A 72,089-nucleotide genomic window follows, 5' to 3' on the forward strand; every position below is an offset into this window, starting at 1 on the left:
TGATATATCATTGTAAAGCTTATGATATATATTTTCTAAATACGCAAGAAAACAAAATTGACCAGGGGTCGACTTTACGAGCATTTCGATGTGGATGGTCACATATGGTATGAAATAAATTAAGCAAAAGGTAAAGGGCCACTGTGCAAAATAAACGCACTATTAAAGAGAAATTACTGTTGGTATTAGTCATAGAAATTATCACGACGAAATGAACGAATAGAAAACTCCATTGGAATTTTCTTTGGTCTATGATTAAAATATTAGAAAATATCACAATTTTTCACTTTCATATTTTTTTAATACTCAAACAAATCGCCATTATTCTTACGTACAAATGCCCAGACACCCCCCTTTTTTACGTACGCTTTGTACTTGCCTTAAAATGAAAAAATTATAGACGGAAAGAGCGAGCACCAGACCGTAAGAGTAGAGTATTGTACAGTTTTACTCTGTCACAAAATAGTAATTGTTGGTGTCAGATAACAACGGCATACTAATAATACAGACAGATTGAACTCTGTTCAGATTCTTTAAATTGGCATGCACAAGTCAGATTATGCAATTGATAATATCTACCATTCACTATACATGCAGCCAATAGTTATTGCTGCTCCACAGATTATTATTAAGGTAACATTTGGGGCTAATTATCAACTGAATGAAATTGCGTTGTTATACCTTAAATTTATCTGTGTAAAGGTTTGGGCCTGTCAGCAACATCAGCAAAGAAACAGAATGCTAAGTTCTAAAAGAATTTCATTTATATAGATCTTAAAATATAAAAAATACACAAAAAGAAAACAATGCCGTAGAATTCCATGCAGACACCCTTCACCAAAAAATACCTATAGTCCTATTACTAACGCAGACGCGGCTTTGTACAAACATGTATTATTGCTAGACCAATCTGTTATAAAGTTTTTGTGGACGGAATTCTATATTACACATTCTGTATTCGTATACATAGCAAATTAGCATTATATAAGCGAAAGAAGTTGGTCCAATTTCTTACACATTGATTTGTTGTTACGATCTATACCCAATACACGACTTATGCCGCCTTTTGTTGCTATATCCCCCAAATGAAACTATCCACAGTTGCGTGCAATTTTACCCTTATCTTTATGCAAACGATTCAAATTATTATGTTAAAAATATAATTATTATGAATTAAAAAAACAAAGAGGGGAACATTTTCAACTATGAAGACCCCCCCGAGTTTCAAACAAAACCACTGATATGCACAAAAGTATTCTAGCTATGCCGTCACACACGTTAAGGTAATATTCAATCAATAATATCAAAGTGTGTAGGCAGGTTCAAGCTAAGTAAATTCTAAAGCAGAAATGGGTAACCAAAGTTCGTAACCATGGCAGTGAGAGTCATCAAACTTTGTTGATTTGTATTGTATTTATTTTGTTGTTCAAATGATTGTACAAAACTTGTGTTTTGTTTCCACGGTTATCAAAATATTATGGACGAATGAGTACGCGTAAGGTAAAGGCAAATATGGGAATTAGTAAAGATGAATAGTATTCTGCAAACTTGAAAGCTTCCAGACGGTCAATATTAAACAATAAAAACAATAATGCAGGGATGCATGCCTGTACAACCTAGCATTATTAGCCCGAAATGATGAGATTTTCGAGGAGCTCAAGTGTTAATGCCCCAAACCATCTAATTCAGTGAGATGTTAAAAAACAATTGCTTCACCGAGGTCCTAAAAAAGTTAAAACCCCTTTACCCAGCAAATAGTGCGGCCCTAATGGTATCGCATATCCGCAAGTTTTCACAAACGTAGGCCTAATGATTGATTTGGGGACAATTTCGACTAATTTTATGAGGACATTCAAATACAGGAAAGTCAACGTTGATGACTTGCTTGCTGACATGTAGCCTATATACCAGCACGTGTATGACCTTCGAGTGTGGTGTGTATGTATTAGCTATACATGCGTGTGAGCTGCTCGTGCTGATGTTTGATTAATAAACATGGGCTGATGAAAACAAAAGTAATTAAGACTGAACTTAGCTATATAAGTGCCAGGCTTTGCATGTGTAATTTGGCAAAAGGGAAGTGATATTTCAAATCACCAACTTCGCCATGATTCAAAATGACTTAAAATGGGATTGTCATATCGACAGCATGTGTACTAAAGCAAACCGCTAGCTGTTTATGATGCGCAAATTGAAAGAAGCAGGGTTCAGCCCTAATGAGTTACACTTACTCATAGTATATGGGATACATGAGACCAGTATTGGAATATGCTGCCCCACTTTGACATGCTGGCCATACGCAGAGTCAGGTGAACCAGATGAAGAACATCCAGAAGCGTGTTTGTAAGCACATCCAAGGCAGGGAGTAGGCCTGCATGGTTTACTCCAACTCTCTAGCAGATATGCTTGTTTCACGGACCACATCCGGAGAGAAAAATATGTAGAGATTTTGCTACAAAGTAAACTACGTCTAAGAGGATCTCTACTTGGTTTCCGCCAGCTGAGTATAGTTCTGTCATGACCCTTAGAAATATTCAAGAACTTCAAGTGCAAAACAAAAACGATACCAGGATAGCCCCATACCATACACGGCTGACCTTTTAAACAAATAAATAATTGTGTTTTGAATGCAATTTCATTATACATTCAGTTATACCATCATTATAATTTACATTTTTATTTTTTATTTCTAATATATATTATCTGTTATTTCAAACTTTATTTAGCAGCTGGTCTGCTTAGAGCAATTTCTTCCATGATAGCAATCTCTTGTTTTAAATATTAAGAATCAATCTTTTTTTTTTAGCAGCTGGTCTGCTCATAATGAATTTACGCCCCCCTCTCTCATGTTCAAATTAAGCCTTTTTTACCAGCTTGTCTGTTTTGTGTAATCCCACATGATTTCATTTTTGTAGGGTATTTTTGATGTGCAATTATTTGATGTTTATTATAATATTTAGGCCTAGATATAACTTGAGTGCAATTATTCTTGTAACTTGATGTTTTCACAATAAAACAATAAATGTTTCTAATGTTATTTGTTTGATGTTTTTTATACTATTTAAATCAAATTGTAAAACTCAATTTAATTCAGCCACTTGGCTACAATGTGTTTTTGAATATACATACTACCACTACTACAAGGGGGTAGATTGAGGTGGGGGCGTGAAAGACCCATTAAAATAAAAACCAAAAAGTAGACATTGTGATCCTCACTTATGATGGTTCTGTGTTATCAAAATGACATTTATATAATGTAGGCCTATTGATTAAAATATGAAAATATCAAATTATGTATTGAATAGATTATACTAGACCATCAAACCTATTTCAGTGTTTCATAACAGATATTATTATTATATTTGAGACTACCAAGGTGCATGGTGATAATAATGTGAATTATCAAACCGTACTCGTGTAATTCTAGCCATAATTTGCACGTGAGAAAGGTTGACGTAAGTAGAAATGAGCAATGAAAGTTCGTAACCTTGGCAATGAAAGTCATCAAACTTTGTTGAATTGTATTTATTCTGTCGTTCAAATGATTGTAGCAAATTTATATTTTTTGTTGTTTGCACGGTTTGGCCAAGTATGGTATTAGTGTAGGAACTATACAATGTATATAAAGTATATAAAAAGTCACCTTTCCATGGACGAATTAGTACGTTTAGGGAGAAGTAATTCAAAACATGTTTCATGGGAACTACAGTAAAGATGAATAATGTCATTGAGAGCTATCTGACTGCCAATATCAAACAGATTGTCATAATCATGCATATTAAAGAACAATGCATGCATTTCTTTTGGTGAAATAACGAAAATTTCAAAGTCACGAGATTTTTATCTACGTAAACGAAGAACACTATTAAAGCGATATGAATCAATCCAGAAGGTATCCCCTACATAATGTAGCGATGATCTTTATCAATAATATTGAGCAGTATGCCTATAGTCTTTAATAATAAGTAATTGAATACTCGAAATTCTAATGGGCATTTTACAGTGCTTTTTTTTAAAACCAGCACATCAGGTTGGTTGGTTTTGAATAGCAAAAACATGTAAATTGTGCTACATCAAATTTTCACCGCACCATAGGATTACTCCATAGAAATCCATTATCAAATGAAATGTATGTATCCACCTTGGTTAAAACACCTTGATTGGAATTTTTAAAAAAAGTGGCTACTGTGTTTGATGCATGAAGTCTAAAGTAGATGTGTTACTTTAATATATAATGGAGGGGTATAATAGCACATAATACCAGGTATCCGCAAGTTTTCCCAAACGCGATGATATATACAGGGTGTAACAATAAATTTATACAATTGCATTTTGACTTCTCATGAAAATAACTAAAAGAGTTATGACACAAATATTATATGCAATACAATCAGTAATATGTTGGCTAAAAAGAGACGTTTAGTTGGTTTCTTTACTAGCTTGGGTTCAAAAGTTATGTCCGATTAATTAAATTGTCCAGAAAACGTGTTGGGTCACTTTTGCCATGTTTGCGCATATCAAGTTTGAACCGCGTAGATATGCTTATCGTGCAAAGAACTGACACAAAAGAATTAGAAGTGGTGTTTCGTCATATAATTAACATGAACTTAATAATAACATGATACTTTTTTAAAATCTGTAAATGAAGTCATGAAATTTCTTTCAAATTATCTTATATATAAAGTAATTTCTCATATCCCTGAGATATCATTGGTAAAACTGAGAACAGTTTTTGCATCCATTAAGTACAAAACAATAAGATTTTGAAATTAAGTTCAGCTGGGCATCTAGCTGTTCTGGGGCGACCACTATTGCCAGCATTTCTGTTAATAAATTTTACATACATATGTAATTGTATGCCTTGATGGAAGACGTGAGTTTGGAAAATGAGCTATAAACAATCTTATGGTTTCTGCTTGACTCCATGTACTACCGAATGTCACAACCTTAAAAATACGCTCTTCAAAATTGGGGTTGAAGTTGTTGAGCTGCAGCCACGATTTCTAGTAAATGAGGTTGTTATGTCAGTGCTTAATTGTGACTTTCAAAAACTCAAGGAGATATTCTATTATGTAATCATTTCTACCACTTCGAATACCCCATTTTTTACAACTACCTATCATAAGAGCATCGTCCAACTGGTCCATGGTTAAACTCTATTCAGTCACTTTTGTAACACTTAGACAAAAGTGGCCCAAGCAGTTTAAGACTTGGTTACATAATTGGCTATATCTTCACTTGTATACCGTCGAATATATTGAAACAAAGTTTATCTGGTGGCCAAAGAAATTATCTTGATAGACATATAAATAACAAACCAAAAAATAAGCGGCATACTTGTATCATTCTATTTTCAAAATTGTACAAATTTTATTGTTACACCCTGTATATTGAGGAAAAGTTTGATTAATTTCATGAGGACCTCCAAAGACATGAAAGTCGACGTTGATGCCTTGCTTGCTGGCAAAATATGTAGCATCAACCCGCGTGTGACCTACGAGCGTTGTGTGTATGCATTGTAGGGCTTCTGTGCATACATGTGGGGTGCTTTTGTGTGTGTTAAGGAGGGGGGTGGGTTTGTCGGTATGTATACTGCCTTTTGTGTAGGTGTAAACCAGGCGGCGGATGACATGATTGAGCCGGCAACTCGTGAAACCGCCCGGCCGTATGGCATTTTCCATATACTCAGTTAGTTTTGTGGGGTTCATTATCGAACCCCAACGGTTTTAGCTTGTATTTATATTATTTATCAACATAGGCCTATTTGTTTGTGATATTTCAAGCGTTTTAAAATTTCAAAATAATCCCATTCAATTACACGGTTGACGATAAAAATTTACTGAATTTAAGGACTGCACGTCATACACCACCTGGTGTAAACCGTCTAAACTGCAAGCGAGGGGGGGGGGGGTCTGACGGGGGGGGGGGGCTCATGCTACAATTTGTTTCTCTCTCTCTCTCATACACTTGTTGCACCTATGCACAAAGGTTTACTGAACGGTAGTTCAAGGTTGATACCACGGGCCACGTGGAACTCTCTCAATCTATTGTTGCAACCTAATCAACAGTAAAAAAGGTATGCCAGTAAACATGCACACTTGGAACCTGGTTGCTGTCTATATCTGTATCCTTATTAGGATATGTGATATCACGTCATGTCACTACCAAGTTTACTTATTGTTATTTAGATTTTTGACCCATATATTCTGGGCCTATATAACTCGGTGCGCTTTCCATGTTAGGAGACTCGCCAAGCAAACTGAAGGGAATCGATACATACAGGTGGAAATACGGGGATATATATACCGCAGGTACCAGACTTGTAGGCTGTACATATTTGAAAGATAAAGTCAGAGTTTGATAATATTGTTTGATCTGGACGGATTTGTAGAACCCAGGTATATAGAAGAGACTATAGGACCACAGGTACGTTCTTTGGAGAAACAGGATCTTGATTTGTAATAATTTTGAATGAAAAACAATTGATAAGAATTACCTAAGATTATACACTTTCTGACCGGCATACTTATTACTCTCCGCTCATCAAAATTCATTAATTCAGATTTTGTTAGTTTCATAGCCTGCTAGTGGTTAAGCCGAAAGCTGTGTATTAAAAAAAAAACTAAAATATTTTACACGAATATGTAATTTCTTTACTTAAAGTCATAATGTACGATCTTATAATATGAATTTGGTTAATTTTTTTCAAACCTGATTTTTTGGCATATTTGTAATGTTTACACATGTCACAACTTGCACCTAGATGGAATCAGCCAAATTTCTTGTGTTTGTAGGTAAACAGAGCAAAGTTCGACATAAAGTCATAATTCAAAGAATTATGACTTTATGTCCTCCCATAGAACTGCGTGTTAAACGGCCACAATAACAAGCAGTGTTTCTTTCACTTTACCTCGTTATTTCAGCTCAAAATTAACAGAAACCATTCCCGATAATTATTACTAGTATTATTTCAGCATTTTGAGTATATAATGACAAATTTAAAATTTGAAGGAAATCGTACATTAAGCCTTTAAGTAGACAAATTAGTTACATGAATGGGGCTTCATGCAATTTTGTCAATACTGCACTACAGTTTTCCTCGAGCCACTGTTTGCCAAATTTTTCATTTCAAAAATGCATGCTAATTTTAATAAATTTATTATCCTTCACTTTTAAGACAAATTTATACACATTTCTAACTAACTTTTTTTACACTTTCCCTAGTGAACTGAATTGATTCATGTTGATGACGGGCTATTTATAGCTCATATAATTAGTTCTGCTACTGCAACGTAACAGTGCAGATTACGAATTATAATAAGTCATCTTATTGTTTGAAAATTGTACATGTATAAGAAGCTTGAACATGCACTGCGAAAAGATTAGGCAAAATCCAAACCGCCCAATGTTGTAAAATTTACCGTTGTGTCACCAAAATTTTCAATAATCATGTATTTCCCAACGTTGAGCTTTGATCGATGTCATAACGATTCCACAATGTAATTTGAAAAAAGACGTCGCCCAACAATGATTTCAACCGATATTGTAGTAGGCCCTATGTAGACGGTAACTGTGCAATGACTTTACGCCTATACTATATAGGCCTACATTTGTAATATGCATAATAGTAGAAGACCGTAGTGTAGAGTTCGTGACCAACTCATAGAACAAGATTTGAAAGTTATTTTGGTATCTTTGATTGATTCTGAATCAATTTAGCTTGGGCTCACCTCCTGAAACTTCCGGACATTCCGGGGAAGGGTCAATCAAGGTTACATGGGGGTCAAATTTTCAGAATGCTCCAATTATGTCAAGTAATATATCAAATTACTCGTGTGGTCATGAGGATTCCAATGTATAGTTTGTTATGTGTCAGACCTTTCAAGAGGGCGCTATGACGAAAAATGTTCATAGGTCAACGTCAATAACCATTCCATTGGTTATTCAATAAATTTAGAACATTCTTGAGCACTCATTTGAAATGTAAGTGAATGTGCAAGTATTTGCAATACTTGTGGCCTGATTAAGAATGAGTAGTAGGCCTAGTATTTATTTCATTCAATTTTTTTTTTTAATTTCATGTATTTATACACAGTTAGGTGAGGAAAGTTTTCTTTTTTTTCTAAAGTTTTGGTGGGGATTTTTTTTTTTTTTGGTGGGGATTTTTTTTTCAAAACTGCATAACCCCCTTGAAGTCTAGTGGAGGCCTCTTATACGATGCGTATACAACTGCGGGTGCCGTGAATCATAGCCTACATATCCTATGCGTTTCCGTCAGAAAGGGGTGTATTAGACATTATCGTTCGCGTTTTAGCTTTTTAAAGCACTTTTTACCTGTTGTGTTTTAACCAAAGGTTATTTTATTTCCATACAAAATAGAAAATAGCAAAATACAATAAGATGGAGGAGGTACAACAAAAGACAAACAGCCTGCAAAATGTTGACCCCCCATACAAAACTGAGAAAAATACTACCTTACAAAAATACTATAAAAAACAAAGCCAAAATATATTTACTAAAATCATTAAAAACATGTAGTAAGCAAGCTTAATAAACTTACAATACAATAGCAATTTGAATCAAAAAGAATTTTTTCACATTTAGTGAACAAAAATAGATATATCCACCCCCTGGCCTGGTGAGCGTCTGGCTACGCCTCTGCTCGGTATAGAGCTCTGACACTGACCATATCGCTAACACTAACCCTAACCCTAATGCTAACCTAAATTGACCTAAACCCTAAGTTTAATCCCCGGTTTAATCCTATTCGGACTAATGACCCTTTAGATAAATAGGCTGTTCCAGTGAGAAATACTATAAGTTTTCTGTATCGCGTTACCTGATGTAGTTTTCGGTATGGCCACTATATTGACTGATGTAATTTTTCATTTTATTTAGCAAAAAAATCACAACGATATCACAAAATGAGCTAAAAATAGTGAAGGTTGTCCTGTTGGAAGCCAGCGAAATGCTTGCTGAAAATCTGGATCCTATAGGAATGCTGAGGCAAATGACAGCAAAAAGAGCCTTAACACCAGATGACAGAACCATCATCAAGAAGGAGGCAACATCAACGGAACAAGTGGACAAATTAATTGAGATTCTGTGTAGGAAACCTGTCTCATCTTATGACGTATTTATGGAAATTTTGAGTGAAGAACGCAATGATCTCTATAACAGAGTCAAGGATATCGAAGCCAAACACGGATATCGAAAGTAAGTCAATATAAAGAATGTTTTGGGATTAATATGTTCCAAATTTGGATCATTTAAGATGCTATTTTCAAATTGGAAAAAAAAGTTTACTTCAAATTAACAGCTATAATAGCACTGGTGCGTAGGCTATACATTAGAAATATAATACCTGGGTACATTTTTGTATCGTAACTGCCATGCACTGCAGATGACTGAAGACTGGTACACATCGTATAGGTAATATGGATTTATAACAGAAATACATCATAAAGTTGGGGCAAGTAAAGACCACTCAGAATTTAGTGAAACTCATCCCAGGGAACTACTAATGTAGAAACTCAAACACAACAAAATGAATGCAGAACATATTGTCTATTGATGAAGAAAATTAATATAAAAACGTCAATACGACAGTCATGAATAGTTGTTCTTGGTGACATTAGCGTACGTGTATGTTAGCCAACGCCTTCTAATTTGAACTATTTACGCATTTACCGGGTTCCTAAGCCTATGTGTTGGTACTGATATGTTTCGTCTACCTACCCTCAAAACACTTGTAGAATTCACCCACAATGTGTGCACCTTATATCAATTAGGGAAATTCCATCAACTGTAATGGTGCAGGCGTCGACATTGTTGGCGCCAACGCACTGCAGGGTCTATTGTTCTATTGTGTCCGATTTGAGCGCTGACATATTGGAAAATGTTGCCAATCAATATTCATGAGAGTGTACATTCAACGTCCAATTTTCGAAATTGGGTGACTTGTGCTTGGCACGTGTGAAATACATCTGACTGGGCGTTTTAATTACGTAACGCATAAGGCATTGACATCTTCGAATGGCTGCCTATGGAGCTGTTAGTGTTAGGCCTATGTGTGTGTGTGTGGGGGGGTAGGGGAGCTGTGTTTAGTTTCTATAATAATTATTATAAGGCCTACATTTATTTATCATTCCTTTCTTTTCCTTTCTCTGCATCATGCAGTTATTGTTAACTACATGCATGCACACAACACAGGGGCACTCACAATAGGCAATTGAACCCTACTGGTAGCGCTGTGTTGTAGCTATAGCGGATGAACTAGTTAGCATCATATATCAAAAAGTTTAAAAGCATGATGATTTTAGTACTTGCTCTATGTTTCAATTATTCTTTTCCAAATATCTGAATCTTCAACCCGGTACAAGTTTTAATAACGGGGGAACATACATTTTTATTAAAAAGAAATCCTACCATCTATCCAAACTCGCCGTGTTATTCCAATGCACATTTTGCTTCACCGGGCAGCCCTGGCTTGGTCATATTTGGAAGATTGGTGTCATAAAACCGTCATAGGTACACATTTAGTACTTTCTGGCAATCAAGTATGGCTTATTCTCTACATGTCAATATTTAAATAATTGGCATAGTCCTTATAATAACGGTGGTCCGCCTTGATGAGTAAATGACAGCAAACAGCTGCCTTTCAGTGAAAAATACCCCAAAACTCGGTCAGTGGAGCTCCGCTCGTACATGTCAATAGCGTCATTATCGATTGGATTAGTCGTCCGTATAGCGGACAATTCGGTCGCTCATTGGATTAATATTATCAGTTGGTAATAAATTTGCATTGGACAATAGATTACTATAGTACTGCATATATCGGTTTAATCTTCAATAAGCGGGTTTATGGCTGAAAAGGTCACGGTGTATTTGCCGTGGACAAAACTGCACTATGGTACTTATTCTTTCCTTGCTAAAGTATTACTCCTCTCTCCTTCCCTTCTCCATCCCTTCTTACTTTTTGTCCCCTCTCATTCCTATCATTTTTCCTTACCTTTCTATTTATTTACTTCTATTTATTTATTTCTCTTCATTTCTTCCTCTTTCTCTCTTCCTCCAGTCCCCCTCTCATTCTCCATATCCCCTCCTCCACCTCTTCCTCCCTCATCCCCTCCCAAGACCTCTCACAGAAGAGCTGCCCCCGGGTACGCCACTGTTTATGCCAATCTCATTCTTAAAATAAAATTAAATGTCAATTTGTGAAACAACCTTTATATAGGCCTATACCGGTATTTATTATACGTAGCTATTACCATTACACAGTACTATAGACATGTGGACATGGCAGCCAGCAACCTTAATACATTCTGATGTGTAATCGATCAGCAAGCGCATTCAATTGATTTAAATGAAGCACCTAAAGTCAGTGGGTGATAACGAACTGAACATCGACGGCTAATGTGTGCCTTTGTGCTTACGGCTACTCAATCACACCCTTGGGTTGTATGGGAACAAAAAGTACTTTTCGTTCCAGTAGGCGCTTTCACGCGACTTTCGTTTGATCACTTATTGACAGTAGCCTGCTAGGTAAATCGTCACACGCTGTCAGCTCAGCTTACCGATTTAATGGCGGAAGCCCTTTATCCCGAACAAAAGGTACTTTTCGATGAATAGCTTGGCGGAAAATCAAATCGGCATCAAAGGAACAAAGCATTATTAAAGTAAACTATATATGTGACCGTCCACGGCGAATGAGCCGTAAATTCCTCCCCGGTCAATTTTGTTTTATTTCGTGTTTAAAAAATAAACATCATAAACTTAAAAATGGTATATCATTTGACTGCAAACGATATCCAGAAGCGAGGTTATGGTTTGTTAAACTTTGCTCCTTCAACAAAATTATAGCTTTTACGTTTTTACATGTGTCTTTTTCCACATTGCTGGCAATATATATCAAACAGTCATAATTGGCGGTCATTTCAAATCATCCCCAAGTCAACGAGGTTTAAGAAAATTCTCTCATTGTTAATTGTTGGTTATGCATACCTGTACAAAATACAATGCCTGGTAACCCACCACTTGAACAGGATTTAGCAAAAGCAAACAAAGACCAGAGCTATTAAAAGTTCTATAGCCGGCCATCTAACATGTCTAAGGTAGAAGCTTATTATCCACTTCAACAATAGGATTATTGATTAGTTTTGACTATCAAAATAAGACGGAAGTCGGGCCAGCAAGTTATCGATGAATACGACCTTCGTACACATTTTACACCGTAACACAGAATACAATTTAGGGAATTTACGGCTCGTTTGTGCTGCCGGGTCACATATTTCCCCTCCTTTCTATCTAACCTCCTTGGTTGGCGCTAGTATCTGACACCATCAACGCCATGTAAATAATGATTTTAGTACAGGCGGGAAACTAACCAATAGAAATACACCCTGTATCGAACCACGTGTATATCACACCACTATAATCACCGGTTACAAAATAGAGTTGCATTTCCTAATCGCTCTTAATCAATGATTAGGCCTAATTCCATATTGTTGGTAAAAATTATATTGTTGAGGGGGACAATAAAATAAGCAGTATCTCCCTGTCTCTATAGAATTCTTGAACGATTAGACCACAAGGTTGTCTTGTCCTTTCCAGGTGGGCTAGGGGAATTTGGCAGCGGAGTTGTACATGGCGTAGAGTGGTGTACCTGCTGTTTGATATTCAGACGATAGATCTTTGAATATCGGGATAGAAAATGATGAATATCTCCCGTTATTTTTGGTTTCTATAAAAACCAATTGTAAGGCTTGCGTATTGAAATCAATAACTGACACGGATTTTTTCCCCATGCGCAGAAAAAAAAAGAGTCCTTCAAGCAGATGAGGGGCTGCCGCGCATGCGTAGTGGGGAAGAAATTTACCAGGCACACTGACCTCTACAGAGGTCCCTCGGCCCATAGTCTCAAAACTATTAAGGGACGCACCATTAGATTCTCGGGGGGGGGGGCATGGGAGTTTGGGTTATGCTGTCATCATGATTACCAGGTAGGAGGATTTTCTTCAAGTAATATAAATTTATCTATTTCATAACGCAAAACTATGATAATAAATCCAGCCAGGCAAGAAAAACTGCCACATTTGTCTCTTTTTTTCCAATTTTTTACCATGCATTAACGTGATTTGCAACACACTAGTCAAGCAAGCTAGTCAAGCAGCTGCCTGACTAGTTTAACTGCTTGACACACGTTAGGTTATGTCATGTTAGTCAAGCCTGCATGACTAGCTTAGAATTGCATGACTGATGTTACGTTATTCAAAATGGGCACCATCCTGATTAACTTAAAGTTAGTCGTTTACTAGTCATGCATGCATGACTATCTGTTGACGTTAGTCAAGCAAGTTAGTCCTGCTTGAACGACTAAGCAAAGCTAGTCACACATGATAGATATGCCTGCTTGACTAACATTAAGTTATTCAAAATGTGCACTATCTGGACTAACGTAAAGTTAGTCATACTGACCAATTTATGTTTTCAGTGTGCGTACCTCTTGAAGGACTAATGAATTCCCCCTACCACAATGGGATAATTTCTGCCATGAAGATATCGGGGCGATGACACTGTGCGTAGTGCCTTTCCATATGGCTGCTTGGCCCTGCCTATTGAGTATACTCTATAAAGATTATTTGATTCGTTCTCACAGGGTAAAACTAGACGATGGGGTTAACCGTCTAAAAGCAGATGACCTTAAAATACAGCGACTTCTTAAGAAAGGCGGATTTGGAAAAGTTTCGTTGGCGTCCCATGGACACTATGGAAAGGTAGCCACCAAGGAATTCATGTCTGAGATGTAAGTATTTTTTGGCACAGATCTCTGTTATGAAGTCAGTTCATATTATCTGTTATTTTACTCTGAGTATAGATATTGGCCTGATCTTTGCAACTGATAGAGGTTGGCTTACTTTGGAATGAACTAAAACATCTATAATCTATTCTACTACGAATTGAATGATATTACAAAATAATAATTAATGGAAAGATAATTATAGAAAGTGCTGGTGAAAATGGTGAGAGGGGCTGATTCGCAGTTCGCAGCTCGATATCAGCGAAATGCCGAGAAAAACAGCCTGTCAAATGCCGACCTTAAATGACCGATACCTGACGCCTACTCTCAAAAAACTAAAGACTAAAAGCTAAAAAAGTAAAAATTAGTTACACAAATCAGCCGGCCGAATAGAAGCTTGGATGGCTAATAAACTGAGCAATAAAGTGTGACAGTAGGATTTGCTCGTTGTCAATAGAAGAGAGCGAAAACTTACTAAATATTAATATATTAACTATCATAGACTAGTTGGATTTCTTCAGAATTGTGAAGTTCTGTTACGACGGGAAGAGGGATAAGGAGGAGGTAAGTATCAAGCGATGGATAAAGGAATTCATATGTATTAGGAGGCGAGGAACTAACAACACCATAAACGGAGGCGAGGGCACCTACAATCTTAGTAATATTTACAGTCCTCTGTTACAAAAGGACACAAGGGCTCGTAACACTAGTTCACGCCGTAGTATTAGAGCTTCTAAACTGAAGAAATCCGATTGGTCTACGGATGAAACGTCAGTTGATGAGTTTTGCCATCATTTCACGACTATTCTATTGGTTTTGTAAAAACAATCTTTAATAGTTGAAAACTAACAAACCTGATGATTCTCTACTGTAAATGACATAATATTTCCAAAAGGTCACTTGATCAGTGACCATGAGACCATCTCTGTACAATTGTTGAGGTTAGAAGACAAAAATTTCCTCTGATTAGCAAATCTCATTTTTATAATGATTTTAATTTCAGTTCGGAAGATGATATTTACCATGAAGCCAACAAGATGTGGCGAGTGATCTCCTGCCCATACCTGGTACGCATTATCGGTTTTGTGAATGAACCGGAAAGAAAGATCATTGTGATGACATACTTTCCACACGGCAATTTGCGGGATTTCAACAGGAAGTATCTCATGTGTTGCAAATGTTGGCCAAGACGGATCCGAATGCTTCAGGAGATCACGTTAGGAATGAACTACATACATACACTTGATCCTCATATTATTCACTCTGACTTGAAGATGGCCAATGTGTTCGTTGAGGAAGGATTCAAAGTAAAAGTAAGAGTTGTTATTTGGATTAAGGTTTTTATTTTGAATAAAAATGAAGAACGCCTGCTTTATAATAAAGATTCTGTGAAAACAAATGAATCACAAATTAAATTAAATCTTCAAAGTATCTACCTTTGTGTTTGCGTTTGCGTGCCATGTGTTAAATGCTATTGGGACTAAGTGTTTTTGGTTTTATTTGGTAAGTATTTGTGTTCTCCTTTTTGTCATTTGCCATTTTTCAATGCATTTTGTATCATTAACCCTAACGTGACCAAAAGCCATAAAAAGCTACAACAACAACTGGAATGTGATTGCGTCATCATTCGAAGGTACATGTGGTGACGGAAGGTTAATAACTGCGTACTACTTGTTGGGAGTGCAAAAACAATGCACGCGTACTGAGTTGTTGATGCGTCTAACGCATGAGCTCCGAAGAGTGGAGTGCATCAGACCCATCAGCATCTCAATACAAGTGCATTGTTCCGTACAAGTTCTCGAGATTTCTCGAGATCCCACGACTTTTGCCATTCTTATAACAAATGTTGCACTAAAATGACGGAAAATCACGAGCAAATATAAATGCATCAACCCGCAAGGAAAATTAACCAATCCTACGCAACGCGAACGCGTTTGAAAGCATTGTGCGTAGTACGAGGAGGTCATTATACACGGTCGATATTTTTCTAGCCGCTTTTCTGATTGGCTGCTAATGGTATAGGAGTATATGAAACAATATTAATCAACTTCAATGTTGTTACTTAAAATCAATGATTAATTTTCCAAACAAATAATTTTAAACCTTAGATTGGGGATTTCGGCTTAGCCATCAGCACAACTTCGAAAACAGCTGACGACATCAGGGGAACCATCAGTCATATACCACCCGAAGCGTTGAATGGCACAATCACCAAACCTGATAAATTATGGGATGTATTCACGTAAGTATATCATTCAGTATCCATTGTATGGAACAATTACTTCGGTATACCGTAAAACCTCGTCTACAAGCATATAGAGTGCTTCTGATGAAAGCTACATTAATTACCCACTCGCCATTATGGAGGTTGAGTAAATACATTACGGATCAAAGCATATACAAACAAGTATTATTTTAAGACCAATCTATTGTATTGGCATATTTACGCTCGTTTCCAATTAATTTAGCTTTCATAAAAAACACTATAATATGCTTGTAGACGAGATTTAACGGTATTCTGGTATAATATGAGGATCAAGTGTATGAATGTAGTTCATTCCTAACGTGATTTCCTGAAACATTCGGATCCGTCTTGGCCAACACGATCAAACCACGAGATACTTCCTGTTGAAATCCCGCAAATTGCCGTGCGGAAAGTATGTCATGATCACAATGATCTTTATTTTCGGCTCATTCACTAAACCGATAATGCGTACCAGGTATGGACAAGAGATCGGTATCGGTTGTATCAGCATTTTACCAACGCTTTGCGATAGCATTTAATATCGTGTAAGCATGCCGTTAACATCTGTGCAAAAAATGGGTGTAGAAAGCCGTTGCTGGACGATTTTTACTGGTGTTGCGCTCACAACATCTTCAGAAAGTTCATTCATTCCAAACTGCTACAGTACCTGCGAAAAATGATTTATTGTGAACATTGATCACATGCACGGGCATAGATATTCGTCAGCTGTGTCATCTAGTTATTTGTTGTTATCGCAGGTTTAAAATAGGTTTAACTTAATGTATATGTGTGGTGTTTACATAAATTGGTTTTTTTTTAATTGACATTATATTGCCAGGTATGGGATAAGCTTATATGAATTTGTGAGTGGACAAGATGCATGGAAAGCAAGTGAGTACTAGTATCATGATGAGGAATGTGTGACAAACATGCAGTAATGCCCAAAATATTTTGCAAAAAATTTACAACTCACCATGAATAACCAAGGTCAAGTTAGCTCAATCGATAAGGAGTTCGGCTATGGTGCGAGAGGTTGCGGGTTCGAACCCCAGTGGTGATTAATACGATTAATTAAAATTGAGTTGGCTTGAAATTCCCACTGACAAGGAACTTACTGCTAATGCTAATGTCTCGTGACCCGTACGAAACCCGGAAAGCTGATCCTGGCTGCGAAGGTCAATTGTGAAATATCTAGGGTGTGCGCTTCTAAGTTGCAAGTCCATGTGTTGTTGTTTAACATGTTTAATTGTTTATGGAATGATGTATAGGCAATAGGAATTCCATATAAAACAATTTAACAACAACACATGGTAACTTGACCAACCAATGGGTGGTCATGACCGGAGGATTGTCACTGCTAACCAAAGTAACTTGAAGCAAATGTTTTGTATGTTTGGTTCCGTGTTTCATACATGTTGTACATGGCAATGCATGGTGTCATCATCAATGCATTTTCCCTGCCTACATGCGCTGTTTAAGATAAATGTTACTTTTACATGTTTTATGGCTGTTATGTGTAATTAATGTATCACGCGGGCCTGTAAGTCAAACAAGAAAATGTATTGAAATTGTTAGAAATTGATATTGATTTGATGTCCATTTTTATGCGTGATTGTCTCCGACTGAAATGTCATCAGTTATCAACAACACATTTTAATGCTTGTATGATCCCGGAAGATGACACCATCCATGGATTGGTATAATGCTAATGTTTAATTAATTTTCAATTTAGGTATGAAGAGTGCTATCATCATGGGTCAGGTGTTAAGTGGTAAGAGACCAAATGAAGCTGCTATTCCAAAGGATGTTCCTCAAGAAATTCTCGACATCATGAAGAAATGCTGGGATGGAAATCGTGACAACAGACCGCATTTCCATAGTAAGTGGTGTTAGATAGTGACATTGAGGAGAGCATTTTATCTTTTCAAGTTCTTTGTTACGATAGTTTACCTTGTAGTTTATATTTGAATGTGTATGTTTTAATTGATATTATTTACATTCAACAGAGATTAAGAAGATGATCAGTGATGTATTTGAGAAGCAATACGAGCAATTCATAAATGTAGCAGATGTAGAAATCAACAAACTGATAACACCTGTAAGTCTCCTAATATGGCAAAGCCTTTTCATTTATGCCATTTATTATATCTTCTCCACACATAATAGCTTTCACAATAATGACTTATTTAATTTGCTTATTATTATTCTCGTTTGTATTTTCTTTCTTTCTTTCTTTCTTTCTTTCTTTCTTTCTTTCTTTCTTTCTTTCTTTCTTTCTTTCTTTCTTTCTTTCTTTCTTTCTTTCTTTCTTTCTTTCTTTCTTTCTTTAATACAATTTGAGTTTTTGAGATGAATCTATCCTCATTTTCAGGGTATGTTCAGTGACACAAAACCAACAGAAACCAAACTTGGACAAGTAAGTGTAACTGACGTGAGTGCACGTTTAAGCAAAGATAGCGGCATAACGAGTGACCAAAGTATTGCCTCATCTAGGAGCAAAAGTGATGTGTCTGTACACAAGCCAGCCAGACAAGGTCGTGACGTCGTCAGTGGGGATAAGGAAGCAAGACAACTACCACAAAAGAATGCAATCAGTAAGATCTTCATTATTATCTTTATTGTGATATTTATGTCAAATAATAACAATATACATTTTTGAATACATCATTGATATATACAATGTCAAGAAAAAGTTGTATGTAAGCTCACTTGTGTGACTTAGCCAAATGCTTCAACAGGCACACTATATATGAGTGATACGTCGTACTTGAACAGTTGCAGTTTGATTGGTTGATATGTGCAACTTATATAATGTATCTTAATTAAAAAATTAAATTAGCAACTACTACATCTTCATTTTTTAAAATGGGCAACGTATATTACATGCTACGAATCGGTGATCCCATGGAAATTATGTGATCCCAGCGAAGGTAGAAAAATGTGTATAAATTGCTTTTAAGTGAAGGATAAGTCATTAAAATTGTCATGAAGTATTTTTAAAATGAAAAATTGGCCAAAAGCGCGAAAAACGGAAGCAGCTTCGAAATTTTTGAATCTCTATTCATTAGCAGGTTATGTTAGTACAAAAACTGAATTATGATCATTTGTACGATTTCCCGATCGGATTGAAATAGCAGCAAGAAATTCCATCGGTGGAGTTGTCGTCAAGGTCATTAAGAAATTTTGATACACAGAGGCGTAGCCAGCTTTCTTGGTGGGGGGGGGGGGGCACAGACGAAAAAAATGCAGTTGCATCATACAATACAAGACTGTATGTCTTCGAGCTTCCCGAAAAGGGCCTCATTGGGATGCGCAACAAAATGGTATTTTACACTATTTTCGCCCATTATCCGGCTAAAAAAGGGCTTTATTGTTACAATGTGCGTGCGTAGCGCGGCAAAATTTTGTATTTTACACTATTTTGGCCCTGAATTTTGCTAGAAAAGGGGCTTCTTGCCCTTTTTCTTTTCGTTTGCCCTCCTGATTTTCTCTTTCATATTTTGTCAGAGGGCACTTTTTCTTTAATTTTTTTGTCAGGGGGACACTCTGCCCCCCCGCGCTGGTTACGCTATTGTTGATACACCCAATGTCGTGGCAATGTATGATCATAGATTATAGGTATTATAAAGAACGATAAACCAGTGCTCGGTTTTTATAGTTCAAATCAATTAATTGAATGGGTTGAATTACAAGTAGCCTTGTAACGCAAATAATTAAAAGCACGTGGCAACTTTGGCGTATAAAGCACGGAAAGTCGTGGGTTCGACTACCGCTCCAGCACATTCCCTTGAATGTTTTTTCAAGTCGGGTTATGTGCCGCGCCGAATTTGTATTCATTTGTTGTCTTGTTTAATTGTAACACTTTGGGTTGATGAAAATTCTTCGAATAAAGTACGCCCAGTTAAAAAAAAGGGCTGTTATTTTTAAAGTTTAAGTCATCGCCGTTTGCTTAAAAATGATTGTTTTGCATACCTGCAGGATCACAACCACCCACACCATTTTCTGGTACAAGACCAAAAGTTGCAAATGTTGCTGAGGAAGCTGATCTGGAGAAGCAAGCTGCAGGCATTGCTGTATGTATGACTTAGACTATCTATATTCATTTAGATGTCAATATAAACATGATAAATACAAAGGGATGCATTATGATATTGGAGTATTTGAATGGAAAAGTAATGTGCGTATAAAATTATAATCAAATACGTATGGGCAAAGAGATCTCGTCAGATTCAAACCTTGATGATTGACAGGGACACATGACTTTCTTTAAAAATAGCATACTTGCTCTATGCAAGAATTCCCCGAGAATTCACAGGTCAATTAAATCATGTTATAGTTTAATCAGCCCATAATCGGCGGGTCTTATAACATCCTTCAGAACCTTCAGAATGCTTATCCTGCACGAAAACGCCTAGTGTGGCTATCTAAACATGCAGCGTTGTCATGCATGCAGCTGACTAATTAAAGTGAGCCTTCCTGGAGAGTTCTTTGAGGTCAATATTGTCAAGTTGAGATCTAAAATACTTCAGGTTTTCTGTTGTTTTCACGTCAGCGGGTAAGAGGTTCCATTCCGGAATGGTGTATGGGTAGAGTGCATGTTTATAACAGTCTTTGTTGACATTGATTCTCTTGAGATTATTTGGGTGATTATTTCTGGTTGATCTGCCAATTTGGTCTTTAAGTGTGAACTTGCGGTTGGTAATATTTGATGGTGACCCAATGAGTTGAATTCTTTAAAGATGATGGTGAGACGAGCTTTTTGGCGTCTTGTAGCCAGGTTTTCCCATTCTAGTTTACGGAGGAGATGAGTAACACTGGTTTCACGCTTGTAGGCATTACCCAGCAAACACAAAAACGTTTTAAAAAAGTTTTAAATAAGTTATATTTTGGCTTTTGGTTTTGGTAAAAACGTTTTAATAACATTAAAATGTTGGGTTATATAAAGGTCATGATAACGTTTTAAAACGTTTTGTATGAAAACACACTACAACAATATTTTTTAAATGTTTTCAAAAATGTTATTTAAAACTATTTTTGCAAACATTTTTGCCAAATAGTTTGTCAATACTTAAATAACACTATGTTAAAATATTTGAACCCAGCAAACACAGAAATGTTCTTAAAATGTTTTTTTCAAAACCTTTTAATAACATTTAAATGTCGGGTTATATAAAGGTCAAGAAAACGTTATTGCAAATATTTTGGGCAAACATTTTGCGCAAAATATTTTTTCAACCCCAAAATAACATTCTGTTTAGAATGTTTTGTATCAAGATTTCAAGAATGTTTTTGGAATGTTATTAAAACGTTTTTATACCCTTTATATAACCCGACATTTAAACGTTTTCTGTAAAACATTTTTGTTTGCTGAGTAGTAGATTATCAAAAATGTTTTTAAGGTTATGAAAACGTTTTATACTCTTAATATACCCTTTATATAACCCGACATTTAATCGTTTTCTGACAACCTTTTATAACTTTTTGCGAATGATGTCGAAAACGTTTTGTGTTTGCTGGGTACAGACAAAGCGTGCCGCTCTGCGCTGTACCTTTTCAACTGTTTCAATGTGGGTGTGTTTGTGGGGGTCCCAAATACTGCTGCAGTACTCAAGTTTTGGACGAACTAATGTCTTATAGGCAGTGGCTTTGGTCTTTTCATCGCAGCATCTCAGGTTTCTCTTCAGAAGGTCAAGGATCTTATTTGCCCCGGCAGTAACTTGATTGATGTGCTTGGACCAAGAAAGATCTTTTGACAATTCCACTCCTAAGTAAGGATGGTGATCAGTTTCTTGTAAGATGGAATTTCCCATTTTGTATTGTTGGATGAATGGGTTCTTCTTGTGTGACATGCATGGTGAAGCATTTTGAAGTATTGAAGCTCATTTGCCAAATTTGTTCCCAGTTGCACAATCAATCAATATCATTTTGTAAAATGTCACAATCACTTTGGGATGAAACTTCGCGATAGAGAATGCAATCATCCGCAAATAAGCGTACTTGAGAGTTTGGGAGGTCGTTAATGTACATGAGGAACAATAACGGGCCTAATACTGTTCCTTGGGGAACTCCAGAAATAACGGGGGAATTGGCAGACTTTTCACCAACTATGATGACTGTTTGCTGACGCTGTGTGAGGAAACTATCAATCCAGTCTTTAATGTTATTTCTGATGCCGATATGATGTAACTTAGCTTGTAAGCGTTTGTGAGGGACCATGTCGAACGCTTTGCTGAAATCCATTATGATGAGATCAACTTGACTTCTTCTATCTTCAGTTAACGCTGCCAGCCAGCTGAGTCTCGCATGATCTTTCTTTGCGGAAACCGTGTTGGAGGTCAGTAAGCAGATGGTAAGCAGATGGTGGACATGGTCCATAATATGACGATGGATAATGTGTTCTAATAATTTGCAGGATATGCAGGTCAAAGAGACCGGCCTGTACTGCGCACTCCTTCAAGACTCTCGCGGGTATATTATCTGGCCCTGAAGCTTTGTTTGTCTTGAGGTTCAGGAGAAGTTTCTCAACTCCAGGCGTAGTAATATTCACAGGAGGCAAATCAGGAACTGAGCCATTGCTCATATCAGGAATACTTGACATCGCGGATTAATATCAATATATTGTATTTCGAGAACTGTCTTGTGACACCTCACCAGAAGCATCACGAGTTATTAATTCAAGTCCTATACTTTGCCTACTTTCGTCAACACGCAAAATATAAACCAGACAGGTGAACTATTTCGCATTTAACGTGGGTCTACTTTTCGGCGTAGTGGTAAACATGGTAAATGCCCCCCCCCCCCCGATTACGAGCTGATCAAACTACAATGTGTGCGCATTTACATGAGGCAGTACATGTTTATTGGCCTATCATCAGATTATAGCGTTGCGTGTACGTACGGGTAAGCCTAGCTATGTTTTACCATTGATGAATCCCATATAACCTCTTGATCTTCCTGTTTGTCAGAACAGCTTTCCTTTTTTTTATATCACACCCTTACCTCTCTGATATGATATATCTGCAGGTAACAGAAGCACAAGGAGAAAGGAAAGTCCATGAGACAAAGGGCGAAGGCTTGGAGACTTCTGGAGGTGCATCTGTTATATCTGGTGGTGCATCTGTATTGGCCAGAGTTGCGGCCTTGAATCTAGCCAGTACGGGGACCAGAGATGTCAGTCACAGTAAGTAATAAACAATATCAAATACAGAGGGCTCTTCACATTCAGTGGTACCCCCTGTTATCATGGTTATACATACATGTCATTGAAAATATTCCACTATTTAAGGCAGAAATTTTAGCATATGTCCATTGAAATTTGTTGTCAAGTAAAAACTATTATAGAAACCTGCAAAGTAGCATATTTCTTCTTTACGCGCAAACCATGCATGGTCCTTGCCCAGCGAACACAAAACATTTTCAACATCATTCGCAAAAGGTTAGAAAAGGTTGCCAGAAATCGTTTAAATGTCGGGTTATAACTTACTGCAAATATTCTAACATAATGTTATTTGAGTGTTGACAAAATATTTGGGAAAAAAGGTTTGCAAAAAATATTTTACAATAACATTTTGAAAGCATTTTAAAATATGTCTGTAGTGTGTCTTCATACGTAATATTTTAGAACGTTTTCATGACCTTTATATAACCCGACATTTAATTTTAAAACCAAAAACCCAAAATATTACTTGTTTAAAACATTTTAAAAACGTTTTGTGTTTTGTGCTGGGCACCGCCCCTATCCTTTGGAATGTGGGGGAAATAATGGGGGTTTGCAATTTTTAGATTACCTTTAATAGGCCTCCATTCCACTATCCATAGAAATCCCTGTAGTCATTACAGGCCCACACTATCTACCACTCAATCCCCAGAGTTGCAGGGTGCTACGAACGAGGTCTGACACAGTCAGTCAGACCCGTGCCGTGATAGACCCGTACGTGTCTGTCACGGACCTGGGCGTTAAATATGGCTGGAAATCTGCGACATTAGAAGCCTCGTATAATTTATTCCATTTCATCAAGTCTTTGGATATTAATCATGTTAAAATACATCAGCAGGTCCGAAGACGAAAAATACAATAATTGTTTGAAATTAAAATTTTTGGGTTTTGATCGACCTCCATTTCTTTCTCTTGATCAGAAATTCCTAAGACCAATACCAGTATTAGCCCAACTAAACCTAAGCAACGCAAATCAGACGCCGCTATAACGGGTCGCATTGAGGTGAGTATCTTATGATAGTTTTTAAGAATTAATTTTAAGCGGCATCGGCATGTAAGGGCATCATTTATATTCAAAATCATGCCGAATTAAAAAAGGCAATAAGGCCAGGGAATTATACCGTTAAATATCTTGTTAGTCGCGTGTACCCGGGGGGGGGGGGGCACCCTCATAAATAATATACGCGTCATGATGCATTCACCTCTCAATAGACCCCCTTCATTGAGACAAATCTGCCCCAATGACCCCCTTTTTCATCTAATTACACCCAATGACCCCGTTTTTTCATCAGCTAACACCCAATGACCCTCTTTTTTTTAAATAGAATTTTACACCAAATCTGCAATTTTTAGCGTGCTTCGCGCGCATTTTGAATGAGTTAAAAAAAATTGTAGCCATTTTAGCTACAAAATTGCAATTTTCGCAAAGTTTTGCACATTTTTGCCCAGAAAGGTACTTTCTCACGGTCAATGACACCCAATTTCAAGCGTTCCCACACTGATGACCCGCATTTTCTTGGAGCCCCCACTGAAATACCACATTTTTTCCAACAAAAATCGCCACCGATATAGACTCCTAGTTTTGTACTCCGGTAGCCGCAACCTCTGTATTGTGTTCTTTTTCACAACCTTAAGTTTTCGTATTGTGCCGCCAAACTAGCAAGAGATTGATATCTAATGGCGTCAACTCACATGAATAAATTAATAGGTAATGAAATTGCAGGCTTTATAAATGTTAAAATGCGCTACTATTAGTATTATCATTACGCGTAGACCCTTTAAATCATATGCATAGGCTAGGCCTACAGTAGTCATATAAACGTAATATATGGACGTTGTAAGGACGTAAATCTGTGAAAGCGTATTCGTGTTGTGACAACGTTATTCCCGAACGTTAATGTAACGTCATTATGACGTTGTTTGGACGTCAAGTTGTGAAAGTCGAAACAACGTCACTATGACGTTATATTAACGCCCGCAAATAACGTTGTCACAACACGAATACGAGTTCACAAATTAACGTAATTACGACGTCTGTAGATTACGTTGTATCGGGGTCAGACCATGACATTTATACGGCGTTGTAATAAAGTGCTTTCGACGAAACAACGTCATAAATTTGCGTACTAACGACGTCCGTAGATGACGTTGTATCTGGGTCAGTTCATGAAATTTTAAAACCACGTTTCAACCACGTGCTTTATACGTCGAGACAACGTGATTATGTCATTATATTAACATCCGGCAACAACGATGCTCAATCCCAAAAAAAGGAGAGCGTATAAAAAAAGTTTAGAACTTCAGGAATAGAAGTCGTTACTCTGAGTTTCACGATGGAGAAATTTTGGCTGGACAAACATCTTCTTGGAATGGAAGAATTTACATTCCATGGTGTCAACATCAAAACTATTCCATGTCGTTTCAGATACGTATTTGTGTAACGTTTTCTGAGCGTATTATTCAAACGTTGTCACCAGGTCTGGTCAAACATTGCATCAACGTCGAAACAAGGTCATTACAACGTTATAATGACGTTATATCGGCGTCACGAATACGAGTTCACAGATTTACGTGTTTGCAACGTTAATGACAACCTAAGTCCAACGTCAGCGAACGTCGTGAAAACGTAGTGTGTTAGCTGGGTATCTATTCATTCAACTGAGCATGGAGGTAGCTACCTCCATGAACTGAGCCTACCGTATTTATAGAGCTCATCACAGCTCTATACGAAGCCAAATGACCCTTATACTTTAAGTACTGATGAGGCCATTAACCCTAATACTCCTCGGAGGCTTTATGGCAGAGGGGAAGGAAATAATGGAGGAAGGAACGATGAAGATGAAGTTAATTTTCATTTTCTCGGGTGCGGTTTTGAAAAAGCATGTGGAAGTGAGAGTCTAACTGCGTGTTTCTACTGAGGGCCAAATTCCGTGCCATGCCGTGCCGTGCCGGGTCATACCGGGTAACAAGCCCAGTAGAAACGATCTGGGTAATCGGTTGCCGTGTCATGCCGGGTCATGTGCTCGCCTTTCGTGATCCACCTCTTGAGGTGGATCATGCCGGGTCAAAGCGTGTAATCCGCGCAGTAGAAACGAGCCGTGTCATCGGTTGCCGGGTCGAGGTCATGCGTGTTGCAAAAATAACGCGATTTATATTCTACTTGTATAGTCTAGCTTAGGCCTATGATGTAGTAGGTTCCTTCTTTCCGATATTATATACACTGGCCACATGTGTGACTCGCATGAACGTGATGAAGTAAAATGGATATGACTTTACTTAGTCTAGGCCTACTTCTTTATAGTTAATGAGTTGGTTATATCTTTATAGTTAATGAGTTGGTTATATATGAGCTGTAAATTAATTATCATAATAGCCAATTACCAGATCCACTGGTAAATTAATGCAATTTGGATTTTACGAAAACACTAAATTGTGATTGTAGGTCATATGTCATGAGCTGCCATGCGTAGACATTTAAATTTAGGATATAACCGTCAAATCTGTTTTCCGTACTTCCGGTTTACAGGAAAAAAATGCCGTGCATCGTGCGAGACACGGCTTTCTGGTCTCAGTAGAAACAAGCTGGGTAACGGTGGCCGGATTATGATCGGTATTTTGTGCCCGGAAAATAGCGGGTCAAAAAGCCGTACGCTCAGTATAAACACGACCAGTTGTAGTCCTACTATTGTAGCTTATTGCAGGGCATATTGGATGGCCTAGGGGAATCAGACCCTAATATCAATTAGGGGTTTATTCATGACTAAATGGTTGTTTATGCCCTTGGGCCGCTATACATGCCACACCATTTTGTGATTCTTATTTCATCAAAATAATAACAAAGAATAACAAGAAACGTTCATACATGCCACAACATTAAATGCAGATTTTCCTTCACTTAACCCCCCCCCCTCCCCCATCGAACATCCAGGCACGCGGGTATCGTTGTTTACCAGAGGTTGTTTCTGCTTGGCTCTCGACCAATCACCTGCTGTTATATGACAAATATGAACTGTGGATTTCAAGTTACATAATGCCACGTAAGCATATAGAACCTCAAAATAAGTAAGTAAATCATACCTCAGAACTATGTAATATTTACTAAATTGAAATGTTATTTTACTTATAATTCAAATTTTACATATTTCGGTAAATATGCCTACTACATAGTTCTGAAGTTCTTTACTTAATTATCATGAGGTTCTATGCTTACATATAAACCGGGCATATAAATAACGTGAAGGCCACTCGTGGAATAACTATTACATGTAAAAATGTCTCCGTGTATTAGGTTCTAAAGTTGTCCTAGTGGTTTTCTTTTAATACCGCTATTAAATCATACATGTTTCTTGATTACAGGAAGCCGGAGGTGGAAATAAAATCACACCAGCCGACAGTGGCACAGTGGGTAGTGATTGGTCAAAAAGTGCAGAAGCATCAAATGAAAGCGACATCGGTAAGTGTAAACCCCGGTCCCCGCACTCCGTGCATCTGCGGGTATTTATGCTTGTCGGTGAACTTTAAAAACACCCCCTTTTGCATCTAATTTCGCAAAGTGTTTAGGGGGAAAACACCCCTTTTTTTAGCGATTTCGCGAATTATTTGCCCTTCGACAATACCCCTATTTTCGCTAAAACGCGAACGATATTTCTAACATACCCATTTCTGACAGAAACACGTAGGCTGCTCCATGAAAATACCCTTTTTTCAATTTCGCGAACACGTGGTTTGAAAAAACACCCCTTTTTTGTGTGTTTCGCGAATCGCATTTCTTCATCTGAAAACACCCCCTATTTCGCGAAATTTTCGACGAGCATGAATACCCGCGGATGCACGGAGTGCGGGGACCGGGGTGTAAACATTGAAAATGATAATTCTATGGTGATAGCGCTATAGCACATCAATGTCGATTTCACAAGGCTAGAAAATTTTTCCCCAAGGGGAGAAACAACTAGAGTGGGTGGATTCGTGGGTTCTGGTAGGGGCCAGCGGTCTACCTTAAAGCCATAATGTGCGATTTGTATAAAGAATAGACTCCTATTTGAATGTCAGTTTTCAATGGTCACATTGCCCCCTTTTAATTTCGAGCAATTGAGGTCAAACGAAGAAAATTGTTGTTTCATTCCAGCGCCTACAATGCGTCTGTATTAGCTTGCCGATCGTATAGTACTTATCATGAATATTGATGTAGCATCACACAGCTAGGACAAACAAACAAGACGTAAGACGAATAGCGATATGCACACAGTTTATAAGTCAAGACGTAAGACGAATAGCGATAGGGCCTATGCACACAGTCTATACGTCAGTGATTCAATGAATCAATAATAGACACGCACGCGATGTGCGTATCTACCACTCGATCGGTGAACTCTGAATAAAACCGAAGATCTCAAGTTTTAATATAATCTTAAATTTTACTGCAATTTAAAGTACTTCAGGTTTAGTCTTTCACATGGTATTTTAGTACACCATTGGGCATTACAATCATACAAAAAGTAGAAATTCAATAAAAATTGAGGGCGTCGCTATGGAGCAAATTATTATGGCTTTAAGGCTTCCCCATCTTTCTTTAGGCTTCCCGTTTGTTTTTATTCTTTTCCCATTCTTTTGTATTCGTCCTCGTTACCTTTCTCTTTCTTGGCTTTCTTTCCTTTTGCCCATTTGTTTCATTTTTCTCTCTTTTTTTTTCTTCTTTCCTTCACCCTTTTCCTCCCCTTCACCCTTTTACACCAGTCCAGGGGGTTCTCTTAATTTTTTAAGTTAATATTTGTCTTCGGTCTTCTGCTCCCCTTCCCGTCCTGCTTTTCCTACCCGTTTCTCTGCCCTACCTCTCACATGTATCCCCTTATAATTTTATTCGTGTGATTTTATTCATGTTTTCCTTTCCCACCCCTTTCTCTGTTTAGCCTTACCATTTCCCCATCCTCTCTTTCTTTTCCCTTTCTTCTTTCTTCTTTCTCTTCCTTGCCTGATCTTTTCTTTTCCAATTTCTTTTTACAATTTCCTCCCCTTTCTTTCAATCCTTCGCCCTTCCATTACTTGCACTTGAATTACTTCCCATTATATCTGCATGCATGCTAAATGTTTTGATCTACTTCCCGTATTTTGCTATTTCGTTCCTCTTTCCCTTTTCTTCCCCGCCCCTCTTTAGACTTCCCTTTTATTATTCAGTTCCCTTTCTTTTGTATTCGTCCAACTTTCCTTTCTCTTTCTTGGCTTTCTTTCCGTTTGGCCATTTCCCCCTTTTCTTTTAGTCTTTCTTTTCTCTTCTTTTTTCCCCCCTTTCCTCAGCTCTTTTTTTTTTTCATTATCTCTGCAAATACCCCTCCCATTTTCCTAGGGTGGGAAAGTTGATCACCCCTAGCTACGCCGCTGCCATCCCAACACAAAGTATACAATACATGTAGGCCTATTACAATGAGTCTTACAATACAAATGTAGGGCCTATAACCCAATCAACGTTTTCACTTTCACGTTACATGCAAAATTATTCTGATTTTTTTTTTAAATTGCAAGCGCCAGTTACCCAATACGCAAAGTGACGCAAAGTGGACTTGCTAGTAGGCCTATTATAGTTCTTTACATTGCCGGTAGGCCTACTACACAACGTCCTGATTCCCCCTTGAAATTCATTTCCCCATGCCCCCCCCCCCCCCTCGTGCCGGCACTGCATATCAGGATAGTCCGTCAAGAAGTAGGTAGACTCGGTACCTAGCGGGACTGACACGTACCGAAACGGATCGGCCTTTGCTTCCTCGTCTTGGGCGGGTGCTTGGACAGGCTAGGACGGACTACATTAGGGTTTCATTTCACTAAGCTCACTAGTGTATGTACACGAGTTAAATAGCGTGTAGGCCCGGAGGTTATTGCAAATTCTCTAGCTCTGTAGTCATGTGGAAATGGCTCAACTACATCAGGGTAGTCCATTAAGTAGTACCCTCTTCGCCAGCACGTTCAACAGAGTACATGAACAAATTTTGCTTCATCATCATTTATGCTCTGCTTAGGATAGGCCTACGCGGTTTTCTGGGCTGACAAGGCCAGGGTACACTTGACGGACTACATAAGGTTTCCATTTGACCAAGCCCTCAAACCAATCTAAGGAGAGATCGTTATTAACGACTTGGGGGGGCATTTTGAGGGGGGAACCTGAATTTTTATGGGTCTTGAGGGGGAACGCGAAATTTTTGTTGAACCAGGAGGGGGATTGTTAAGTTTTAAATGGAGAAATTCTGGAAAACAAAGGGGGAAATCCGAAAATTTTGAGCGGACGCGAGGGGGAACACTAATTTTTTGTCGATATTTTTTCCAAAACGCGCATTCCCCCCTGCCGTAAATAACGATCGGTCCCTAATTCCAACATTTAAGCAACGATAGAGTTAATTGCACATCATCATCTTATTTGGTGGTGATTATTGTTAATCACTCTGAAATTTTCTTTCTTTAATGACCTAACCATTTGAAGAGAACTTAAAAGTTCATCATGCTATGTAGGGTAAGATACATTTTGGTGATTTAGCGTACCGCATTTCAACTATTTATTCCGCTGCCACTGAGATACATTAGAACCAGAATCTCAATTCTTCTGACGTATTTTTGCTTCAACAATGGCGTAATACGTAGCGCATAGCTCCTCTCAGCATGCATTTAGAGTAGGCCAAGGCCTAAAATATTATTATATTATATTATATTATATTATATTATATTTTTATATTATATTATATTATATTTTATTATATTATATTTTATTATATTATATTTTATTATATTATATTATTAATATTTAGATTCTACGCTCCTGTTGCCATGCACCACAAAGTATAGATAGGCCTAATTCTGTTTTCCTAAAACGTTGTCCTAAACAGTGAATATTATTGAAGTTTACTATATAACTACATTTAATATTATAATTTTGTTAAATATATCATGTTTCAATATCACATACAAATCCATTACCGTGTCTGCTTACCATATGCTTACTGGTTTATCACGAAGATCACGGGATGAAAATGATGTATCCAAGAACAGCGTGTTGGCATACGCTCTAGCAGGGCTGCTCTCTAGTTTAAAAGTGGTCTAGCGCCCTCAAGTTTGCTAATGTTTACATTTGGATATTTCAACAACTAACAACTAGCGAGGTTGCGTCATCAAAGTTAAAATATCTCGGTTTATTAATATTAGCTCATTATTGTATTAACTAATGTTCAAAAATGATATATAAGGAGACATTTTTGTTCATATTAGTAAATAGCGGGAGTTTGTTACTGCCACAGAGAGCTCTAGAGAGAGAGAGAGAGGTAACCATGATCAGTAACAAAAAACAACAACAAAAAACAAAACAACAAACAAACAAACAAACAAACAAAAAACAGACAAAAAACCCGAATGGCATAATGATTCATATTCATTTCCTGTTTTTCTGTGTATGTGTCAAAATATAATACAATAGAAAAATAATAAAGAAATAATTAATATTAAATTCAATTCTCATTATTAGTCACATGTAGGGTTTATGTATATCTGTAGCATCACAAAATAAATGAAACAAATAAAATTTATAAAATATATAAAATAAACAAATAGTAAAATATGCAGAATAAATAAATAAATAAAAACAAAAAGTAAGTAAACAAATAAAGTAAGTAAATTAAAATAATCAATATTCAACTAATGTCCATCATTGCTATGACCCATATAACATACAATAATGACTAATACACATGACTGTGTTTTATTTCTATGTATCACTAATAGGATCTCAACATTCAAAAGAATGGAAACTGATGCAGACGTTTGGACAAGAAGGGGACAAGGACGGGGAATTCAGACAGGCAGATGGTATTGCTGTGTGTAAGAATGGTGATATCGTTGTAACAAACGTTAATTTGGCAATGCAAACAAGTCAAGCATACATGTTTAACAGTAACGGCACATATAAGTTTAAATTCCAATCCCATCCAACCAATCCAAAAGGCAAACTCCTATACCCAATGCGTGTCGCAGTCACACCAGGTGGAGATGTTGTTATCTCCGACCAATCAAACCTAGTAAAAATCTTTTCTGCTAGTGGAGAGTATTTAAAAAGTCTCTCCACTATTACAGCAGAATGTGATACCACTACTACGTATGGCACCATGGGTGTAGTAATATCTCCATCTGGTGTAGTATACGTAGGTGATATTCTCAGACAAGTAATTACAGTACATGATATGGACAGACAGCAACCTATAAAGAAGCTGTCTGTCCATATCAAACCATACCATCTATCATTAGACCCAGATAATAATATATGGGTGTCTCATCCCTTAGCAAGGCAGGTGATAAGATACAGTGATAGCGGTGTTGAGTTATGTCGTATCAAGTCATTTATTGTTGATAACAAAGCAGGTGCACCCAGGGGTGCCGTATATGGTAAAGGGTCAGTTTATATTGTAGTGATAGAGGTAGATGAGAAGACTGGTAAGGCCTTCCTGGATACTGGTCACATGCACCAATACACTATGGATGGACAATTCCAAAAGTGCATAATTAAAGGGATGTATGACCCGCGTGGTATTGCCATGTCAAATGGAAAACTTTATGTAGCGAATACAAAATCTGTGTTGGTGTATGAGCAACAATAAATAGCCTGATTACCTCATATAACGTGCTTAATTCTCATTTATGTCCAACAATCAGCATGTATACATGATCACTGTGATGATTTGTATAATGTCTTATGTACACTCATCATCATTGCAGACCTGGCTTATTTTGTCACTTTCTGATTCCACAAAAATGGGGTAAATTATCTGAATGTGATTGTTATGTGAAATACATGCTTAAGGGGCTGTGCAATAAATACTAGTATGAGCCGGGGGGGGGTAAATTCTAAACGGCGCAAAAAACCTTCCTTGTTATCACCTTGAAATAATTATTTTGATCATTTACAATTTGTTTTGTATCAAAAACGATATAGGCTTATTTACATTTCATATCATTTGTATAGGGCCTACATGCGCATTTCATTGATTACCGTATATGTGAAATATCAGGGTTATCCTTGCCATGGAAACATTTGCTGGGGGGGGGGGGTGTTCGTTTTGTTTTAATTTGCTTGCCAATCAGACACTCATATATTATTATCTCTTATTTATGTCATTATGTGTGTATGAATATTATTATTATCTCTTATTTATGTCATATTATGTGTGTATGTAAATTATTATCTCATATTTATGCCATATTATGTATTTATATTATTATGTCTTATTTGTGTTATATTATGTGTCATCGAAGCTATTGAAGAAAGTAAAAAAGTGTACTATAAAAGTCTACTATAATAATGAGCATATTTGATTTTGTTAAAATCAAGGGGTAGTGGGACTCTGGCCTTGAAATGCAATCGAATGACAATCTAGACTAAAGTATTGCCCGGGGTTAATGATCTATTGCAACAGGCATGGCAATCCAGGTGTTTGAAAGAGGGGGGGGGGAGCCCCCTGCTCACCTGGATCCGCCCTTGGCAGCAGGTCAATAATTCTGAGAGTGTTCATTATATTTCGGCTGCGTTTTGAGGTTTGCAACTTACGCAGTAAATATTATAAATGTAAAAGTTATATTGTTTATCACGAATCCAATTTCACGCATTCCTACACCTCAATGACAGCCATAGCAGGGTCCCCCCTTAGCTCTATCCCACCTAAAATGTGAAACGATATGGCCTTGGTGAGGATATTAAACTGCATTCCATCACCCGTGTTACACGTAGACAAAAGAATGATGAAAGTTTAAAGCACAATACAATTCAGCATAGATTTTTAAGCGGATTTAATCCACCCAATTCAGCAGTAACAACGCCAGTTTGGTGCAGACGGGACCCAGTAATGGTCGACTGAATTCTGACCATCACTTGGCTCATTGGATTCGTCTATATTTTGAAATATTTTGAGTTGCTTGATTATCGGTATTTTCAATTCATTGGACGTAGAACATTCATTCTTTTATAGGCATACTAAATGATTAAAATATTGGTATTTTGATTATGTGCATAAAAGAAACTGTTTGTATCCGTAGCATTTAATAAGTAAGCTGTTTATATATGTATCATTGTTGATAAAATCTGGTAATAAAAAATAAGGTGTATAATTATAGGAAACAAATAAAAAGTTCAAAGACGTCCTATTAACTCAAGTCCTTCCGTTAGGGGTGGGGTCAGAAAGTCCGATTACGTTTGTAAGTGATTATCTGGTTGCAATTTTCAACGTTTCGTACGTTTCAGAGAGGGAGGGATGGGATCAATATCCTAACGAAAGTGTATAAGACGTCATCGAACTTTTGGTTTGTTCCCTAATCAATGTTAACAGTAGGCCTACATTGATATGTCCTTCGATCGCTGTGACTGATAGTATCATAAAGTAGGATACATGCATAAGAGATTCGACACGTGATTATGTAAATATAAACAAAACTAAGTGCTAATTGATGATTTATTTATTTGATTTATTTATTCGTTCTTTCTTTCTTCATTTCATTCTTTTCTTTTCTTCATTTCGTTCGTTCTTTATTCTTTCCTTGCTTTTGTTCTTTCTTTCTTTGTTTCTTTCTGTGCTTCTGTGTATTCTCAGAAATGTAAATGTATTCTTAGAAATAAAAGCAGTGAATACTCCTCTCTGGAAAATTCATAGCGCGTTGATTTTGTTATTTGTTTGCGGAGTTGATTTAGTGTATGTATAAAGCCTACACACATTCGTCCCACACACACCCCATACACGTATAAACGCGGCACCCCTGCACGCACACCCTACCTATCTGCATAGGCCTCTTTTATAAGAGACAATTAAAAAGAATCTGATCCCCCGGATCTGATCCTTCCAATTGAGACAGTATGCGTTCTACTGTTTCAAAGTTGTAAAAAATCAGTTATGATAGATGTTGGAAATAAACAAAAACTAGATCGCGTCTGAAGATTCTGTCAATCAAACTCCAGTACGGCCCGTGATTGGTTAGTATCGCGTAACTAGGGCGGTGCTAGGGCGGTACCTGGGAATTTGATCCACGGGATTGTCAGACGTGACCTAGTTTATAAACTGGGTTGAATATTATTCAATCCAAGTTAAAAGAGTTACCTACTACTACATGGTTAACCAAAAGAGCATGCTGGCTTGTAGGATGTCAACGCTATGAAGTACCATGTAATATTTAGGTTGTCAATGTCAGCCTTATGAATAAAAGAATGTGAATTGTACATTTCTGTGTACACAGAGTGTACACAATATATGAAATGAAATTTATTAAAAATGGACTGCTTTTGTAATAAAATTTCAATGTGTTGTTTTATCCTTGTCTTAGTCTAGAGAACACTATCAGCTTGCTACCAACAGGAGATAGTTGATGAAGTGGTATGGTATCCATAGATAGTTTACAAAGTCATATGCTATCAGCAGTATATAGCCAGTGAACGCAATTTTTAAAAAGTTAACATGTTTTGGTTTTGGTTAAAACGTTTTAAGAATATTTAAATGTCTGGTTATATACATGTAAAAGTCATGAAAATGTTTTTAAAACAGTTTATTTAGAAAAACAATACAACCTTTCACAAATGTTGTCAAAATGTTATTGTTATAAAATATTTGTTGGACCGCCTAATAAATCACGAAAACCAAAGCCAATATTTCTATTTTGGCTGTGGATTTCAACTGTAACTACCACGAATGGCTTCTTAGCAGATCTACTAATGAAGAGGACAGGGTGGCGCATGACTTCTGCTGTACACATGATCTTACCCAGATCGTTGCAGGAGTCACACACCAGCTTGGCAGCTGTCTAGCCCTAGTTCCTGTTGTTTTGCTGTTATACGTTCTTGCTGAAGGTTGGCTAGGGGCCATTCGCATAAAGTGACCGAACCATAATTGCCCACCATCTTTCTGATATCTTCATTCCTGATCTTATCCCTCCTTAACCTATTAGCTGCTTTTCTTAGGCATCTCAATTCACAGGTGATGAAAGGTGATGGGTTGGTCTTTTGTTGAGAGTTTTGCTTTGGTATCCATGGGTACTGCAGGATATGTAAGAAGCGGGCCTAGTTGGTAGATGATGTTATTGGCCTTTGACATCGTGTCTCTATTTCTCTAATGATACTCTCCAAGTACTTAAACTCCGTTGTCTGTTTTAGCTTGCTGCTGTTAATGGTGATACCAATATCAATATCAATGTCAATATCCTTTGGTAATCGGCTAACCACCATAGTCTCTGTTTTGGCTATTCTGACTTCCATGCCATATTTCTCACATGCTGCATTTAGTTTGTTGGTATGACCGTGAAGTCCTGCAGAGTCAATGTGGATGAGGCTCTGGTCATCTGCAAAGAAAAGCTCATTTATTTCTCCACTAGTTGGAGTTGCTTCCTTGGCGATCTTGTCCACATAAATCAAGAAGAGCATAGCAGTGGCGAAAGCACACATACTTGGCGTACCCCTGATGTTACTGGGAACCACTTTGACTGGCCACTGCTGGTTCTCACCATGCATTTGCTGTCTTTATATAGAGCTCTGACATTATCTAGCAGTTGACATCTTATACCATCGCCCTCCATTACAGCCCAACACTGTTCTCTATCCACCATGTGCAGTTCCTGGTTGAACTCGATACACTTTTCACACAAATTGTCGTAGCGCAAAAATGGCATCTGTACATCCCCTGTTTTTTCTGAAGCCAAATTGTGTCTCACTTAGTTCCAGCTCCACTTCGAAGTAATATTTTCCTGAAAGACAAACAAACAAGCAAGTAAACAAACAAAAAGAAATATATTGGTGACCATTGAATTTTCGAACTACTGGACCGCGAAGATTTGCTCATCCCATTTTCAGAATAGCGTCACTTGTGATTTTACCTAGAAACCGGCGTTTTGAGAAATACATTAAAAAATTCTTTTTAAATCTTGCCAGATGCTTGAATTCAAGCCTACATGGCACAATGTATACATACATGGCACATAATTTTTTTCACAAAATCTGCATAAATATTTTGATTTTTGATATTGATGTAATGTTGGTCAACATTTACCGAAATGTAAAAACACTGCATCGGGACGGAAAGCTTTTGGAGACATTATTTTGTAATGTGAAATCTTCAAGGCTGGCTACCTCTGATACACTAACATATGTCTCCCATCAGCTATTAAACTCCATCAATAACAGAGAAGAAAGTTTAGAAGTACATACAGTTGCCTGCCTGGACATCAGTAAGGCTTTTGACAGGGTATTATGTATCCCGACCTCTTGGCAAAGGTATCTGTTCTTATGTTTCACTGGTAAGCTGCCGAATTGGCTGCATAACTACCTTACAAACCACTCGAGAGTCTCAATGAATGACATTTCATCAACTGAAAGACCTATAAAATGCTGGTGGCCAACAAGGCTTCATCCTTAGACCTCTTTTGCTTATTATCTTCATCACGACATTGATCCTATATGCAAAAATAACCCTGATGTCACCCACTATGTGCTAAGAAGATAGAATAGGTGTTGCAACATCACATGATGTAGAACTCAATTAAGGCTATAGAGACATGGGCAATCAAATAAAATGTTCTCTTTGGTACCGCGAAGTGCAAGACTACCACTATTTCCAACCGCAGAGATCATACTGGTCATCATTGTCTCCATTTTTAACAACTTTGGAAGAGGCAGATAGTGTTGACCTGCTTGGTCTTACTGTAATTAAACAAAGACCTGTCGTGGACTCATGTTCTGAACAAGATGGCAAGAACAGCCAGCCAACTTCTCGATCTCCTTCGTAATGCAGCCCTACATTGTTCCATCTCAGTGAACAATGATATACAAGACTATGATCCGGTCCTAGATGGAATGTGCCATGGATGGGTGATCCACCCACCTCTCCGTCTAAGGCCTCGTATCCATAGGCTGTTCCCTTGTGGCGTGTGCCCTTGTTCCGTGTTTACTTTATCCCATGTGACCTGCCACACAGATAACTGAACCTTTGTTTTGCTGAGTGGCCGCTACAGCCTATGGATACGAGGCCTAAGCTTGATGTTATATAAAGAAGAGCCGTATGTATCATTGGTGCCTCAAAAAAGATGGAGATACTTTCGAAAGATTTGAAACCTAGAGCCATTACTCTATTTCGTAGGACACCCCTACACTTTAGCAATAACTTAGGCATACTATAATAGTGTGTACGAGTGGCGTTAACTAACATTTTATACAATAATAGTGTCAAAATTGCACTCCAAATAGCTTTAATTTGGCCTTCAATTTGCACAATTTTATAAATTCTCAGAAGAGAACATCCCCCTCAGACAACCCCCTGCGTATGCATTAAAGAAGTGCCCTTTATTTCTTCTGCTTTGCACACCCGGAACTTTATGTTTAAAGCAATAATTTATACTATAATACTTGGCCAGGAATAGCTTCAATTGGGCCCTCATTTCGTAAATTGTCGGCTTTTTCAAACTAATATTTTACAAAATAATAGTGCCAAAATGGTCCACCAAATGGCTTCAAGTAGGTCTTCATGTTGCACACAGTTTCTCACTTCTGAGGGGGACACCCCTTCAAACACCCACCTGCGTCGCGCAAGCGTGATGCGATGGCTTCGGGGCCATTTGGTAAATTTTATTATTTTCTCTCAAATTGGGCTCGTGACAACTCCAGATCCGCCACTGATTTGAAGGAGCATTATGCTATCAGCAGTAACTTGCTCGATATCAGCAGTAGTTGATGAAGTAGCGTGCAATCATCAGTAGATGAAGTAGCGTGCTATCAGCAGTATATAGTTGATGAAGTAGCGTGCTGTCAGCAGTAGATGGTTGACGAAGTAGCGTGCTATCAGCAGTAGATGGTTGATGAAGTAGCGTGCTATCAGCAGTAGAAAGTTGATGAAGTAGCGTGCTATCAGCAGTAGATAGTTGATGAAGTAGCGTGCTATCAGCAGTAGAAAGTTGATGAAGTAGCATGCTATCAGCAGTAGAAAGTTGATGAAGTATCGTGCTATCAGCAGTATATAGTTGATGAAGTAGCGTGTTGTCAGCAGTAGATGGTTGACGAAGTAGCGTGCTATCAGCTGTAGATGGTTGATGAAGTAGCGTGCTATCATCAGTAGATGGTTGATGAAGTAGCGTGCTATCAGCAGTAGATAGTTGATGAAGTAGTGTGCTATCAGCAGTAGATAGTTGATGAAGTAGTGCGCTATCAGCAGTAGATAGTTGATGAAGTAGCGTGCTATCAGCAGTAGATAGTTGATGAAGTAGCGTGCTATCAGCAGTAGATAGTCTGATGAAGTAGCGTGCTATCAGCAGTAGATAGTTGATGAAGTTGCGTGCTATCAGCAGTAGATAGTGAATGAAGTAGTGTGCTATCAGCAGTAGATAGTTAATGAAGTAGTGTACTATCAGTAGTAGATAGTTTATGAAGTAACGTGCTATCAGTTGTAGATAGTTGGTGAAGAAGTGTGCTATCAGCAGTAGATAATTGATGAAGTAGCGTGCTGTCAGCATTAGATAGTTGATGAAGTAGTGTGCTCTAAGCAGTAGATAGTTGATGAAGTAGCCTGCTATAAAGCAGTAGATAGTTGATGAAGTAGCGTGCTATCAGCAGTAGACATGGTAGATAGTTGATGAAGTAGCGTGCCATCAGCAATAGATAGTTGATGAAGTAGTGTGCTATCAGCAGTAGATAGTTGATGAAGTAGTGTGGTATCAGCAGTAGATAGTTGATGAAGTAGCGTGCTATCAACAGTAGATAGTTGATGAAGTAGCGTGCTATCATCAGTAGATGGTTGATGAAGTAGTGTGCTATCATCAGTAGATAGTTGATGAAGTAGCGTGCTATCAGCAGTAGATAGTTGATGAAGTAGCGTGCTATCAGCAGTAGATAGTTGATGAAGTAGCGTGCCATCAGCAGTAGATAGATGATGAAGTAGTACGCTATTAAGAGTAGATAGCTGATGAAGTATTGTTTATCTTATTAATGAACAATAGTGTATGTACGTATCCATTTTAGTGAGCACGCCATCACCGCTCATTTGTTCCCGCCGCAACATTTTCGGCTCCTATTTTCCCAGGCTTTTAATCCGCCACCATCGGCCTTGGTAAGCATTTTCTTCGGGTTGTATGTACTTAATCTCACATTTCTTATACTGTTAAGATTTGTAGGTCATTTTATATTTCATTCCCGGTTTTTTCTATCCAATATTGTATCTGGTTTAGATCATACATACATACATACATACATACATACATACATAAAGGTATTTATATAGCGCCTTTAAAATTTATCAAGGCGCTGAACAAGGAGCGAAAGGATGGGGAAAAAAGAAACACAGTGGAACAAGAAAGAAGCTAACTGAAAAGGTGAGTTTTCAGTTTCTTCCTGAAAACTGGAATTGATGGAGACTCCCTGATGGCTTTAGGGAGTTTGTTCCATGCATGTATATTTAATTCTTAGGATTGGTATATTATTTGCTGTATTTTGTGAATATCAAATTAAAGATACGAGACAAACGGAGTATGAAAAACCTGGAAAATTACGCATGCAAAAAGTGACACAATTGCAATGTGAATGAAAATCTCAAAAACGTAAAAAAAAGTTATTGAAGCTGGGCACCGGCCTGGGAGATGACTCGTTTAATATTGCAGAGTGAAATATGAAAAGCCTAGTGAACCCAAAGAATACACCGGATAGCGTGTGTGGTCCTGTAGGGATTCGAACTCCTAGTCAGTTTTCACACTAGACCCAATACTAGTAAAAAGCAACAAAGCGATGTAACCACTACACTGAGCCAGTGTACTTGAACGTAAGTTTAAATTAGTCTATATACTTTGGTGTGATTATTCTAAAATTATTTTATTGTTAATAAAGTGATTTACTATGCAAGAAGCTAGGGAGATAATTGTGTGAATTGTCCAAAAAAAACATGCTAATATGAAAAGAATAAGTAAACAAAAGAAAGGAAGAGGGGAAAAAATAAAGAACAAGAAAAAGAAAGAAAGAATACGAAGAAATAGAGAGAGAGAAAGGAAAATTGAAAAAGAACAAATAACAAATATGAAAAAAAATACAGGAAGACAGAAACGAAGTACGAAAGAGAAAGAAAAAGACGAAGTAAGAAAGATAGAAAGAAAACGCCAATGAAAAAGGGAAGTAAGATTGAATGAAGAAAATAGCCAAAGAAGAGTAGGAAGGAAAAAAAAGTTCGGAAAAAATCAAATTAGACGTATCATGATGAATAAGTGCACGAATGTAATTCTGGCACTGTTAATGAACAAAATAAAAATAATACGCCGGATTGCGTGTATGGTTATGGGCAGGCCTGAGTTTCGAACCCATGCCTGGGCAATTTTTTTGTGTAAATTTTATTATTTTTTATGAACGAATTAACCATAGCAGAGAGCCAGCGCACAATTAATAGACTGTTTTATGCCATTTAAGTTTGCCAGCACGATTGCACCACACTGAATATAATAGTATGACGTCATTTCATTCATTCTGACTATTCACTGTGAAACAACAACAAAAAACACCCGTTTGTATACGCTGGCGAAGTTACGTAATAATCGGATTAACTACCATAGCAATAGGTGAAAACAATTTTTGAATATACCGCGCTGCACTGATACTTTCACGCGATACCTCTGCATTGAACCATATCATGCTGATCACTTGCACCTGTAAGATTAGTACCATTGAAAAGACCAGTATTGTATTCAATCTATAACTGCAGACATACACAGGTGATTAGTTCAACCTGCTTATAGTGCAGCGCGATATGTTCAAAATTGTTTTCACCTATTGCTATGGTAGTTAATCCGATTTATTACGTAACTTCGCCAGCGTATTGCTATCGTTATTACGATTATAAATGCGCATAGAGCTCTACGGTTTAAAGGTCAAAGTGTCTGCTTTCATTTAGTAGTACCTCATTATTTCGGCTCAATATTGGTAGAAAACATTCCTGGCAGTTATATTATTCGGGGCTACTAATAATAATGTTTTGTGAAAAGTATACCACATTATTCCGGATTGAAATTGATAGAAAACGTTCCCAAAATTCCAGCTCTAAATACGTGCTGTTCCCGGGAATTGCTGAGTGCTGTTCATAATAATCTTGGACATGCTGGCGATATTGCGTAATCAATATTTTTCGCTCATGGGTTTGTTTACGTTAGTTACTGATGACGCTAGAGGGCTCTGTCATTGATTGATTGCAACATTTTATAATAAATATCCACTCTTCACAAAATACAGCTTGCTAGCATTGCTATTTGAGGACCTATTTCAAACATGTTGGAAAACGATTAGTGGTTTGCCTTTGATATTTGATTTTACATACTGCAAAAAGAAATCGAGCCGTTTTAGGGAAATATGAGTAGGCTATTTGATCTAGAAACACTTATCGTCGGCTGCATCGCACAAAACCACGTCCAAACCAGGAAGTAAAGTGGTGTTTCGATCAAAACAAAACAGACCGACTAATATAACGTAGTGCAGTGGTACAGAAAAATCTACCAAAGTTGAAATACTTCAAAATAATGACAAAGGCAGCCAAAGTAAAGGAGCAGTTGGTGAGAGAACTCATACGGTTGAAGAGACAATCTTGTCGAAGTGGGTTGAAATCTGGCGATGTTCGCCAAGTGTTTCTCAACTCATGTGCTGGCTTCCAAAGTGGTGGTAGTGGTAGGCAAGCTAGTAATGATCAAGGCACATATTTACCGTCGCGGAATGGCAGTGCTAATTCATCAGATAACCGGACAGTACGTCCAATTTGGAGAAGAAGACTGGTAACTTTCACTTTTGCACTTATTCCAGTTCTTTTAGGTGTTCTATACGTATGTCATCGAGTATGATTGGGAGGACTTTATGAACGATGTACGAGAAACTCCATGTATCATAGAGAATAACTTTTTCATCATGGAAATGGCACGACCACTAGCTCCATGTGCTATGTGTAGAAACCTAACTAAAGTACCAACTTATAATCTCATTGACAAAGAGGAATTCCTCAATAAACACGCTTATTTAGGCCGTCCAGCTATCATATCCGGTGCAACAGCAAATTGGACTGCTATGGAGAAATTCAGTTTTCATTTTTTTCGAGACCTTTATAGGAAGTACCCAGGTTCGTTTGATAAGATTGAAGATGAGTGTCAATTTTTTCTTTATAACACTGATTTTACGTCATTAGAAGAAGCATTTAATATGTCGGATGATCAGGCGGCTATGAGGGAAGGAGAAGCAGGCTGGTATATAGGATGGTAAGCTGTCAATTATCATTATTTTAATCAGTTATAAGTCATTATAATGTTAGTTTTGTTGTCTTTCTGAAATGGTTTGCAAAAAAAGTAGCACCCTCTTAGGTTGAAAATAGGTCACCACTCGACATAATTATAACCATTACATGCAAAGTAACTGACACCCCTTAGCTTGAAAATAGGTCACCCCCCACACACACATCATTATGATCATGACCTGCCAAGTAACTGTCACCCCTCTGGAATTTCCGGGAACCATAAAAATGTTCATCAGGACTGCTATTGAATTGCATGTTTAATTGTTGGAACCATTATTTAGAACCTTAAGTGATCTATGTGATCCCTTACCAAAACCAGTAAGTTGGAACTAAATGATGCTCCAAAAGCGAAATACTAGTTTAAAATCTAAACACTGGTCCAAACACCAAGTAGTTCTAAAATACTGATTCAAAAAAGTAGAGTCCAAGGAAAGATTTATCCCCTAACTCTAATATCTCTTTAGAAATCATCATAAATAGTTTTTTTCTTTTTTTTTTTTTTTTACCTCAATTTTAAAAAGAAGGTAAAATGGGTTTTGGAACTTAAAATTACATCTTCATTCTAACAATATCACATATATGTAAAATGTGTAAGTTATAAAAGTTTGCTTGTTTTTGTTTTGTCAGGGTGTATGTTGTGTTCATCTAGATGTTCTAAGATATTTAAATTTACACAACGATAGCATCATTAGCCTGTTTGCCTTTTGTCCCATCTTCTCCATCTCCTTGTAATTATGTTTTTCCTCTTTTGTAAAATCATTACATATTTTGGCCCTTAATCTAATCAGATAAAACTAGCCTGTGTAACAGTAGAAACATTATGAAAGATTTCCATTGACCATGCAATATTATACTGCGCACTGACCTACAACTACCAATAATGTGTAAAATGATCCACCATTTGGAATAAATCTCTTTAATATCAAGATTAAAATGCATTACAAAAAGAGACCTGTTATCAACTCATCTCTAATCTCATATTTCATATAATATCAATTGGATCAGTGAGGTGATGTACACAGGGTATCATGTGAATGGGTGCCTTGAATTATTGAATGGGAATTGTGACCAAACACGTCTTGATGAGTCTCTCACCGATTGGTCAAGTGTGTTATAATAATGTACCAAGTTGAACTTATGTATCTTTTTGATCAGACACATAACCATGATTATAACGTTTTGAAAATGTAAATGGAAGATGTATTTTTGTACTTGTCTGCCCTACATGGGAGGGGAGTTATACAGAATTAAAGCTAAATTCTTGGAAACATATTTTAAGGCAAAGACAGTATTGGAACAGAAATCAGCTAAAATATGTTAATTTAGAAGTGACCCTACAGCACACGCTAGCATATTAAGTAACACAATTCAATAGAAACATGCAACCAAATGGAAATTGGCGCAAGGAAATGCAAGATAGAAGGTTATAGGTCAGAATAAATACAATATTGTTTTCTGTAACATGAATTGTAATATTGGTCCTATGTTAAATATTTCATGCCCCCACTCCCTTATCATGATTGCAAAAAAATGTTGGGTCTCACAAATTGATCACATTTCCTAAAAATGTGTGTCCTATGTCTCTTTTTTACCAGACTGAAAAAGAGACCTGAATCATTCTTGTATTCAGGTATTCAATAATTTGTGTTCCGCCTCTTCTGGGGAAAAAACGTGTTCCCCAAATTCATCCATTCCCCCTGGGATAAACATAATCATATGTTTTGTTTTTAGAGGAGAAATAATTTTTGAGAATTGCTGATAAAATCAAAACAATTGCTATCTGCTTTATATAGTATGGACTAACACAGAAGATTCAATTTTAGATTAATAAAATATTACTGACCAATGCTATATTATTTCAAACAGTGTTGAGAAATCAGCACGTAAATACTCTGATAATTCCTGCATGTCAGCATCAGCTAAATGATTGATTTTTAGATGCTACTACAATTATAATAAGACATTGAATTGAAAATACATATGTAGGTGCTATTTATAAAAAGTACAATTGATCGTACTTGTATGAAGCCTTAAACTAAAACAATGGATGTTGATTTTTTTTAAGAGAAAGAGATGGAGAGAGAGAATGACTGACCAAATGACAAATAGACAGGAGAGAAAATAGACATGGAGACGGGAGTCAATAACATGAAAGATATAGAGGAGAAGGTGTATAAATTATTAGAGGAGAGGAGAAAATGAGAGGAGAAAGTAGAAAAGAGAATATAAAAAAGAAAGTAAGGCAGAAAAGACATATGAAAAATAATATATACACATAGAAATCAATTTAAAACAAAATTATTTATCTTTGTGCCAAGGGGCAGTCTTATTTCCTTACTTACTCCAAAAAGATGAGATTTTTATATCATCAGAAATGTTTGTGTGCATAACATAACAGATTTGTGTTACGCGCAAATCCAATGTCCATAGCATTTTTCGTGGATATCTATTAATGTTCATTCTCCGCTTTAGAACATTCCTTGTTCTGTTATTTAAAGCCCCGTACTTCCACTGCACTTGCCATTGTTTCCATGCCTACAATGTTTACCAACATTTCCGAGACCTTTATAGGAAGTACCCAGGTTCGTTTGATAAGATTGAAGATGAGTGTCAATTTTTCCCCTATAACACTGATTTTACGTCATTAGAAGAAGCATTTAATATGTCGGATGATCAGGCGGCTATGAGGGAAGGAGAAGCAGGCTGGTATATAGGATGGTAAGCTGTCAATTATCATTATTTTAATCAGTTATAAGTCATTATAATTATAGTTTTGTTGTCTTTCTGAAATGGTTTGCAAAAAAGTAGCACCCCTCTTAGGTTGAAAATAGGTCACCACTCGACATAATTATAACCATTACATGCAAAGTAACTGACACCCCTTAGCTTGAAAATAGGTCACCCCCCACACACACATCATTATGATCATGACCTGCCAAGAAACTGTCACCCCTCTGGAATTTCCGGGAACCATAAAAATGTTCATCAGGACTGCTATTGAATTGCATGTTTAATTGTTGGAACCATTATTTAGAACCTTAAGTGATCTATATGATCCCTTACCAAAACCAGTAAGTTGGAACTAAATGATGCTCCAAAAGCGAAATACTAGTTTAAAATCTAAACACGGGTCCAAACACCAAGTAGTTCTAAAATACTGATTCAAAAAAGTAGAGTCCAAGGAAAGATTTATCCCCTAACTCTAATATCTCCTTAGAAATCATCATAAATAGTTTTTCTTTTTTTTTTTTTTTTTTTACCTCAATTTTAAAAAGAAGGTAAAATGGGTTTTGGAACTTAAAATTACATCTTCATTCTAACAATATCACATATATGTAAAATGTGTAAGTTATAAAAGTTTGCTTGTTTTTGTTTTGTCAGGGTGTATGTTGTGTTCATCTAGATGTTCTAAGATATTTAAATTTACATAATTTTTGAGAATTGCTGATAAAATCAAAACAATTGCTATCTGCTTTATATAGTATGGACTAACACAGAAGATTCAATTTTAGATTAATAAAATATTACTGACCAATGCTATATTATTTCAAACAGTGTTGAGAAATCAGCACGTAAATACTCTGATAATTCCTGCATGTCAGCATCAGCTAAATGATTGATTTTTAGATGCTACTACAATTATAATAAGACATTGAATTGAAAATACATATGTAGGTGTTATTTATAAAAAGTACAATTGATCGTACTTGTATGAAGCCTTAAACTAAAACAATGGATGTTGATTTTTTTTAAGAGAAAGAGATGGAGAGAGAGAATGACTGACCAAATGACAAATAGACAGGGAGAGAAAATAGACATGGAGACGGGAGTCAATAACATGAAAGATATAGAGGAGAAGGTGTATAAATTATTAGAGGAGAGGAGAAAATGAGAGGAGAAAGTAGAAAAGAGAATATAAAAAAGAAAGTAAGGCAGAAAAGACATATGAAAAATAATATATACACATAGAAATCAATTTAAAACAAAATCATGTATCTTTGTGCCAAGGGGCAGTCTTATTTCCTTACTTACTCCAAAAAGATGAGATTTTTATATCATCAGAAATGTTTGTGTGCATAACATAACAGATTTGTGTTACGCGCAAATCCAATGTCCATAGCATTTTTCGTGGATATCTATTAATGTTCATTCTCCGCTTTAGAACATTCCTTGTTCTGTTATTTAAAGCCCCATACTTCCACTGCACTTGCCATTGTTTCCATGCCTACAATGTTTACCAACATATTGAACATCCAGTACCCCCTTAAAACAATCAATGAATATTTAGAAACTGTTGTGTGTGTATGTAAAGAGAGACTAAAATGACATGCGGTAGCAGTTCCTTTGCGAGCAAGGTAAAAAGGCACGAATGATCAAAATGCAATTAACTGTGAAATATACATTATAAAACCAATGCACACAATACATATTGCACAACATAAAAGCAACCATAAAAAACGAGATCAGAAAACAAGAAGCCCTGCAACATGCATTATGCGAAAATTAACATAAAAATATACACATGCAAAAACAAATATGACTCAAGATAACAGCAAACAGATCATTGCGCTTAAAAACACAGAGAATCAGCTGTGAAAATTGTACATGGTTGATCAAATTACAAATTCTGAATCTATGTTCAACATACGTACGCTATCAAATAGCGCTATGATAGGGTAATAGGCACATCAAGAAGGTATTAGTGTGACATATTTGATGAAAAAGCTTTATTTTATCATCAAAGGAATAATGGGGTAACTATCTGCAAATTAGGTTGGAATAACTTTCTTGTGATTGGATCAAAAGTAAATCCAATGGGAACTATTCATGCTCAATTTGTTGGTCTATTATATAGTCAAGGAAGCACTTTTGTATTCTGGTATACAAAATATTGTGGCTTTAAATTTATTTAACATGTTTTATTGCTTTGCCTTGTACTCAAGTGTAATTTAACCATCAAGTGTTGCTTTATCGCTACCACTTTACACAACTGCCTTAAATTGTGTAAGAAGAACTAAGAAGAGTTATTAATACATTAATACGAAATGACAGACTTGTATAGAATCTTGTTGATACATGTTCTTGGATTAATGTTTTGAGAGTAGCAGCTTACTGGAAAAGATTTTCCTGTATTCAGAATCAAGAACACACGCCATGATTCCTTTTATTAAAAGATTCAGCATTATCCTGTTTTTCCAGATTAAAACTAGATAAATTCTAATCCTTTTATTAGCAATAACTTTTATAACACTTTATAGATGGTATCTATTTGCAGCCACAGACAAATCATTGGGTAACCATGGTAACTCCTAGTAGTAATAATGTACAGATGATTTGGTGAAATCTTAGAGCAACTTATAATGGTTGAGTTGCCTTTAGATCAACTGATGAAGACACTGCTAAGTGAGATATTGATTATTCTCTGTCATTATAGAAGGACAATATATATCTCATTATTTTGAAGAAAGACGAAATAAAAGGCACGAAAACATGAATTCAGAAATGCATGATATGTTTTGAAGGAGGGGTGGTCAGACTTCAAATTTTTAAAATTTTAAAATGTTGCTTGTGTGTTGTGTGGATGTTCACTCTATTGGGCTATTCCAGAAAATAAGTGCACACCCCCTATAGAGGAGTAACTTTTCAATCAAAGAAATGACTGGATTTCCAGGTCTGCTTTCTGAAAACGACTGGAATTCCAGTTGCCAATGTCACTTGAAAAAGCTTGAAAATCCAATTAAATGAATGGAAAATCACGGAAATGTCCATAATGAGCTCTCAAATTGAGGATTTCTGATTTTGAGCCGGATTTTTTCGCCTTTGGACACTTTAAAAGTCTGTATTTCCAAAAATCACGACTGGACAAAAAGTCCGGAAATCCGAGCTAAAGTAAAATAGGGGTGTGCATCTCTTTTCTGGAATAGCCCATTTTCAGTCAAAAAATGCTGTTATTTTCTCTCAACAATTTGAATCTTTTGGGCATAATTTTGCAAAAGTCCTAACAATTGATGGTATTTTTTGGTTACAGACGGCCTGTCTTTAAACACATATTATGAGCATAATGATATTAAAGCGCAGATATTGGAATAGATATTGTGTTTCAATATATGTGATTTCATAACTTTTTTGGCTAGAACTCATCCAATAGCTTACATAAAACAACAGTTTGTTGTACCACAATTGTATTTGACTTGTCACATCTGTATACCCTCTACGGCAGTTGATGTGTAATATCACCTAAAAAGAAAACATAAAACAAAAGGCAGAAAGAAGGAAGGAAAGAAAATAGAAAGAATAGAGGATGGGAGAGTGAAAGAAGGGAAGAAAGAATAATATCACATAAGCAAGCAAGAAGTAAAACAGGAAAGAGATTGAATCCTTTATACTTATTTTAATAATTGATGTTATATTGGAATTTCTATGCAAATTGTGTTCAGAGGAATAACAGATTTACTGTTCAAATGCAATAGGTATATTTTCAAGCTTTGCCCAGTTTACCGTATTTCAAAACCGCAAACTGAAAAATACAAACTGTACAAATATGTCAGCACCATGGAGTGTACATTATTGGAATTGCGAACTTTAATAAATGTTTAAAATCACACAAAATCAAAACTGTTAATTTTGTCTTGAACCTGTTTCTCGTCGTGACCTTTAATATCATGAATAAATACTTCCTGATTTGCAAGGAGCATTCACCATTGTTGTCATTACATGTTTATACAAGTGAAACCCGTGCATTCTTTTCATAAGAACGTGTAATGATAGTAAAGAAATGCCACGCCACGCCAAGAAAATCAATGGACCCTGCCTCATCTGTTGATTATATTGACTCACATATTTAGCCTACAGGGTATATATGCCAGAAAAACGATGTTATCATATTGATAAAAGATGTTTGGCTAAGATGTTTGACATTACAAACTTGTACATGTATGCTTACACTGCTGCCAAAGGTGAATATGATGAGGCTTTTGTTGGTATTTGATGGTACATTGTTGTTTTTGTTGTTGGTGATGTTGGTGCGCACCAACATCAGCAGCTGATGAACGAACTTTACAAGAAGAGGGCTGTAAATTTAAACTCAACATGAGTGTTCAAGTTTAAATAGTGTGCAAAACAGTATTTTGTTCAAGAAAATTATTGACACACAAAATAAGGATCTGGAATAGATTTCACAATTGAAAATAAGTAGCACGGAAAACATTAAAATAACAAACAAAACCTTTACTTTCTGATTTCGCTTTGACTAAGTTATTAGTTCAGATAGTGATGGATGGTAAGTAGCGGGGAAGGATGCACAACCTGCTCACTATGAAAAATGCTTTCCGATGAAATAAAAATGAATTCTTGTTGAATCAGCCCTTTTTGGAAGCTCTTACTCCTCTGGAATGCCAAGGTTGGTTACATACCTGGGTTCAGAGTAGTATCATAAAACCAACACTATTGGCTATGGACGGTGATTGTGTGGGGGTGTGTTGGTGTGGGGTGTGTGTGGTGGTGTGGGTAATGGGGGTGAGAGGGAGAGAGAGAGAGCGAGAGAAGAGAGGCATTGAGACAGATAGAGAAAGGGGGACAGAGAAAAGGGAAACGAGAAGGAGAAGCAGAGGCAGTCAGAGAGGGAGACAGAGTGAGAGCAAAAGAGAAAGAGAGAGCTGAGAGATCAGAGAGTGTGTGTATGGGTGCTTGGACAAAAACTGCCTAAGATATTGAATTAATCACTGTTAGTTATTCAATTCTTGTGGCTCTTATATTATAATGTGTTGCTATCTACCCCTGATAGCACAGAATTACTTGATGATATTGCATGAAATAATTCAATAGCCATTTGTAAAGCTTTATAATCAACTGGGATTTATATTGTGTGTAAATTAAACACAATTCAAATCTCAGCTGGCTAGGATTGCTTCCAATAACAGGATGTTTAATTCCAAGTTGCCGAAACTGCACATTTATAGCCCAATTGGGCTATTTGTGATAATTTCTTGTCACATAGAAACCAATGATTAGGAGACAAATTGGGTGACTGTTTCGGGATTTGACCGGTCATACTGCAGTTACTGTAAGTTTTACTATACACAATACACAGTGCTCTTTCCCATTGACGCGTGACCTTTACAAATAGCCCTACGTTAACAGTATGGGGATATGACTAGTTAACGTCGCTGTGTGAAAAATAACCGGCCAATATAAAAAGTACTCTTCTAAAGTTCTAGAAAATATAGTTTTTAACATGTCCTAAATTTTAGCTAATTTAGATGTTTGGAAATATTCGTACTTTGGAGTTTTAGTTAATGTTATAGGTAATAGTACATTGCCTAGTTAACGTCGCTGTGTGAAAAATAACCGGCCAATATTAAAAGTACTCTTCTAAAATTCTAGACAATATAGTTTTGTAACATGTCCTAAATTTTTAGCTAATTTAGGTGTTTGGAGAGGGTCGTACTTTTGTGTTTTAGGAAGGACATGTAAACGACAGATAACACCAAAAATATGAAGAAATTATTTCCAAACCGTGTTAAGTCAAAAATCATTATGTTGCTCATTTTCAAGAATGCTGGTTTACAAAAAGCACGCCATTGTCTGATTTCGTGAACAAAGCCACACATAACATTGTTTCCTTTCGTTTCCTTTATAATCGGTTACCCAACTGAAGCTATGAATACCAGCTTTATTGCGATATCGCACATGAAAACAGTCACTTGTGCACAACCAGAGAAGATCCGATTTAATCAGTTGAGCTGTTTCAATGAGTGTTATCTTGGTTTAATAGCTTTTAATGGGGTTAAGTCCTGCAAAGGTCGAGATGAATTCTACTGCAGACATGACTGCATCATGTAACTTGGGCTAAAAATTTAATTCTGTGTGTTATTTGATAGCATCAATGGAGATAATATTATTTGATACTCAAATGTTAAGGGTCATTCTTGGATTAGGACCCAGGACGAAATAAAGTGATGATGACAGCGATGATGAAAAATAACTTGTTTTGGAATTAAACAAAACGACATCAGGTGCATGTCTTCGTTTGTAAAGAATTAGATTTTGCGTGTATTCATTATTATCCTTGCGTCAGAAATATGTAATGAATAAACTCTAAATAAATAAATTAATAAAAAACATGTAAAATAGTGAATAATCAAAAATAAATAAAGAAGTAAAAATAACATAATGAAATAAATGAGTTAATCAATCAATAAATGATCGAATGAATGAATGAATAAATGAATGATTGAACGAACAAAATGAATTAATGTAAGACAAAGGTAAAGCTATAATTGTTTATTTATTTATTTATTTTTTAAATATTTTCTTGGAACACCTACCTGAAGAAATGTGTGCAAGGATTTCAGATAACACACTTTTTGGTCTTTATAATTTTCTTGTGATTCTGCAGATAAATATACATAAAAAAGATACACATATTGAAACCAATGCACTCTTTTTGCCTGAAATATAAATCCCGTGATCTACAACCAGCTCAAATGTAGTGATTGTGGAATTGACAGGCAAAATAGGGAACCAATAATACACATACAAATTTGGCATTTTAAAAGGCCACAATTTTGCAACCAAGAGTAGTATGCTAGGGATATTGGGATTCCAGCAATAGTATATTTTGCGATTGTGTAAGTTGATGATGATAATGTAATTTACAAATTGTCTTCGTTGTCCTGGTTGGATTGAATTGGGTTACATTCTTGAATACATACTCCTCTAATGAGCACACGTGGGTGTTATTAGGGGGTGTAGGGATGTCAGCAATAACAAGATTGGTTATTGTATAAGTTAATGATGATAATGTAATTTATAAATTGCCTGCTTTGTCCTCGTTGGATTGAATTGGGTCGCATTGTTGAATACATACTCCTCTAATGAGCACACATGGGTGTTATTAGGGGGTGTAGGGATGTCATCAACAAGCTTGGTTATTGTATAAGGTAATGATGATAATGTAATTTAAAAATTGCCTGCTTTGTCCTCTATGGATTGAATTGGGTCACATTGTTGAATAAATACCCGTCTAATGAGCACATGGCTGCTACTAATACAGACCTCTCTAATAAGAACATTTTCTGTTGCTACAAAACAATACAAATCTAAGGGTTTGGTCAAAATACTGTCAAGTTATTTACCTAAGTAGGATTGCAATTTTCTGTTCAAATATACACTACAACAAAATTATTTAAAACATGTGTTAAGGAGGATGTGAGAAATGCATTTAGTCCGAAATGCATTTAGTAAAAGTTCCTGAAATTAAATATGCATACAAAGTAAACAAAAGCATACATATTTTGAAAGACAAAGAGTCAAGGAATCTTATCAAGCTAATATACAGCACTTTTACTCAATGCATTTCTGAGACATGACAGCCGCCTTACTGGCCTGTTCCATCGATCTGGTATTTTATTTTTATCCATGGAGCTCTGTGTTAATATCAATCTAATTATTACTGCAATTTGAAATAACCATGAATTGCCCATTTTGATTAGGTACTTTAGATCAAAGGTGTCATCTGTAGATTATCAACATAGATTATTTACTTTATTACATACTTTAAATAGAAGTGATAATCAAAGAATATGAGAAGCACAACATAATTATAAGATTCATAGGACAATATCAAGAGTTGATTTGGTACCAGAACTATAGATATTAATATTAACCTTTACAAAGTAGACATGGTAGAAGAGTAATAACTTTATCTATGAAAATAGCTCTTTGTACAAAACATATTATAAAATAGACCGGAAGTTTTGCAATATAAGCCATTGATTTTGTCACAATATGCATGTGTGTGAATGTCATATTTAGCTATGATTATCTTGATTCATTGAATGACATTTAGAAAATGACACCCCTATAAATATTTCTGCCTTCGAAGTAAAAATGCAGTATGATGTAAATAAAGAACAAGTCAAGATGCTGTCTTTTTACTTTATAGACAAGACAGTTTTTTTTTAATCAGAGAAAAATGTAATATGCCCAAGTAAACAAGACAGTAGGTAGAGTGTTAACATTTTGGAGTCATTACAATGTGATTTTGCTTGCTCATAAAGTGATCAAATACTGTCTTTAGACATGGTAGGACAGACATGCGATTTTTAGGATTTGTTTGTTTCATTGATTGACAATGGCAAATAAGTGTATAATTTATCATAATTTAAATAAGGAACATACTTTTCTCTGTGTTTTGTTTAATTGAAGAAAACAAAGGCTCTTGTAGCATATACAGGGTGTCTCAATAAAAATAGGCCCTATGGAAATTGGGGCATAACTTAAAATATCGGCAGTAAAATAAAAAAATTCTTAAAGATTCACAAAAACCATGAAGTGTCTGCTTTAACAATGGTGCAAAAATGATCCAAATCCTTTCACGCGTCACTGATCTAATTAAATTTGTACAAACAGACACATTTTTGGACCATTCCAATGAGGTAATACACATAAACAGAAATGTGTAGTTTATTATAAAAGAAATAAAAGGAAACGCCAAGTGTTGCTGAGTATGAGTTCAAAATCAATATCAATCAATCCCCAAAGAATGTTCTTCACACGTTTCTCTTTGGTATAAGGGCTCGAATAGCAACGTTTGTGCAGTAACATCAGAAATATCGAATTGAATTCTGAATGCGAGGAATGTCCTTGTGATATCAAATATTTTTTTTTTTTTGAAATTCGCGATATAACACACATTTTATTCAAATGATTCAAATTTGATATTTTTTTGTATTTTTAATATTTAACCATCCTCGAAGTAAACTTCATAAATCTAATGATATGTACACCTTTCATATTAAAGATATCGAGCTTTTCCCCCAAATACCTATTTTTGTGTGTTTTGCGTTTTTGGGGAAAAATCTTTATCTTCAATATGAAGAGTCAAAATTTCCATATGATAGACGGCTTTTTGTCCCAGTTACATACACTTTAAGTATACGTACATATCATAAATTTTATACAATTACTTCGAGGACTGTTAAATTTAAAAAATATCAATTTTTAATCATTTGCCATAAAATGGCATTAAATGGAATTTAAAAAGAAACTGATATCAGAAGGATATCCCTTGTTTTCGTTTTTGAAATGCAATTCGATATGTCTGATGTGCTCTCAGGTCCCACAAAAAATACGTGAAAATGACGCTGTTCATACATCTGTTAACCATAGAGTAGGGCTGAACTTTATATTGAAGTGGCTGAAATATTTGATTCAAAAGAAATTGGTTCCCTCAAAATGAAATGTCCAAGTGATAGTATTGATGGTGAAATAAACAAAAATTGATAAGCAACACCAATAACAGAAAAGAGGCATAGTTGCTGATCAGGCAAGTTATCTCCTACATAGCAACACTGGGAGTTAAGGGTTTACACTATTTCAAACTATTGTGAGTTGGTAGTTCACATCATATTGCGAATGGTAGTGAGCTTTGGCAAAAATTGCATTGATATTACAGATATACTTTTATAGGTCCTGTGGTTCTCGAGTTATGTTGTAAATAGGGATGAAACAACATCACTTTTGTAAAACGTACATAACTCATTAACAACAATAAATCAAGCAAGTTTTCAAAGTATGAAGTTTTGCAAAACATCAAGGTGTTTTTTTTTCAATAATATATTGATTAATATAATGAAAATCGATCTTTTTGACTGTTTCGACCAACAATACTTAGTCAACCCTTAACTGCATTATAGACAAGTCAAAATTTGAGAATTTGTGCTTACTGGAGGCATTTCGTGTTAAAAGTGGTTAAACAAGCTTTTTAAAATAATTCGAGGGTGCTGAATTTGAAAATGCTGTTTAACCAGTTCAGTTTTGGAGTCTTAGCCCTCAAAATTCAAAAAACAAAATGGCCGCCATTTTCAACATATTTTTGATAATAACTTGAATTTTAAACAGCATAGGAGGTTAAAAATGGTGGCAATATTCATATTTATGATGCAGAGGAACCCAAATTGATTGTTACTGAAGTTTCAAGTGGTATGGTTTTGCCGCCATGTTGAATTCCAAAATGGCCGCCATTTTCATCAAGTTTATGCATTTCCTGCTATAACTTGGATAGTAGGCAGCATAGAAGTTTAAAAATGATGGCAGTACCCATGTTTTTAATACCAAGGATTCCAAATGATCTGTTACCTCCTATCTGTTGTAACTAGTCACGGTTGCCACCATCTAGAATTCCAAGATGGCCGCCATTTTCATCAAGTTTCTGCATTTCATGTTATAACTTGGATAGTAGGCAACATAGAAGTTTTAAAAATTATGGCAGTACCCATCATTTTGATACCATGGATTACAAATTATCTGCTACCTACTACCTGCTGTAACTAGTTAGGGTTGCCACCATTTAGAATTCCAAGATGGCTGCCATTCATTTGGCAATTTCTGGGTGTATTTCAAAAACAAAATTGTCATCGTTTTCATATAAAGGGTACATTACGTTCTGTGGCTAAATGCACTTTTAATTTAAATTTAATATTAAATTAGTTTTCCAAGTGCATTTAAAAGGTTAAAGATTTCCAAATTACCTATTATACTTTACACCGTACAACTCATGAAACTGTCAACATTGGCACTTAATGTTACTTACGGCTAATTGTTCCTGTTAGGATCTTGTAACTATTTGATTCTTTCTATTTGACCTTTCACTTTGTAGTTCAGTGATTCCTAACTTTAATTGATGCCTTTTAATAAGAATGCAAAAACAGAAGAGACTTGAAAGTCTCTTCTGTTTCTGCACTCTTGTTGGCTGTTAAATGCACACGTATGCACAACCATCTGTGCATGTTAGCTTAGCTTTCATGCAGCTGCAATTGTTTATACATCCATTGGTACATTTGCATGTTGGTGGTAGATTATCCTGTGGACAACCCTTTGAGAATAGTATCACACGTGCCTCATCGCATCTGTGCACATCATCTGGCATGCACCTTGCAAATGAATTGTGCTAAGAGCTGTCAACAATTGCTTGAAACACCTCTGTCTTTTTGCCGTAGCCAGCAAGCTGTGACACACTGTCACAACCAGTTATGAAATAGAAGCAAAGCTTGCACTTGGCAAGGCAGCAGTTCCTGATGGATTTTGTGGATTGGGATGTATTTGGGCTTCTTACAGATCTTGCCTTCATCTACAGCTGTGTGCATAGCATCTTGTCAAAATAAGCAGCCAGCAAGACAAGTATGTCAGTGTCACATACTGAAACCACTACAGCTTCAGCATTTGTGTTAATGCAATGAAGTACAAAGTGAGTATCCGCCACCTCATGGCCTCTAGGGCTGTTGTGTCCATCCCTGAATCTGAAGATCTAACTTCTGTTATATGTGCAAATCCTCCAGCCACTACAAGTGTTGTGGGTGCAATTGATACAGCATTTGTCTTAAGCTGTTGAAATAGGAGCGGCAAGATTTGCTTTATTCTCTCCAAGTGAGAGAAAGTTAGTCCAGTTATTCGGTAGAGAACGTTGTGGTTTTCTATTACCCGGCATACTGGTCGATAGCCCGGGTTCGTTTTGTTCTGGTTCCAGTCTTGATTAAATCATGCTGGTATCTGTCAAAGGTTACCTCAATCCTCTGAAACTCAGCCGCCACTGCTTATATGCAGACTCCCATTCATGGCAGCAAGTGAAATTTGAACAGGCATAAGTTCATGCTGCAGAATCTGGTCCAAGTTGTACGTCCTGCCTTAGAGGCTGTCACAAATCGCTGTAGAATGTTTCTATCTGCCTTAAGGGCCGTATTAGTGGTGTTGTTTATGGTGTCAAGTGCGCTGAAGATCAGGAGTGCCAAGCACTTTACATTGGTAAAACCGACCAATCCCTGCAGAGTAGCATATATCCCAACTTAGACGCGCTAGTTCAAGTGGCAACGATTCAGCAGTCTACAAACATCTTGAGGGCAGCGGTCACAGCTTTGACATTGACAAAGTTGTCATTTTGGACCGTGAACTATGTTGGTTCGAGCAGGGAGTCAAAGAAGTGTGGGTACAAGCCGAACAACGTCCCTCAACAGGAGCGGGGGCTTTAGAGTGAATCTGTCACATGGTTGGGATCAGGTCATCAAGCAATCATCGATTGACCTGGGATGACCCTAAATCATCCATGGGGGGGGATAGGAGGATAAATTCCCCAATATTTTGCCAGGGGGTGGTCCATACAATCATCCCCCTCCCAATGTTGACGCCTGTATATGTGTGTTTCCAGCCAAATTAACATGATATTTGGCCATCTTTGGTTGCAATATTCTACAGTACAGGAGATGGTACCCCCTTGCTGAAAACATTAAATCATCCGAAAGCTGAGTCGACTTCTCCTCATCGAGGTTGTCACGCTGGATGGTGTAATCTCGTTGTACACATACTAACTTTCCAATTGGGAGTGTTCCATCATCAGCACTTGTCTAATTTACTTGATATGCAACTTCTCATGTTATATAAGAGAGTAACCATTTGCCTAATGCAGTGATACTTCTTGTGATACCTACAATCCCGCCGCTCCTCTTCCCAGTACCATTCAACCATTCTTGGCTATAATCAGGGGATACTTGATTGAATTTCCGCCCGGACTCCTTTACAACGAAATTTCCTGCCTGGAATTCAAGGAGGACTTTTGGTGGACATGGTGGAAGGTAGCTCATTTCTGCCATATAAGTGGTACTCCATTTGGCATAGTGGTATGATCATACCTAAAAAAGAAAGTTAGCATCCTACTGAAGGCATACACGTGGAGATCCCAGACACCATCACGGTGTGCTCTGATGAAAGCAAGAGAATGCTCACCATGTCCATATAATTGCCAGATGATGTGGACAGATGCGATAAGGCACGGGTGATACTATTTTCAAGGATTGTCCACAGGAGAATCTACCACCAACATCTGATGCAGTAAGGCTTCACACAAAGTATGCACATTACCAGGCTTGTATTTGGAAACAAACAGTCAACATTTCTCCAATTCTCCCCAAAGTAACTGACATGGGATGGACCTACATAGGTAGAACCTAGCTCCACAACTGATGACACTACCTCCAATTCCCAAAGCATGTCGCGAGATAGTTTCATGCATGTATAAATGGCAATTGCAGTTGCAAAAAGGCTAAGCACATTTAACAGCCAACAAGAGTGCAAAAACAGAAGAGGCTAAATCCATTAATCAGAGTTTGGAATCAATGTACTACGAAGTGAAAGGTTAAATAGAAAGAATCAAATAGTTGCAAGATCCTAACGGGAACAATTAGCCGTAAGTAAAATCAAGTGCCAATGTTACCAGTTTTATGAGTTGTACGGTGTAAAGTATAGGCCTAGTAGCTAAAAGGCGGCCATTTTGAAATCTTTAACCTTTTAAAATGCACTTGGAAAACTAATTCAATATCACTGTTTTTGTTCTAAAGAAATTAAAAGTGCATTTAGCCAGAGAAAGTAACCTACCCTTATGAAAACGATGACAATTTGTTTTTCTGAAACACACCCCAGAAGTTACATAATGAAAGCATTTTCGTATTCAGCACCCTCGAATTATCTGAAAAAGCTTGTTTAACCACTTTTAACACGAAATGCCTCCAACCTTTTAATAAAGCACAAATTCTCAAATTTTGACCTGTCTATTAATTTCTTCAATTCTAAAGTACAATGCAGCCCATTATGGTTATAAATGTGTATTGTCCCATTGGAAAGGTCCAAAAATGAGTCTATTTGTAGTTTCCCAATTATCTCAGTGACGCGTGAACGAATCTATAGAAGACACTTCAATAATTTTGAATCTGCAAGAAACTTTTATTTTTTACGGCGGATATTTTAAGTTACATTCCACGATCCACAGGGCCTATTTTTTATTGAGACACCCTGTATATTTATAGTTTGTTGCTATCTACCGCTGATAGCACTATTTCTATGTTACAGTGAGTTGCTATCTACCCCCGATAGCACTATATATAACATGTTGTATTGAGTTGTTATCTACCCCTGATAGTGCTTCTTCTATGTTATAGTATGCTGCAATCTACCCCTGATAGTACTGTATCTATGTTATAGTGAGTTGCTATCTACCATTGATAGCACTATATATGTGCTATAGTGAGTTGCTATCTATCTCTGATAGCACCATATAATATATTATAATGAGTTGCTATCAACTACTGATAGCACTATATCTATGTTGCATTGTGTTGCTATCTTTCCCTGATAAAACTGTATTTTTTAGTTACATTTATTGTAACCTTTTGCCAACACAAAATATCTATTTATCAGTGTAGATCACTTTCTATGGATAAATGAAGTCTCTCTTATTTTCAGCATTTGGATGGTAAATAACCCTGCACTTAGTTGTGTACTAAAACTTCACCTACAACGACCCTTAGTTGCATGGTATTGAGCTTCTTTGCTTGTTAAATAGAGGTACAATATATGTCACTAGTGGTGAGAGTAAGATATCATATAACACCATTACAAGTGTGATGGTTTAATTGTCAATCTTATCAAGAAATCCTGACACTGGTCAGCAGATTGTGTTTCAGTTTCATTCCATAGTAACCATTCGTTTAGTGGTCGGTTTCCTTTAATCAATATGCTCATTTGTAATAGCAAACACTGGGTTCTTGAGAGGAGAGGCTAAGCAATGTAGCTGCTATCTGCTCATATGTTAAAATAAGCGGTGAGACCATTCCTTAAAATTGCAAAAAAGTATATGAGCCCTCGTAACGAGGCGCATTTTGTTTGGCATATAGGATGTAGCTTCATTATGCACAGTTTAATGTACTAAAGTTGTTGTTTTTTAACTTCCGTGGTCCGGGTACTCGCTGGTGAATTGCGATCGCGTAGAAGTGACAAGGTCGCCTACTACGCGCCGCGCCGAAGACCAATGGGACAGCCAGCTTGTTGTCAAGTGCATTGATCAACCAATCAGCGTGATTGTTTATTGCTTTTGCGTTTACGCTCGTGTACGCGATACGCACAGACACGACCACGGAAGTTTTAAAAAAACAACTTTAGTGTAAAGCCTTTTGAAATGAAATTCGTTATTTCTATAAACTTTATGTTTTGGCATATTTGTAAGGTTACATGTTTCCCAATTTACGCTAAATTGAATCAACCAAATTCATTGTATTTAATGTAATTGTGACATTAAATCCCCCGAAGAACTCCACATAAAATGACCAAGATAACCAGTGGGGTTTAGTTTAGTTAATTTCGGCGACAGAAAACAGTTATTACTGATATTATTATAATCATGGTCGGTAAAGAATTAATATTAGCGTTCCATGGACCAACCCCCCCCCCAATAATTATTTTATTGTCACATATAAGAAATGTCGGCAAAAATAAGTGCAAATTTCACCTTGAATAGTATCCAATAGGTAAAAACGTACTATGGAGCAGCATTTTGAGCTATTAAATCTAGGTCATGACTGGACACAATGATATATAACTTGTCATTTATCATGAGTCTGTTCAAACACGATGCGATACAAATGCTTACACAGATTGCGTGGTAGCTATAGTATGTCTGCAATTAGAATGTCTGCAAAGTATCTCTACAATGATCAAATTCATGCTTTCATAAAAAAACAAATTCTGTATGAATATTATATTATCCAGGAGCGCAGTTGCAGGGTAAAATGCTTGATAGTGCTTTCTTTAACACTTCAGAAAAAATAAACAGTGAATAAAAAGCATACTGTTCACTGATTAATGGTTAATGGTTAATGGGTTAATGGTTATCATCGATGTGCTTTATTTTAACACTTAAGCAGAACCAATGAACAAGAAGTGTACTGGTCACTGATGTAAACATTGGTTTGGGTTAATGGTTATCATCAATGTGCTTTATTTTCACACTTAAGCAAAACCAATGAATAAGAAGTGTACTGGTCACTGATGTAAACATTGGTTTGGGTTAATGGTTATCATCAATGTGCTTTTTTTCACACTTAAGCAGAACCAATGAATAAGAAGTGTACTGGTCACTGATGTAAACATTGGTTTTGGTTAATAGTTATCATCAATGTGCTTTATTTTAACACTTAAGCAGAACCAATGAATAAGAAGTGTACTGGTCACTGATGTAAACATTGGTTTGTGGTTATCATCAATGTGCTTTTTTTTCACACTTAAGCAGAACCAATGAATAAGAAGTGTACTGGTCACTGATGTAAACATTGGTTTTGGTTAATGGTTATCATCAATGTGCTTTATAGTGCTTTATTTAACACATCAGCAGAAGCAGTGAATAAGAAGTGTACTGGTCACTGAAGCAGACATTGGTTTTGGTTTGAAGTGTTGACATCAATGTGCTTTATAGTGCTTTATTTAACACTTCAGTAAAACCAATGAATAAGAAGTGTACTGGTCACTGATGTAAACATTGGATTTGGTTTGAAGTGTTGACATCAAGATGCTTTATAGTGCTTTATTTTAACACTTCAGCAGAACCAATGAATAAGAAGTGTACTGGTCACTGAAGTAAACATTGGATTTGGTTTGAAGTGTTGACATCAATGTGCTTTATAGTGCTTTATTTTAACACTTCAGCAGAACCAATGAATAAGAAGTGTACTGGTCACTGAAGTAAACATTGGATTTGGTTTGAAGTGTTGACATCAAGATGCTTTATAGTGCTTTATTTTAACACTTCAGCAGAACCAATGAATAAGAAGTGTACTGGTCACTGATGTAAACATTGGATTTGGTTTGAAGTGTTGACATCAAGATGCTTTATAGTGCTTTATTTTAACACTTCAGCAGAACCAATGAATAAGAAGTGTACTGGTCACTGAAGTAAACATTGGATTTGGTTTGAAGTGTTGACATCAATGTGCTTTATAGTGCTTTATTTTAACACTTCAGCAGAACCAATGAATAAGAAGTGTACTGGTCACTGAAGTAAACATTGGATTTGGTTTGAAGTGTTGACATCAAGATGCTTTATAGTGCTTTATTTAACACTTGAGTAAAACAATGAATCAGAAGCGTACTTAGTAACTGAAGTAAACATTGGTTTTGGTTTGAAGTGATAACATTGGTGATGCCAATAGCCGTAGAACATGAACGTCAAGTGCTCAATTGTAAAATCTTCAATTCCGCAGTTATGTTTGGACTTTGCATGAATGCATGTCTCTACTTTCTGTGACCATTATTCCTGGATGTCAGGCGAAATTTTTTTGTTCCGAGTTTTGTTTTCTTGAAGGGTCATTTATTTTAACACGCTATTGTATGGACCTTTATTAAAGAACTTCCATACAAAGCATGTTAGACAAAAACGATCCTTCGGAATAAGTCGTATTTGGAAAAAAAGAACTTCGAAAATTAATATAGAACTGCACCATCTTGTTTTATGATTATTTTCTAACCTCCCAAATAATATATAGTATTAAATCAACTTCCTAATGAGTTCTAGCAGTTTACAAACAATACTAGTCTTTAATTTAGTGAAATTTCAGTGCGTTCTGCATCAGTCAGTTATTGAAACAAGAAACTGTGTCAACATTTGCTAATTTCTCAGTTATAATTAATTATTCATAATTATCATCTATTTTTGTAATAGGGTATATAAAACAAAACAGTGATGCATAGCTAAATGAAAAACATCCATGGAAAATCTTATGGTGTTAGCATTAGCTAAAAAGGCTTTTAGGTTTGTGTCATGTATATAGAGGCAGTGGCTAAAAGCATTCATAACCTCCACGTATCAAAATAAATAAATAAATAAATAAATAAATAAATAAATAAATAAATAAATAAATAAATAAATAAATAAATAAATATATAAATAAATATATAAATAAATATATAAATAAATATATAAATAAAGCTAAAACAGTTTGTCTTAGATGCAGAAGATTTACATTCGCTCTCCTGAGTGAAATCACAGCCTACCAAGTTAAGAAAACTATCTGCAGAAACAGTAGTTTTCTTTTAAGGAAATCACATGTCCCTGCCAATTCAATATTCACCAATATCCTGTATGACCTACATAAAACAAACAAATCAGACAAGTCTCAGTAAAAGCATTGCATTTCCCATCAGAGTAAGGTTTGTGAAATCAACGCCATATTCAATATCTCTCCTAATAAACGGTGCATCCTAATGTCTGACCTCTGACCCCTAGAGAATACTCTAATCTATTGTGTGAGTTTACAGTGTCATAAAGAGACAGCTCTTGCTGCTTTTGGACGTGATTTCTCTTCTTTTTTTTCTTTTCCATTAGCCCATAATACGTTAACCCGTTAGCCAATATCATTTGTTTTTTAGGAGAAGAATTACTGTTTTGCCAGATGAAAATAACTCAATCCCAATCCGTTCTTTCAAACTAACTAGCAAGATAAAAGTAGAATTTTAATATCTGGCCAATATTTATGGAATAAAGGCAAAAAAACCCACGTGTGTTAAGAGTGTGTCTTCTTTTTGTACGCTGTGACAATCAAGCCCAAACAACGGTACAAAGACTAATTTTAGTCCATGCATTTTATATGTAGACAGATTCATTTTCTATACTCTCTCATAATCAATGATATTAATATAACATATCATAATTGAGAATTATATCTTAGCCAATATACTCGAGATTTTGAATGTTTGAACTTGTATCAAGTCTTTGAATTTTATGATTGCATTTGAAAGAAAACATGCGAATTGTAGGATGTTGCCCTTTCCCAAAACATATTACCTAATATAAATGGGCTTTTTTGTTACCAATTTGGTCCAACGAAAATATTAGGATTAGGATGTGTTTTATATTTTGATATCTGTTGTTTCATTGTAAAGGCTTCCCAAGGTCCTTGTGCTAGTTTTTGTTTGATATTATATATTTATGTATTGTATTCGAAGCTAAAACTATACCGACACTATTTATCAGTACTTTCAAATGAAAATGGGTTTTTTTTTTAAATATAAAGTTGGAGAAAACTCTGAAATAAGCCATTGTTCATACATTTGAGGTTTATATAACCTCGTCCCTCATAGTAGTTTCATAACCTCATATGATACAACCCCAAACCAGTGATATCTTTACGTATTGCATAAACAAACAGGGTTTAACTGATAATAACTAAGCTTGGAAATAGCACACGAGTTGAAATTGCAGCTGAAGCTATAGTTAAACCCATTGCAGGAGCACAACAATAAACCTTGAGTGTTTACCCATGATCCATCATCGTCATCCCATATTGGTAACAATATGGTGCTGCAACAAAAAAACACATGCAAAAACGTTGGATTATAATTGGACTGGACCTTACTGTCAAAAATTGAGATGAAAACACGTTGCTTTGGGATCCTCTGGTTATCAATTTACAATCATATTTATCACTCATGCACGTCTTACAGCCTGTATACTAGACATGCATAGGCTTTTATTGTGTGCTGCTAATTTATGCCATTACACGACTCGTTTCCTGAGTATTTGTGTCAAAAACACATCCAATCAATTTTAGTCAACATATACACGGAAGGAGTCTAACATAAAAGAGTCATCAATCATGCAGGATTTTTGCTGCTAATTTACTCTGTTTTTGATGGATTTCTGAGGGATTTAATTCAACATGCTTTTAGCGAAGAACAAATAAGTTCTTTTCTGAGTACGATATGAGTGTTATATTTAGCAAAGGTCTTATGTATTAACAATTTGTTGCAATGATTTGAATTTTTTGCTCTGACAAGAATGTTTCAGCTTCTATGGAACTTAGTTTTATATATCGTGCACTTATTTTAACCAAATGTCACTTTTGGTCAAAATTTAACGTGTTTCAAATTAATTATGCAGTGTATACTGTGATGTGTCCTGAGTAATTTAATTTCATCATTTATCTTTGTTTACAAGTTAAAGCTATTTCATGAGAAATTATGACACGTGTTTGACCTTTTCTCCATAACTCAAGAATGTTCTTTAATACACTTTCCTAAAATAAATGGTGATTAATTGGTTTCTGTGACAATTAATGGTGGGTGATTATTTAATTTCATTGGCATAATTGCTATGGTAGTTATTCCGATTATTACATCCCTTCTACGCCAAAATATGAAGGGAGTTGTTGGAGGCTCTCCTTGTGTTGGTCGTCTATGTGCTCTAAAGAGAGGTACAATGTGAATCAGTCAATTTGCATAGCCAATTATGGGCTTTTATATTCTGAAAGTGTGCAAGCATACTGCGGATACAAAACTATGTCCTATTTATGATATATTATTGTGCTGATATTTTAAAAAATTGTGTAGACTCTCATTCATCTATTTATACTTAATCTGCATGGTCAACCAGACAAACCTATTTGACAGAACCAACGTTGCAATTTTGCCGTCAGTCTTCAGCTTGGTGATATTTAATATATTTATGAAATAACTGAAACAACGAAGCTGAATTAAATTATGCATAAATACTAAAGTATATTCGTAATTAAATATGCACAATTCAAAGCTCTGTGAGATGAGGAAAACGATTGATCTGAAAAATGTAATTATCTTGTTTAAATGTTGTCCATCACCTGCTGAGTCTGTAACATTGTAAAACAGTGCTTGTGTAATCTACAGTCAGATATGGTAAAATGAAGCAAAATTGTCAGTATTTGATTGCTTTGTTGAACAAAATAGAATGAAAATTGTTTGTTATATGTATTAAGATTTTGATCATTTGATTCATTACAAAATCAAAGTGATACTTGTTTTAATTATTCCATTGATGATCATAAAACACTTAAAGCCATAATGTATGATCTTATAATATGAAATTTGTTATTTTTTCAAACCTGATGCTTTGGCATATTTGTAATGTTTACACATGTCCCAACTTGCACCTAAATGGAATCAGCCAAATTTTTTTGTTTTTGTAGGTCAACAGAGCAAAGTTCGACATAATGACATTATGTCCTCCTATATAGAACTGCGTGTTAAAAGGCCAATATAACCAGCAGGATTTTTTTCACTTTACCTGGTTATTTCAGCTCAAAATGGACAGAAACCATTCCCGATAGTAATTATTACTAGTATTAATTATTTCAGCATTTTGAGTATATATTTAACAAATTTAAAATTTGAAGGCAATCGTACATTAAGACTTTAAATTGTGTGAACCTATTTTGAATAAAGGAATTCATTTAAGTATAAAGGAATAAATAGTGTCACTAATGGACAAGAAAAGACATTAATTGTGTTTGTTTTTGTAGTCCTCTGTTCACTGAAAACATAAATACTCTCGGCTCTCAATATTAACAGACTAAAAGCCCATAAGAGAACCTAAATGAATGTCTCGGGCGACCACAATGAAAATAATAACATTACAAATAGGTGAGACCTACAGCCCCTATGTACTAGATAAACCACTTGTCTTGAATTGAATGCATTAATAACATAATATGCTTTTAACTCCTCTAATACAGAAATGTGGGATGATTGAGGACTAAGGGGAGAGAGAACGAGCAGGCAAAAGAGATAAGACAGTGGAAAGGACAGAACAGAAGAGTGTGAGAGAGAGGGAGAATAAAAGGAAGAGGAGAAGGCAGAGGAGATGAAAGAGGGAAACAGAAGAAAGTAGAAAGAGAAAGCACAAAGAGGGAGAGAGAGAGAGATGAGAGAGCGAGAGTACAGAGGGAAGAGACAGCTATAGCATGAGAGATTCCTGGATATTGGTAACTCCCTGCAAAGAGATCAAAATAGGCTTTAATCCACGTTAAACTAAAGTCTTGCTAAAAGATACCAAATTTAATCTCTCTTAATCGTTTAGTCTTGAAGTAAGCCTAACTTAAAAATAACGGGAAAACATCTGAAAATAAATGCCAAGATGTCCCTGTCAAAATACCAAGAACACTGAAAAATATATTAATAAATACATGGATTATAAGAAATATCGAAGGAGTTTAAATACGATGTAAACTATTTCATAAGAAATTGTCACTTTTTGTTACACTAAAAAAACTACTTAGGTAAAGTAGATTGTTGACTCTAGACGTGTTGTTAGTTGTAACGGCTAATCTAATTTCAGTTGGGATATGTGTGATCAATTTTTGTGAATTTATCCTCGGACGAATCTTTAATCTAATTTGGATATCTGCTCTCTCATTTTATACATCTTGTTTTCTTGATTAAATGCAACAAAGCACTCAAGTTTTTGTATAGGAGGTTTTTTCTCAAGAGATTGAAACGGGAATTTGTGACGCTTTTATTGTTCCTTATTGAATGGTGTACTGCAAAGAATTCTAATCAACGAAATAATGTTTCGGCGTATTGTAGGGTTAATAGTAATATACCAGACCTTCTGTCATCATGGAAATAGGAATTCGTGGATTCAAATAACATATATCTTACATTTCAGATGTGTGTTTCATGGATACATGACTCAGAGTGTGATGTGTTGCATAAAGACCTGAATCTGTGTATTGCTAGGAAATCATCTCAAAAGCAGCTTCTTTGAATGTCTCTAAGATCTTGACATCAGACAACGCACTTGCTTCTATTTTTGAGTGAATTTACTGACATGCTCTCTTCATATGCGGACTCCAATTGTGATTTGTCGTTTATAGGGGATTTCAATCTCCACTATGATGACTTAATAAATGACAGGCAAGTTCAACGCGTAAATTGTGTTTTGTTGGATTTTGGACTTAAGCAGCTGGTTGATAAACCTACGCACATTAAGAAGCGTATACTTGACTGGGTCGTGGTGCGCAACGAGAATAGCCTCATCACTTTCAATGATGTGAATGTTTACCCGGGAAAATCGGACCATTTTGCAGTGTTAGGACATGTCGCGATCTCTAGACCAGCTCCCGTAAAGCGTCTCGTGACCTCGCGCAATCTACGGGCTGTTAAGTTAGATGATCTTAAAATGGATTTAGCTGCGTTGACCTCCAGCATCTGTGAAAAGGTACCGAACTCGGACATTGTGGGTCTAGTCGATTCCTACAATGACGGTCTTCGTCAAGTTCTGGACCGACATGCCCCATTGCAAACTCGTAGTGTAAGAGACCGACCATCTGCCCCCTGGTTGACTGCTGAAGTCAGAGATGCCCGGCGTAGTACAAGACGTGCTGAACGACTGTGGCGCAAGACAAAATTAACTGTTCATAAGGAAATGTATATAAATATGAGGAACGAAGCTACACAACATGTTATAGCTGCAAAGAGACAATTTTACACTGCTAAAATTGACTCTGACACCTTTTCTACCAAGCAGCTTTTTAGTGTATCCAACCAGCTTCTCGGAAAATCAAGAACTTCTGCATTACCAACTAACATTCCTCCAAACGAACTTCAAGAACGTTTTTGTCAATTCTTTTCTAATAAGATCATCAATCTACGGGAGGAACTAGATTCTCGGCACTCTCTTCCACCATCATTTAGCGTGTATGCCGGTATTCGATCAATTTACTCTTGTCTCTGAAGACGAAATCTCCAATCTGATAAAGAGTATGCCCACAAAAGGTTGTATCTTAGACCCGCTGCCGACCGACCTTGTGAAACAGTGTGCCGATGATCTTGTTCCCCTGTTAACTTGCATTATTAATGAGTCTCTTGCATCCGGTATTGTTCCTGATCAATTCAAGCAGGCCATTATTGTTCCTATCTTAAAGAAAAATGGGCTTGATTGTAATGATCTTAAGAATTTTAGACCAATTTCGAACTTACCATTCATCTCAAAAATTCTTGAAAAGGTAGTTCTTTGTCAACTACAGCAACACCTATGTGAGAATAACTTGTTGGAAATTAACCAATCTGCGTATAGGAAGGGCCACAGCGTGGAGACCGCAGTACTGAGTGTCATGGACAATTTGCTATCCAATACTGATGAGAAGTTAATCTCTCTCACTTCACTCCTAGACCTCAGCGCTGCGTTTGATACGCTGGACCATTCAATCCTCCTTAGGCGCCTTGAATGTAGTTTTGGTATCAGAGACACTGTACTTAATTGGTTTACATCCTATGTTTCTCAACGTTTGCAATCTGTGATTGTCAATGGATCGATTTCAATCCCCACCCTCTTTTGTACGGGGTCCCTCAAGGCTCCGTACTCGGTCCAGTTTTATTTACATTATATTCTCAACCACTTTCCGACGTCATCATCCAGCACAACTGCTCTTTTCATAAGTACGCGGATGACACCGAAATATCACAATGTGGCATGGCTCAGGACTTTGTGTCAATTAAGCTGTCCATTCAAGAGTGTATTAAAGCTGTTTTGTGTTGGATGGATAGTAATAAGCTCATGCTCAATACAGATAAGACGGAGGTTATCACCGTTGGTACGGCTTCTCGTGTTAGCCAGATTGAAGATAATTCTATACAAATTTTGGACTCTGATATCACCTTTCAAAAATCTGTTAAGTACCTCGGTGTGCGTTTAGATCAAACTTTATCTATGTCTGAACATATCAGCGATATTTGCCGTTCCTCATTTCTATCTCTGAGACGTATTGGCTGCATTCGACCTTACTTGTCTGATAAAGCAACATCATGTCTGGTTAATTCAATAATTCTGTCGCGGCTTGATTTCTGCAATTCCATCTTGACAGGTATCACTGCTGATCAACTTAACCGTCTCCAACGCATTCAAAATTGTGCGGCCCGTCTCATTGTCAAAAAAAGAAAGCATGAGCATATTACACCAATCCTCATCGAGCTTCACTGGCTGCCCGTCGAATTGCGAATCCAATTTAAACTCGCTACTCTGGCTTTCCGTCACTTCGATGGCACTTTACCACCATACCTGTCATCTGCGCTTTGTACTTATCAAACTTCCCGCTCCCTTCGATCATCCTCTGAAAAATTACTCAAAACTCCTCGGGTTAACCTTAAATCAGCCGGTGAACGCTCATTTCATTTTGCTGCCCCAACTGTTTGGAACTCGCTTCCAAACAACCTTCGTAACATCCCCACACTTTCTCAATTTAAACGTCAGCTTAAAACCCATCTCTTTCGTCAAGCTTTTCCAGATTCACAGAATTAATTGCTTCTTTGTTTGTTTGTCTTTTTCATGTGTTTGCGCGCTCTGAGTTCCACGGAAGATTTTGCGCCTTAAAAGAACCATTCATTATTATTATTATTATTATTTCGTATGTTTTCTATTGTTGGAGACATGTCTCAATGTTAGATACTTTTGATCAAACTTAATTATTACAGTGTATGCCACACTAAAAGCAAACATAATGGCGATGCTATACAATATTATCTTGTATGCAATGGATTCCCTTGTTAAAGTATTTCCTCATGCTGTGTGTAACGTAATTTGTATGTAATGTTTCAAACATTTCGTTCTCAGGATAAAGGTGATAGCCCGGATGTCAGGCCTTTTTGGACACCTGTATCATTCTGTTACCTTTGAAATTTTGAATGTTATTTAATCTAATTTAATTCCATTTGTGTTCTTGTTTTCTTCACACAGGAGTAATTGTGATCAGCGCGTCCAAACAGAACTAAGAAAACATTACGAGAGACCTTACTTTATACCACCTACATCAGAGTCAAGTGCCTTAGACTGGATGTTCATGGGTGGTCCAGGGCCTGGTGCTGATATTCATGTAAGTTAAGAATATTAATATTTACTAAGTGCCTTAGATTTGGACTCATGTT

At 36.4% G+C, this 72,089-nt stretch overlaps 1 protein-coding gene across 2 annotated transcripts; it reads left to right on the plus strand.

Moving 5' to 3' along the window:
• The first annotated feature begins 6,038 nt into the window (after positions 1–6,038).
• Positions 6,039–33,167, plus strand: LOC140164206 (uncharacterized). Of its 2 annotated transcripts, XM_072187449.1 has the most exons (14): positions 6,051–6,426; positions 8,899–9,216; positions 13,658–13,804; positions 14,802–15,111; positions 15,907–16,040; positions 16,882–16,934; positions 17,776–17,922; positions 18,050–18,141; positions 18,415–18,637; positions 20,022–20,116; positions 23,067–23,223; positions 24,180–24,262; positions 27,616–27,712; positions 32,014–33,167. In XM_072187449.1, exons 2-14 carry the CDS (start codon positions 8,969–8,971, stop codon positions 32,880–32,882), a joined length of 2,655 nt encoding a protein of 884 aa, XP_072043550.1. In that variant the 5' UTR covers positions 6,051–6,426; positions 8,899–8,968; the 3' UTR covers positions 32,883–33,167. The 2 variants fall into 2 exon arrangements, with proteins under 2 accessions (XP_072043551.1, XP_072043550.1); XM_072187450.1 differs by lacking the exons at positions 24,180–24,262; positions 27,616–27,712 and having other exon boundaries at positions 6,039–6,426.
• The last annotated feature ends 38,922 nt before the right edge of the window (positions 33,168–72,089 follow it).

Source organism: Amphiura filiformis, chromosome 11, assembly GCF_039555335.1.
Source record: "Amphiura filiformis chromosome 11, Afil_fr2py, whole genome shotgun sequence".
Taxonomy (NCBI): Eukaryota; Metazoa; Echinodermata; class Ophiuroidea; order Amphilepidida; family Amphiuridae; genus Amphiura; species Amphiura filiformis.

Bases quoted from the DNA above. Each gene is read 5' to 3' on its own strand.
- LOC140164206 (XM_072187449.1), top strand. From the start codon at position 8,969: ATGCTTGCTGAAAATCTGGATCCTATAGGAATGCTGAGGCAAATGACA. The intron at 18,142-18,414 runs GTAAGTCTCCTA...CCTCATTTTCAG, and splicing joins TCAACAAACTGATAACACCT to GGTATGTTCAGTGACACAAA. The intron at 20,117-23,066 runs GTATGTATGACT...ATATATCTGCAG, and splicing joins AGCAAGCTGCAGGCATTGCT to GTAACAGAAGCACAAGGAGA.